Below are 72,089 nucleotides of genomic sequence, written 5' to 3' on the forward strand. Positions count from 1 at the left end.
ATGTTGAGGGAGTCCCCAAACATCCCCCAAGAGCAAAAACGGTTTTATTTTTTTTTCGGCAATTTCGCCGAGTACGCTTACCGTACGCTTACCGTAAGCGTACGGTAAAAAATAGAAATAAAAAAAACACTATCCACACTTACCCCACCCCCTGTGCTTTTGGTGGCCGTAGGCCACCAAATGTACAAGGCTTATTACATCAGTAAAAAAACTATATTTTGGCAACATGAAATTATAAAATCGAAATAAAAAAAACACTATCCACATTGACCCCACCCCCTGTGCTTTTGGTGGCCGAAGGCCACCAAATGTACAGGGCTTATTAAAGTTGATAAAAACCGTGCACGGAACGCACTGCGTTAAGTGGGCGCGCACGCCTCGAATGGCGTAAAGTAACTTAGCATTTAAAAAACCGTACAAATTCACTGAAAAAACCATAGGTTTCACACACGTTATAGTTAGGAATTAGCATTTAAAAAACCTTGCAAATTCACTGAAAAAACCATAGGTTTCACACATGTTATAGTTAGCGGAAATTTTACTGATAAAAAACCAATGAAATTGCCCCGTTATAGTTAGTGCTGGCAACTATAACTCACGCGACCGCAATCTTCTGCTGATGACATATGTGTCTTTATAAAAAAAAATATTTGTAATATTTGTATAGCTAAAAATGTATGGAAGAAGACATGGGCAAATAAGTGTCTAAATACAGTATTAGCATCAGCAGAGGATTGCGGTCGCGTGAGTTATAGTTGCCAGCACTAACTATAACGGGGCAATTTCATTGGTTTTTTATCAGTAAAATTTCCGCTAACTATAACATGTGTGAAACCTATGGTTTTTTCAGTGAATATATATATAGATATATATATATATATATATTTTCACTTTTCATAGTATTTAAAAACCTTAGAAATTCACTGAAAAAACAATAGGTTTTAGGGGTGTTATAGTTAGCTGGACATTTCACTCGAACAAAACCATTGAAATTCCTCCGACCGCAATCCACTGCTGATGATGTCACATATTACATCATTTATGACATGGTCAGTGACATCACTGATGACATCTCAAATGACATCACTATTGACATCATCCAGTGAATGTGGTTTGGTTCGTTATTTAAATATGTATTATATATATAGCAATTTGGCATTGAAGAATGAGTGGATATATAAATATAAATATCTGGATGGAGGATTTAGTAGCAGTGTGATTGACTGTTTACTTGACTAATTTATAGTGTCTCACTAAATATATTGGATAGTGACTAAACTGTGTGAATATCTGTATCACTTTGTCAGTTGTTGTGTAAACTGCTGCACCAGTTGGTTACTACCTACGTGAAAGTCTATATTATTTATTGATTAGTTAACTGAGTATTTGTATGGGAGAGTGAATGTGTGTGTGGTTCGGTGGGGGGTGTGTGACTGCCCAAAGATGCGTGAATAGTTGATTCAGTAGGTATATGAAGTTAAAACTACATGTTATAACAGTTGTTTGGGTGAGTGAATATCTTTATGGGTGTGGAGATGAGCAAATACATGTCTCAATGGTATATGTCCAACAAACTAGAAAAATAAAAGCCAGTGTATGTGTCAGTTGTTGTATATAAATAAGTATACATAAGACTCAGTGATTGTATGAGTGACTGTATGGATAACTGTATAGTTGTATTCGTGATTTTATAACACACTAACTATGAGCTATTATTTATATGAATAGATGAAGTGGTGTTTTTATAAGTGTATAGCTAAGTAAAAGAAAGTATGATACATTGTTTGCATAAGTGAGTAGGATGACTTCATAAGTGATTAGGATGTGTGCTGGTGTGTAATGTCGATATAGATGTATAAGTATATTTGATAGTGTTCTATTGATCATTGACAGCATGTATGAATGAATCTATAGGTAAGTGATTAGATGTGTGTATAGATCTAGGAATCACTGAGTGGGTGTTTAGAAACTTGGTGTGTCAATGGTTTTAAATCTGGCACTGTATTTTACAGTGAGTGATGAAAGGCTATACTAGTGTATGATGAGGTGTATCTGATTCTCACGTGGATGATTTCATCAGTGATGTCATCAGTGATGTCATTTGAGATGTCATCAGTGATGTCACTGACCATGTCATGAATGATGTAATATGTGACATCATCAGCAGTGGATTGGGGGCGCGCAAGATGTAGTTAGTACAACTAACTATATCAGAAAAATTTCAATGGTTTTGTTCGAGTGAAATGTCCAGCTAACTATAACATCCCTAAAACCTATTGTTTTTTCAGTGAATTTCAAAGGTTTTGTAAATGACAATTTTTAATGTATTAATTGTTATACTGATTTTTTTTATACTGATTTACTACATTTTTTAAACTGTTTATTTTTAGATATTTTTATTTTTTTAATTACATTATACATTACAAAACAAAATATACTTCTCAGAATGAATTACTTTAGTTTAAATACTTTGCAAATAGGCAATAGACTTTTAAGTACAGTAGTTGCAGTTGTTGCAATGGGCAACACAATTTCAAACACAAAGCAACATTGAGCTCAATGTGAATTTCTAGTCAAATGCAATTAGTTACTTTCTGGATTGCTTTTCTAACCACAGGACTGGATCCTAGATTCAGTCCTCGGACATCTCCTGTAAACAGTTGAGTAAAAGCGTTTTGGTTACAGTAGTGATTTTTAAGGATTATTATTGTATTTTAAAAGTTGACACTTCGAAAAATGTTCCCATAGAATCTCCAATGTTATCCTATGGCAGAAAATTCACTTAGCAGGTAAGTAGTGTTATCGCTACTTTTTCTTACTCAGTGGTGGATCCTGGATCCAGCACAGGTGAATCTCCTGTAAACAGTTGAAAGAATGTGTTTAAGTCATACAGACGATTTCCTAGGAATATTTTTAGTTTGTGAAAATAGACAGAAACTTTTCTGCTTAAAAGCACACACTGGATTCCAATGGAAGGAAATACAAGTTACTGTTAAGTACGCTTAAAATTACTTTTCAGGGTCAGTGCTGGTCTAAAAGATGCAGCACTGGGTTCTCTCTTGAGAACAGGTGAGTAAATCGGAATTCATAGTTTGGCTGATTTTAAAGGAATATTTGTACGTTTCAAAAATGGCCACTTAGAAACTTTTCTGGTGAAAATAACACAATGGATTCCAATGGAAAGAAATACAAGTTACTAGTAAGTACGCTTAGAATTACTTTTCAGGGTCAGTGCTGGTCTAAAAGATGCAGCACTGGGTTCTCTCCTGATAATAGGTGAGTAAATTGGAATTCGTAGTTTGGCTGATTTTAGAGGAATATTTGTAAGTTTCACAAATGGACACTTAAAAACTTTTCTGCTGAAAACCACACAATGGATTCATATGGAAGGAAATACAAGTTACTGGTAAGTACGCTTAGAATTACTTTTCAGGGTCAGTGCTGGGCTAAAAGATGCAGCACTGGGTTCTCTCCTGATAACAGGTGAGTAAATCGGAATTCGTAGTTCAACTGATTTTAGAGGAATATTTGTAAGTTTCAAAAATAGACACTTAGAAACTTTTCTGCTGAAAACCACACAATGGATTCCTATGGAAGGAAATACAAGTTACTGGTAAGTACGCTTAGAATTACTTTTCAGGGTCAGTGCTGGGCTAAAAGATGCAGCACTGGGTTCTCTCCTGATAACAGGTGAGTAAATCGGAATTCGTAGTTCGACTGATTTTAGAGGAATATTTGTAAGTTTCAAAAATAGACACTTAGAAACTTTTCTGCTGAAAACCACACAACGGATTCCTATGGAAGGAAATACAAGTTACTGGTAAGTACGCTTAGAATTACTTTTCAGGGTCAGTGCTGGGCTAAAAGATGCAGCCCTGGGTTCTATCCTGATAAGAGGTGAGTAAATCGGAATTCGTAGTTCGGCTGATTTCAGAGGAATATTTGTACATTTCAAAAATGGACACTTCGAAACTTTTCTAGTGAAAACCACACAATGGATTCCTATGGAAGGAAATACAAGTTACTGGTAAGTACGCTTAGAATTACTTTTCAGGGTCAGTGCTGAGCTAAAAGATGCAGCCCTGGGTTCTCTCCTGATAACAGGTGAGTAAATCGGAATTCGTAGTTCGGCTGATTTTAGAGGAATATTTGTACAATGGTGAAGGAACGGGGCGGGGCCTGAGGTGACGTGTGCAAACACGCCCTGTGGCGCGTTTTAAGTTGGGGAATTAATTCCTCTTCAATCCTGCGGTCCCCTGGGGGCCAACAAGCCCATCGGTCCCTTGCGCCACCGGTGTGTCACTTTTTGTGACGCACCGCTGGTGCAACCTCCTGCCTTATTTTTACAAGGACACGTAAAGCCACCTTGCACAGCATTTTCCTGTCCTTGTAAATATGACCCCTTCTCACGCATCACTAAAGTTGACGACATCACGATAAAGAATTGTGAGGCTCTTTTCACCAGATGCAATCCTACACCGTCTTCCTCCTGTAACTTCCTGCTCCTTTACAGACCTCCACCTGGCAAAGCAACATTCCCAGACACACTTCTAGACAAAGTTTCAAACCTGATAACAATACACTCCAACCTATACGTTCTGATTGACCTCATATACAAACCCAATATGACCCATCCAAAAACAAGAATCATTGACCTAGACGCACTAATCCTGCTTCAGATTGTCCAAAAACCCACACACATCGCTGAACATGTCCTAGCTGTCCTTTTTGCTAATACTGAACTAGTTACCTTTCAAACTATAACTCCAGTCACTTGGTCAGACCACCACTTGCTTGCTTACCAACATAAAACAACACTAAGCGACTCATCTAAAACTACCTTACATCCATCCACCTATCGACCGTGGAACAAACTCAATTTGGAACACTTAGAAACACAACTAACAACCAGTTCAACTCTGGAAACAATAAATTATGTTCAAAAACTATATGAGTGGCTACAGGAAGCTTTTGACATCCTTATACCACTCAAAACCACACAACAGGAAAAAAGAAAAAAAGCACCTTGGAGAGACATAAAAAAACAAATTAGAAAGCTGCAACATACCTGGCTCAAAACAAACGCCAAACAAAACATACTTCACCTACAGAAAATTAACAGATTATACAAGTGAGCTATCAAAAAAGCCAAGAAAAGGTACTATTCAGACAGAATTCAAAATTCTAAATGTGCAAATAAAGAATTCTATAAAATACTCAATGAATTTTGCAAACCAAATTGCCTAGAATGAACTCATCCTGTTACTCAAGATTTCACAGACAAACTGGAAAATCATTACACTGACAAAACAGACACGTTGGACTCATACATAAAACAGAGACAAAACACCAGCACTAACCCTTTGACAAAAAAACAATCCAAGAACACTCTAACCCAGCCTCCCCAGCCTTCCAACAAATCTCACACAATGAATTTATGGACCTGGTCAAAGCAAGCAGGCCTGCTGGCAGCCCTTCTGACCCGTGTCCACCACAAACTTTCAAGACAATTCTTTTAATAACCTCTGCTGCCACTAAGTGCGCTACTCACCCCTAAGGGTCTCAAGGGGGTCCGCAGATCTGTTTAACCAAAGAGCCAGGTCTTGAGGGTCTTCCTGAAGGTGTTCAGGGAGGGCGCTGCCAGTAGCTTGGCTGCAATGTGAGAGAAGGATCTTCTGCCTGCTCTGGCTCTGTGGATGTGCAGGGTTTCAGCCAGTGTGAGGTTGGAAGATATTTCACTATATTAGTTTTCCACACTAATCCTTTATGGGTTCCGGAGTAGCGTACTACTCACCAATAAAGCGCTTCAAAACCCCGTCAGGGTTACAAGCACTATATAAGTGCAAACCTTTTCCCTTTTCTACCCGTCCCCAACCCTTTTTAATCCAAATAACTGACTAACATATCCACCACTCAAATTACTTTCATATTTCACTATACCAATTCAACACTTATCCTTATGGGTTACAGAGTAGCATGCTACTCACCAAACAAAACGCTTCAAACCCCATCAGGTGTAGAAAGCGCTTTATAAATATAAACCTCTTTCCCTCTTCTATCCTGCCACTACCCTTCTTTATCAAAATAACTGAAGAACATATACACCACTCAAATTACTTCATATTTCACTATACTAATTTTCAACACTAATCCTTTATGGGTTCTGGAGTAGCGTGCTACTTGCCAGAAAAGCACATCAACACCCCTTCAAGGGTAACAAGCGCTATATGAATGCAAACCTTTCTCCCCTTCTATCCCTCCGCTATACTTTTCACTCCAAATAATTGACTAATATCTACCACTCAAATTACTTTCATATTTCACCATACTAATTCACTACTAATCCTTCATGGGTTTCCGGAGTAGCGTGCTACTGCCCAAAAAAAATTAAAAGGGAAAAAAAGGGGCGCTCCAACACCCAATCAGGGGTAACAAGCGTTATATAAATACAAACCTTTTTTCCACTTCTAGCCTTCGCTATCCTTCCGAATCCAAATACCTGATTAACCTATTCACCACTTGAATTACTTTCATATTTCACTATACTAATTCAACACTAATCCTGGAGTAGCGTGCTACTCACTGAAAAAGGGCTTCGACGCCTCGTCAGGGGTAGTAAGCGCTATATGAAAACAATTACAAAACAAAAAGGGGCATGAAATGAAATGACATGGAAGTTGCTGTGGGTGAACAATGCAACACCCATGTATTCTGCAGCATTTCCAGGATGCAACCTGAAAATGCGTCAGAATGCTAGGCTACCCTAGGAGTGGCATAGCGAGGTGCAATAAGGAGTAATGTTTACATTTCTCCTCTTTTCCCCTTTTTCTAGGGGTGCTGCATTCTGCAGCACACATAGGGAGAGGAAATCACCTCTTTTTATTGTTTTTGTTATTGTTTTTGTGCAGGAAGGTACCCCTTCCTGCACAGAAACGATCGCCTCACAACTCAGGCAATCTTGCATCATAGTGCAAGAGTGCCTGCGTGGCGCATGGTAGCCGATTGTGTGCTAGTGCAGGGGAATGCACAGGGATGCGTGATATTGTTGTAAATATGACGTATCCTGTGTTTTGAAAGTACTGCAGCGTGCTCAGTCAAAGGTCTTGCGGTACTGCACTGAAGCACTTTCTTGTACACAAGGCCCAATGTGACTGGCTGTGTGACTGTATGCATCCTTACGCGTATAAGTGTGTGAATGGCTGTATGAGTGTATAAGTGGGGGGGTGAGTAGCTGTATGGGTGAGTGAGATGCTGTATGAGTGGCTTCCTGCACTGCGAGATGTGAGGCAACACTTTATAGCACAATGCCCAGCTTCTCCCCAACCAACAGCTGTGGAAATGATGGAGCGGTGAGCCCTGGAACAGGTAGTCCCACCAGGGCAGATCAAACACAGCAATCGGCATTCTTTTTGATGGCTGTATGAGTGAGTGACTGGGTGTGTACGTGGCTGTATGGGAGAGTGAGTGGCTGTTTGAGTGGGTATTTGGTAGAGTGAGTTGGTGTGTGAGTTTTTTTTATTGGAGAGTGAGTGTCTGTTTGAATGGCTGTATGGGTGAGTACACAGATGAGTGAGTGCTTGTATGGATGTATGAATGGGTATGTAAGTGGTTATGTGGGTGTGTAAGGGCTTGTATGGGTGAGTGAGTGGCTATGTTGTGAGGCTGATTGGGTGAGTTACTGGTTGTGTGTGTGACTTTCTAGGTAAATAAGTTTTTTTTTTGGTTTTTTTCCGGCCGGCTCCAGGAGACACTGTATTAAAAGTTCAAACATCGTGTACACAGCCAATTAGCCGACAACCCGGGGGACCGGCGGCACTGGTATACATACCCCTCTGAGCATAAATGGGTCGGAAGACAGTTCAGCATTGAGGGATAACGGGAGGGAGCATTTAGGAAGCCCACCCGAGTCAAATACCATCCACACATCCCACGCAGGGGGGCACAGCACGGCCACGGAGCCCGTCTAGGGTCATCCCAGCACTAATCACTCTGCGCAAGCCAGCAAGTTTCCCCGCCAGTTATGTCCCCATTCTTCTTTTCTCCCACACGTCCACGCTACAACAAGCCCCCCCAAGTCAGATACACCAACCATCCGCGCAACATACCCCGGCAACCTAACCATCCCCCTCAGCGGAGCTAGTCTGGGCTGCTAGATACGCTTTAAACGGATCCCAGATGTCTTTGGCTCTGCTCTTCAAAGGTTGCGTTTCGGCATATATCACATTCTGGTCCTGGCAGTACAGAACATCCTCCAATCACTCCTTGAACTTAGGTGCACGACCCCTACCCCACCGACACGCAACCCGCCGTTTCGCGACTAGCAACACAATATTGACAAATTTACGGTGTGCTTTAGGCACCGACGCCGTATAGCCCAGCAGCATCACAAGTGGGTCAAGCTTAACCACGGCTCCCACCATGGCCGTAATAGCAGCATGGACCTGTACCCAATAGTCAGCTACCCCCGTGCACAACCAAGCCAGATGAAGAAAATCAGCTCCCTCCGACCGGCACCGCTCACATCGATCAGAGTCCGACAAACGAAATCGGTACTTCCTAACAGGAGTGTAATACCAGCGCTGTAGAAACTTATAATGGATAATACGCAATCTGCAGCTGGAGGAGATCTGGGAGGTGAGCTCACAGCAATACGCCCATTGCGCCTCCGTAATGTCCCTACCCAACTCGACAGTCCAGCCATGAAGCGCTTTGCCGCCGACGTCTCCACCACCCCTGCGAATACTGCAATATAACTGTGAGACCAGGTGCCGACCGTCCGTAGACGCGAGCAAGATCTGCAACGGATTCACCACCTCGGGCTCCTCCGGATAGTGCGGTATCACCAGTCGCATCCCTTGCCGCAGCCGGAGATAATAAAAGACCTCCAGTGGATTCGGCTGATATCCCGCAAAGAATTGTTCCTTCGTCTTGAACTGACCACTCTCAAAGAGATCCCCCCAACAGCTGACCTTTATCTTAGCACATAACACCCGGAACCCGCCTTCCTGCAACAGAGAGAGGCCCGGATGATAAACCAACGGCAGCCGCGGGGCATATAGTAGACCGGCCGATAGCCTGCGCATTAAGCGCTGCCAAGCATCAATCGTGCTCGTCACGGTGGTGAGCGGTGTGTCGAGCGCAGTGACGGGACCATGGATGAGGCTCTGTAGCGGCAGCGGTCGAGCCAGCCAGTCCTCAACCGCTAGTTGCGGCATGTAGGGCGTAGGGGCAAACCAATGATATGCAAAGTGCGCCTGCGCGCTCATATAGTACACCTGAAAGTCGGGAACGTCGAATCCCCCTTTGCTGTATGGCAAGGTAATAGTCGACCAGGCCAGCCTAGGCTGCTTACCAGCCCAGAACAATCGCAGCAACTCCGAGCGCAGTGTTCGGAAGAAGAAGGCACCCGGGTAATATGGAATGTTTTGGAAGAAATAGAGAAAGCGAGGCAACACCACCATTTTTATCAATGAGGCCCTGCCGGCCATCGTCAACGGCAACGAGATCCAGCGCGACACATCGTCCGCCAGCTTATCTATGGCCGTACCATAATTCAGACGTAAAGTCTCTTCCCGGTTCGTCGAAACACGAACCCCCAGGTATCAGAGTCACACCACTCTAACGGGTAATCTAGTGCATAGCGCCCGACCGCCGTCGTCAGAGGGAAAAATTGCGATTTCCTCCAGTTGATGTGGATCCCAGACAATCCCCCAAACACCACAAATTCACGGAGCAGCGAGTTCAGGTTGTTCTGCGGATCCACCACATAGAGCGTTATGTCATCCGCATATAAGGACACATCTATCTGCCGTTGACAACATCGGAAGGCACTCTGCTTGTAGAGTTGGCGGATACGACATGCCAGAGGTTCAATCGCTATGGCGAACAACAGCGGGGATAGCGGGCAACCTTGTCTGGTACCCCTAGTTAACAATATCGGCTTCGACAGTTCCCCATTGACCAATACTCTAGCCGCAGGGCCGGTATATAGCAATTTTATCCAAGCGACAAAGATTTTGGGGAAACCCATTCGGTACAGTATAGTGAACAAGTAATTCCACTCCACGGAGTCGAACGCCTTAGTGGCGTCCAGGAATATTGCCGCGACAGGCAGCTCCGGCGCGATCGTTTGAATCAATGAGAAGAGCGTACGCAGATTACTAGCGGTGGATCTACCCGGGACAAACCCTGCCTGGTCTGGGAGGGCAATTTTAGTCATCAAGAGGGAGAGCCGCGTGGCCAGCACCTTCGCCAAAATCTTGGCATCACAATTGATCAGGGAGAGCGGTCTGTAGGAATCACAGTCCTCCGCAGCCTTATTCGGTTTCAACAGGGAGGTAATCACCACCTCTCTCATCGAACCCGGAAAAACGCCCGCTTCTAGAGAGTCCTCATACACCTCCCTTAATACCGGAGCCATTATGTCAATATAGCTTTTATAAAATTCCGCTGGCAAGCCATCCAGACCAGGTGCCTTACCATTACTTAAAGACATAATCGCTTCCCGTATCTCATCCAGCTCAAACGGGGCACCCAGAAATTCCCTGTGTTCATCGCTCAGCCAGCATAACGCCACGTCGTCTAAGAAATTCCCAAACTGGACATCACCCACGTTGCGGGCAGTGTACAGTCCCTCGTAATGCTCAGTAAACCGGCGTAAGATCCCCTGTGTGTCATGATGTAGAGCTCCGTCCTGCGTGCGTATCTCTAAGATGTGTGAGGTGCCCCGTAACTGCCTGGTGATGCCCGCTAATGCCCGCCCAGGTCTCTCCCCCTCACAATAACGTCGGGCCTGCCAATGTTTCCCCCTGAAGCGGGCCTCTCTCTCCGCCTCTCGCTCATATTGCGACAGCTTCTCCCTGAATTCCTTGTGGAGTGGACCCATCGGCTCTCGGGCCATGGAAGTCTCCAGCTCCTTAAGTTCAGCCTCTAGCCTGGTGAGTGTACCCCGTAGGGCCCGTAATACTCCAAAGCTCTTAGATATGCAAAAGCCACGGACCGTAACCTTAAACGCCTCCCAGATGGTCTCAACACTAGCCACAGTCCCTTTGTTGCGTGGAAAAAAGTCCGCGATCTCCTCCCCCAATTCTGCCTGGAACAATGGATCCAACAGTGCCGTGGGTTGCAAGCGCCACCGCGACGTTGCACCGCCGTATCCCGGGATGGCTACCTGCACCAGCACTGGACAATGGTCCGAGTAGGACCGTGGCAAGTGGGTCACCCTGCCCAGGTCAACCGCCAGTCCCCGGGATAGTAGGCAGTAGTCAAGTCTAGCCCAAGTGTTGGCATACGCCGTGAAATGCGTCCCCTCACGAACCCCAGCATGCACAAACCTCCAACTGTCTATTAGCTCGCCCTCCCTCATTATACCCTCCAGCGCTTCTCCCGCTTTTCTGTTATATTGGGGGCTACCATCCGATCTATCGAGCCCCGGCGTCAGTGTGACATTGAAATCACCACCCCTTATGAGATGCATGGACCCCACATTTAGTATCTCGCCCCACAGTTTGGTGTAAAACTCAGGAGTGTCCACATTAGGCCCATAGCAATTGACAATAGTAACAGTATCAGCACCCAATCTGCCCCACACCAATACAAATCTACCCTCATCATCCATTCGTTCACCCAACCGTACAAACGGCACCGTTTTTTTAATCAGAATCGCCGTACCTCTGGCATATCCAGAGTATGAGGAGAAACAGCGCACACCCGCCCATCTACTCGCAAAGGTATAGGTGGCCCGGGGGCTGAGATGTGTTTCCTGCAGCAGGGCGATCTGCACCTGATGTTGATCCAAATAGGCCACCACCCTCCGACATTTCCTCGCATCATTCAGTCCACAGACATTCCAGGACAAAACCGCTAATCTAGAGATACGACCCCGGTCAGCCATCCCCAGCTAGCCATCCATGACTCAAGACGCGGCCTCCTCCCAGCCTCAAGGATTTCCCAGAGGAGTGGCCACCCCAGCCACATCCCCGGCAACATACATCCACTGCAGCCACAAGAACCCCCGCAGCATCGGCTCCGTACCCTGCAATCTCTCGCCTACTCCCCGGCCGACCCACTCCGTACATTTTGGTTGCATTCCTCTCAATCTGTGAACCCCAATCATACACACATCCACAACTACCCTTGTACCCACCCCCCTCCCACTGAAGCAAACCCCAACCTGCCAGCAGCGTTCCCTCCCCGTCCCTCCCATACACATCCCAACAACTAGGACTAAAACAGCCCTCAACCCCATAAACGTATGCTAGGGTAATTCCCATCGGGTAACATTTCTAGGCGGCATCACTATAACCCCCTCCGTGCAAGCCTGTCCGAACCACAACACGTGTAGCCCAGCCTGGCAACCAGGAGGGGGGTGTCCAGCGCTATAATCAGCAGCAACCTGCGGAATACCGTCCACATCCAATGATGTCCATAGACCAATTGCAACAATACAGTCCTGCTGCGTAGGCCAGGAGGAGTCCCATGCCAGGGGGACCCCGGCAACCATCGACCAGCAGGATACCTCCCTACCCCCCACTTCTACCACTCCTTCCCGGAGTTCAGGGCAATGTCCATCATAAATAAGGTCCAAGCATAGCCCAGAGGCCCCCCTTCGAACTCCCCCAGGAGTGTGTATACATAGACAGTGCTGCTCACCTACGGGTCCACATCATCAAGCCGCTCTTGACCAGGGGCCAGATCATCGTCCGCTCCCGTCTCCAGCCGCCTATTCCGTTTGTGCTGCTTGAGAAAGTCCTCCACCTGCTGTGGATTGGTGAAGAATTTCTGCCTCCCCTGGTATGTGACCTGCAAACGAGCAGGGTAGAGCAGTGCGTAGTCTATTTGCAGGTTGCGCAATTTAGTCTTAACTGCGAGGAATTTCCGACGCTCCTCCTGGACAAGCGGGGTGAAGTCCAGATACAACGTGAAGGAGTTGCCCTCATACGACAGCGACCTTGTACTACGTGCCGCTCGCAGGGCCGCATCGCGATCCCGGTAGTTCAGCAGCCGGGCTATGATCGGCCGAGGCGTCGCCCCCGGCTTCGGTCTGGGACCCAGTGCTCGATGCGCCCGCTCCACGATAAAATGTGTAGAAAAAACCTCTGAGCCGATCGCCGCCGCCAACATCTTCTCGACATACTCCTCCATTTTGCCGACATTGGTAGATTCCGGAATACCCACGATGCGTATGTTATTCCGCCTACTCCTCGCTTCCAAATCCTCATTCTCAGCGGCGATGATCCGTAGGAGATTATCCATTCTAGATAGCTGCGACGAGTGTTGGGTCACCACATCCTCCGAGTTCGATATGCGCTGCTCCGCTTCTTTCAAGCGACCCTCGTGCGCATCTAACTTGTGCACTACCGCATCCATACGTGACGAAAGGCGATCCACCTTGTCCGCGATTGTCGCGAACCCTTGGCGCACCTCACACAGCACTGCCTGTATACTCGTGGCCGCATCCGCAGCACCCCCCGATGCTTCGGCCGCCCCATCCGGAGGGCTCGACTTCTCCCCAGGCGTTATCGCTTTCTTAGGAGCCGCAAACGAGAGCTTGGGTTGTCTAGTGTCCGTCTTGCCCATCGCTATGCCTGGGCAGAGCTCTCCAGCACCACCAGTGCGGGCCCCACACCTTCTCCCCACGATCCCGTACGGCTATTTCCTGCGCCGCTCCAAATTTCCAGGGGGATCCCCGTGCTCGTCACTCAATGCTGGCAGGCACTACCGCATCCAGGCCACGAGTGATGCGTCCTCGCTGCCGCGCCAGTGTCCCTGCTGCCACTTAGGACATACGCGGCAAACCACACCACCCTGCGAGCAGAGGGGCTCAAGCTGCGATCCTCAGGCCCGGGGGGGTTAGCACACCAAGTCCGAGGAGATCGTTCCAGGCGCGGTCCGCCCCGCACCACCACAAGCCGGTACGAGATCCGCCCCAGGCACACAGGCCTCGCAATCACTTCGGGGGTCGGGGGTGGGGGGGGAAGAGGAGCAGCCCCCACGCACTCTCACCCGTCGCTGTGGCCATCCGATCCGCTCCTCTCAGCCAGCCAGATCACCATAAGCCCCAAGGGGCCTCCCGGATCGTCCCGGCCGTCCGCGGCCTTGCACCTCGTCACCAGCCCCGGCCTCGCCTTCCGGCTCGATCCGGAACTCCAGCACGGCAGCCTCCAGCGTCGCTCCCGCCGCAGCTTGAAGGCGGTCTCGCGTCGGACTCCCAGCATCCAGGGCCCTCTACGTCGGACCAGTTACTCTCGACCACCAACTGGACCTGCGACTACAAGGACGGCTCCCAGGTATGCGCCCAAAAGGATAAATTAGCGGATTAATAGCGCCGGACTGCGGGAGCCCTACAAGAAGGCGTCCATTCGCTAGTGCGCCACCTAGCGTCCTCCGACTTTCTAGGTAAATAAGTTGCTGTGTTAGTGCTATATAGGTAAGTTTGTGGTTATGTGACTGACTGTATGGGTGGGTGACTGGTTGTATGAGTGGATATATGGGTGAGTGAATGGTTGTGTAAGTGGCTGCACGAGTGAGTGAGTGGGTGTGTGAGTGGCTCTACAGAGGAGTGAGTGGGTGCGTGAGTACTGCTATAGGTCTGTGAATTGGTATTGTGAATGTTTGTGAGTGTGTGTGAGTGGGCATACAAGAGATTGTATGGAGGTGTGAGTAGGTGAGTGAATGGTTCTGTAGATGATGTCATCAGTGATGTCATTTGTGATGTCATCAGTGATGTCACTGACCATGTCATGAGTGATGTAATATGGGAGGTCATAATAATAATAATAATAATAATAATAATAATAATAATAATAATACAGACACTTGTAGAGTGTGACAGCTACCTCAAACAGAGTTGTCTCGGCGCTAAAGCGATCGGCAGCAAAATCCAAGCCCCGGACCCATTATTCTGCCCTACAGAGCCAGGTCTTCACAATTTTCCTAAAAAAAAAAGGCTCTGCTTCAATGTTGCGGAAGACACTTGGCAAGAAGTTCCACAACTTAGCAGCCCCGACCGTGAAGGATCTGCCCCCCAGGTGGGCTTTTTTGAAGTGGGGCCGTGCAGAGCAGCTTTTGTGAGTTGGATCTTAGAGATCTTGTCTGCTTATAGCCGCAGAGTCTTTGTTTCAAGTAGCTGGGACAGTTACCATGCGTGGTTTGGAATGCAAGTATCAGAACCTTGAACTTGATCCTTTTGGCCACAGATAACCAATGGAACTCTTTTAAATGCGAAGAGACATGATGGCAGAAAGGAACACGCCAAATCAGTCTCGCAGCCGCATTTTGTACCATCTGAAGGCGTCTGATTAGGTACTTTGGCAGTCCCAAGTGAAGGCTGTTAGCTTAGTCCAGCCTGGATGTCACCATGGCATGGACTATGATTTTTCGGCACTCCTCTGGCAACAGATGCAGAAATGTCCGAAAATTTCTTAGTTTGCTGAAGTATGTAGCTGTCACCTGCTGTATTTGTGCTGAAAATGAAAGATCAGACTCCCACTTCACACCAAGATTTTTTATAATATCTGCATGGGACGGGGGAGGACCCATTTCCCTTGGCCACCAGAGATCAGGTGCTAGAGGTGACTCTTCCCAAAGAACATCACCTCCGTCTTTCCTGCGTTGAGTTTCAGTTTGTTATTGTTCATCCACAACGCGATATCTATCAGGCAGCCCTTAAAACTCCTGAAGGAGTCCTCGGTCTGCTCTTTAAAAGAGAAGACCAGCTGGGTGTCGTCGGCGTACGAAATCGCCTTTACCCCCAGTTGGCTATCAGAGAGAACAGCGGAGCCAGGTAGAGATTAAACAGGATGGACTCCACACCAGCGCTGTTTCGGTTTAGACACAAAGGGTTGCAGGCCGACCTTCTGTGATCGATTACTTAAGTAGGAGTCGTAAGCAATGCATTATGGGGACGTATGTTATACTTAGTTCAGGTAACTATAACTTCCGAATTTCGCTGATTTGTACGACTGAAATCTGAGCCTAAGTATAACGTCCCTGTAACCTTTGTTTTTTTCAGTGAGCATCTAAGATTCTTTTAATTCTGTCAGTCAGTCTAATATTCTTTATGCGGTTTATGCAACAATGAACAAATATACAAATCACATTACAATTATCAAAGATTAAAAATTACATGCCAATATGCAATCTAAAAGTACAATCTTAGTAATGTCCTCACAAAAGTTCACATTGTCTAGTATATCTATATCGAATCAATGTTAAAAAAACTTACAAAAATTATTATCATAGAATGACGTACAATCTAATATAAATAATAATTTCCCTACTATATTCCTTAGTCGCTCTGCAGTCGGAAAAGATTTGTATATCATTTGACAAATATATATATTCTGTTTCAGGAAACAGGAGGTGATACAGAGCCAGCCTGCATTTTCCAATGTACAAAACCCTTAATAATGGAAGAATAAATTATGTCCGTGGTTTGGAATAGAACAGACAGAAAAAGACAAAGTGCAGCATATTCTGGGGTGAATTGGAGTCACATGGACAAGTATCAAGAAGGGAGTCGCAATATACTTTACTCGGATTAGAAACCAAAAAGTGAGCAATACTGAACCTGAATCTTATAAGTAAAAGCCTTTTAAAATGACAGAAAGTAAACAAGAGCTATGTCTCCAGACATTCAGTGGTAACCAAAGGCCGGTATTCAGCCACTCTCTTCTTACCCAGCTTCATGTGTTCCCTGTGCTCCCTAAACACAGTTAAGAAATTGTGCTTTAACTGGGATTTTGAAACAGTTGCAATAAATTGCGGATTAAGGAAATAGTCCACTCTCCCCATAAGTTCAAGCCACTTTTTGACATAACTAAGCCATGGTATTTTATGTACATGGTCAAGACTCAACAATCCTGTATTATTGCTCGGTGAAGTACTGGTTCATTTTCTGACCTAAGTGAACGCCATAACATAATCGGAGCAATTTGGATGTGATGTATGAAGGGGACCGAACCTAGTTCCCTGTAGCATATTATAATCGGAAGGCTAGTAAGAAATGATAGGAGTCTTGAGAAAAGCAATTTCTGTTGTCTGCAAGAGTGAAGCATTACAAAACCCCCAGACTCCTGCCCCATACAAAATAACAGAACAACAGCACGCAACGTAGATGTTAATTAGTGCGTCAATTGGTTTAGATCCCAATTTTACTACAAACCTTAATAAAGCCTCAACAGTTTGGTATAAACGCCTTTTGCTAGCCTCTATAAGATAGTTCCCAGTGCCTCTCTGATCAACTGGCACACCCAAATAGGAAAATGTTGGTACATTGAGTAACTTACCATTACCGATAAAACAAGACTTTAAAGAAGAGCAAGTTTTCCCAACCACTATGAAATGTAACTTAGCTGTATTCGTCCTTTGGCCCCGATCACTCTGTAGGCCAACACCGGGTCTAGAGCTCAATATGCAGTCATCCGCATAAAGCAGAACTGGAAGATTTCTAGAACAAACCATCTGCGGATCAGCAGCCCCCTGAAAAAGATAACTCTTGAGATCATTTATATATAAGCAAAACCAAAAAGGGGCTAAATCACAGTCTTGTCTTACTCCACACTTCATTTAAATAGGTGCAGTGAGTTCACCCCTTTCCCCATATCTTACTCTCCCAGTTACATCCTAATGGATCTGCACTAGGAAATGGGCCAAGGAGGCTTCTATGCCCATTCCTGACATTTTTGGCCATAGTTTCCCTCTTTCCACCCAGTCAAAAGTAGATGCTAAATCCATAAATCCTAGATGGAGAGTACCATTCTTTACCAATGTGTACTTGCTTATGACCAGGTGGAGATTGAGACACTACTCAATGGTACCCAAGACTCTCCTGAAGCCGTATTGGATGCACAAAAGATTCCTTCTGTCTGCTACTCAGGCTTTGAGAAGATCAAGTAAAACCCATTAATTTACATGTAAAATCAAACAAAGAAATCGGGTGATAACATTTAGGGTTTGACCTGTCTCCTTTTTAAAAAATGGCTGTCCCTCTTTTGCATTTACTGTGATCTGCCCCCTTCCTTTTCTCTCCGCGCCAGGATACTATACTATTTAGTAGCAGAGCGCGTTACAAAAGCCTCTATAATAATAATAAAAAAATGAGGACTATGGTCCCACTGGACCAGGAATTTAGCGGGCCCGAGTTTGCTGCACAGCTTAAAATGTTAGTTTGCACTGAGAGCCACAGATCGGGATTTGCCAACAAGATATCAGCAGGGGCCCCATCCAAGCCAGATGTTTTATTCTTAATGGTCTCTTTAGGGCTTTTGCAACACCCTGATAGGTGGGGGTGCCAGCTTTGGGCTACTCTTGTCATTGTACTCTGAAGGACAGGTAGGCTCCCTATCACTCCTATATACCCCAGAGAAATGGTCAACCCATTTGTCGGCGAGATTGTAATATTAATACACGTATTGGGACTATTTTGAAAAAAGAGGCATTAACAGTCTTCCAAAAAAGACTGACATCCTTACTAAAGGATACTTCATATAATTTGTCACACACCTGTTGTCTAATGGCCACCCTACGGGCCATAAGTGCCTGTTTATATTGATACCTGCACAATCTCACCAGCCCTTTATCCCTCTGTTTCAGTTTCAAGGCTATGATAAGATTGCTATGAGTTTACGAACAATCACTATGAAATCATCTTTGGGGTCTTTGAGCTTTTGGCTTTCTATCAACCTGTAATAATTCATTTAGGGCCAGATGTATGACCAGTGTAAACTGTGACTCGCAATTTGCGCTTAATTGCGAGTCGCAAATTGCGAGTCGCAATTTACAATGTACAGCAGTGTCAGAGACACTGATTGCAATTCCCAATGGGGTCACAAAAAGCGAAGCTCATGAATATTAATGAGGCACTCACAATTTGCGCCCACCCCATTGGGAATGGCTGACCCTCCCAGGGATGGTGGCCTGCTGGGCTCGGCAGACCTCCATCTCTGGGAATGATTTTAAATAAAGCTGTTTTTTTTTTTTTTCATGCAGCCCGTTTTCCACAAAGGAAAACGGGATGCATTTAAAAAAAAAAATGAAACGTTTTCGTTCAATTTTTTAAGGGCAGGTAGTGGTCCCTGGGACCACTGCCTGCCCCTAAAAAATATTTTCACCTGCATTCGCAATTGCGGACGCAAAACATTCATACATAGGACTGCAAATCGAAATTAGGAAGGGACACCCTTGGAACGCCCCTTCCTAATTGCGAGTCGCAAATACTATTTTGCGAGTCAGAATTTTTACGACTCGTAAAATAGTGTTTGTACATGGCCCACTGTGATTTTGCATGCTCAAACGGGTCGCAAACCCGTATGCGCATGCAATATCACGTTGTACATCTGGCCCTTATTGTTTGATTTATATCATCAAAAGCTTCCAACATACTTTTCAGGTTTATTTCGCTTTCTAAACAGACTGAAAATTATGCCATATTTTCTTTCATTAACTTCTCCAGTAAGAAATCAGGATATCCTAAAGCCCATTTACGCATGAGACCCTTATTTTTATTATAAGTTATCGACTGAATTTTTGACTTGGTGGAATGTTTTTTAAACTGTATATCAGAAAAAATAGACAAAGGAAAATGATCAGTAAAATATTTTTTCCGAATTGAAAAACCCACTGCCTTTGGTTTATAGTACTCCCAAAGAGCAATACAATCAATGAGACTGCCTTGACCTCTGCCTATATATGTAGCCTGATCCTGCTCCCACTGCACGATGAGTTTTATTGTCAGAAAGTGAGAAGATTTAGACAATATAGAATTATAAGTGTCCCCACGGGGATTATGATCAAAATGGCATTGATCTTCAGTCTCCTCTCCCAGCTGACTACAGGCTGAGGTTTTGGGTAGGGGACACAATCTACAAGTGAAGTTCCCGCCCCATAAAATAATAAAATCAGTATTAAGATCCATTTCCTGTTTACTAAGAGAGTTTTCAAACCTCTCTGCCATATCAATGTTTGTAGGGACAAAATTAATATGATAGAAATTGACAATGACCATTGTACAATTAGGCTCATACTGACAGGCACATGCATCAAAGCTTTTAGCGATCGCAAACGGATCGATTCGCAAAAATCTGCCGTTTGCGATCGCAAAAATAGCTTTTGCGATGCATGAAACAACTTGCCACTCGCAATTTAAGAAATCGCAAATTTTTGTGATTTCTTAAATTGCGATTGCATGTAAAGAATTGCAAATTGCGATTCCTTAACTGCAATCCAAGATGCCTTTAAAAATAGCGATTTCGCTATTTGGGCCCGCTATTTACCGTAGAATCATACCACATGGTAAATAGCGAAAACTTTGAAAAATGCACTTAAGTGCATTTTTCAAAGTCGTAGGTTACACACACACATGTCCTTTGGACTGCGCAAAATTTGTGCACAGATCGATTTCAGGGGTGCAACGGGGTGTCGTTTTGACACCCTTGCACCCTTGAAATTGCATTCTCAATTTGCGATTCTCTAATTGAGAATCGCAAATTGAGAATGTCTTCCCATTGATTCCTATGGGCCTCTTGGCCCATAGGAATGAATGGGGAGGTATTCCTTTATTGCGACTCGCAATTTGTGAGTCGCAATTAAGGAATCTTTAGAAATCGCTATTTTTCAAGCGATTTCTACATGCATAGGCTTTTGCGATTCCTTAATTGCGATTCCTTAAAAATCGCAATTAAGGAATCGCAACAGCCAAAATTGATGCATGTGCCAGTTAATGTTAATAAATTGAAAATGTGGCGAGTTGGGCAAGGTACTGCAGACCTTATTCCCCAGAGTGGTTGCTATTAAGGTAAGCAAATCACCTCTGTGATGACCCCCCAAGGAATGGCCAGTTGGGGTGTGGATTGATACAAACCCATCTATATAAACTGGGCCCATGTTTCTTGTTAGCAAACAATATTATAGCCCTTTATAAGTTCAAGCCAGTCATCATTCCTCACCTTATTGAAAAGACCTTCTACATTCTAAAATAAAAATCTAAATACATTATGATCAATTTTAGGAGCTCTATCAAATTTGTTCACAGCACAATGATTTCCATCATCAGCATCAAGGTCAGAGGCTGTATTTAGAGAAATTACATTTACCTCCATTTCCTCACCAAGTTACATTATAGTATCAGTATCCACATTAACATTTGCAAAGAATATTATCGCAATTTCACGGGTATCCGTCACCATATCTTCACACAATATCTCTGGGGCAATAAGTGACCTCTTAAATTGCAGTCAATCAATTTGTTCAAGGGGAGAAATGATTATAAGTCGGAAACAGCATATGACTGAGGAAGACAGCGATCAATGAGGAGAAACATAGAGAAATGTTGAGCACTTGGTTTATAAAAATAGCCCGAAGGTACTTCCATAATGTTGTCGCATGGCCCCCCTCCATGTTTTAATTTTGCATTTGGTACAGGGGAGGTGATGGTCCCCAGTGCTGGGGGTCTGTGCAGACCCCCTCCATATTGTTTATTTCAGTCCCGGGGAGGTGGTGGTTCCTGGGGCATTAGGATGCCCTTGGAGGGGGCCCATGTGCGCCCCCCTCCAATATTTTCAATAAGATCTGCCTGCCCTTGGGACCCAGCCCACCCAGTGGCTTTAGTGTAAACAACCCCGAAAGACCACGCTTTTTTTTCAATTTTGCAGCGAATTCGCAGACCAACCTGCAATTTCATTGCAAAATTGAAAAATATCTATTTTTAACCGCTTGCGGGGTCCCTGTGGGACCCCACCACCACACCAAGGGGGTCAGGGTAATCCTACACTGCTCCTTTACTTTTAATGTTTTTTGTGGGACTCAGCTGAAGTCAAGTCCGAAGATGGATGTCAACACTTCCTGGTTGGAGTGTTGGCAACCAATCCGATTTCAGCACAGGGACTGTCAGATCCGCGGAGGATCTGTGATCCTAGATATACAAGTTTGGTTTATTGTTAATATCGCTGAAACTACAGAACGCATTTACAGCAAATCGCAAAAAGTGTGCTTTGTGGATCGAGGGCTAGCTTTCTCCCTAATTTGGTGTAAATCCGTTCAGCAGTTTATGCAATATCACTGTTCAGTTTTCCTCTAGAAATTAACATGGGAATATGCATTCCCCTTTATCTTGACAGATAACCCCTATACTGTTCAGACAGCAGCTGAAGTGAGCATCGAATTTCGTTCAAAGCTTTTATGAAGATTAGCCAACAGCAACAGCACCGACGCTATTGGCAACTCAAAAAACTATTTTCTTATGGAAACATGGTGCTAACAATAAATATATATATATCTCGTATTTAAAGTTTTGCATTATCACTTTCTCTGTGCACTAGCGCACTTTCTTGCAAATACAGATGCCAGGTAGTCTCTCACCTCCCTTGCTTATTAGGTTTTGACCAACTTTTGTTTAAATTCCTAAGGGTCAAATGTCCCAACTATCAAGCAATGTATTATCAGGAGGATATTGCATCTGTTATAAGAGAGATATCAAGACTTATTTGGACTGTCTATAGAGGTACTTGCACCGTTTATGAAAACTTCCTTTCAATGTAGAATACAACGGATGCACTTGAAGCACTTTATAAATATTAAGCACTTTATAGATGATCCAGAAACGGCAAGCACTTTATCATCTTCTGTATATGAACTGAATACTTTAATGACATTAATTACTAAATGAGTAGGACTGTAAATCTCCTAGCCGGCACCCATTCCTACTTTAGGATAATGCCATAAGGACCTTTTAGAAACACTTGCACTTTAAATGGGCTATTTAGAAATTAAAAAATTCCCCGCATGAACAGCATATTTTTAAAGCCTTCTAATTTACATAATTACCAGCAATCAGTGGGCACCTAACGTGTAAGAGGCAAAACATGTACTTGAATAAAATCATTAGACAAAGATGGGATATAATTAACTTAGCTCTGATTTCACCTTTGTTAGTACAAGGATTAGCATCATAACTCCCTCAGGAACCTTTACAGGCCAAACCAATTCTTGACTCCTCTTCATTTTATGTTATTTGCTGTTTTGTTTATTGGCATTTAAAAGATTACAGCAATATAGCACAAAATTACATCGATACAATACAATATTAACACTGAAACAGTATCCTAGTTTACATATATTATGCCACGGTATAGGGCTCACTAAGCAAACAGGAGCAAATGATTTCCCACAAGAAATGGGATTATGGTTACACTTTCAGAATGTCTAGATGCCATAAAATCATAATACTAAACCATCAGATAACTTTTATTTCGGTTAAAAACCATTGAAGGTATACCATATATATGTGTACATATTGTATACTTTTAATGGTTTTTAACTGAAATAAGTTATTTGATAATGCTAAACATTTTAACTATAACCATGTCCATGCATGCCTAAGTCTCATCATAAAGTGAAGAGGGTCACAGCCCCCGTAGAGGGGATGACGCGGAGAAGCCATGCGGGGAGGGTGGGCATGGTGGGGGGGAATGTAGGCACTTTAGTTCCAGGGCAGCTCGCCCGTGGCACCCCTCATCCCATCTTTCCTAAGGTTCCAGGGTCAGTGCACTCTCGTTCCTATCAGGCTCCGGCTCATCTGTGCAGCCAGGACTTGACCCCACACTCTGCCCCTCACTCTGATCTTCCATCGAGTCAACTGCAGCCTCAGGGGATTCCCATTCATGGACCACTTCCCTTAAGAGCTATGCAATAGGTCTGCATCGGACACCCCTTGCTTCCTCCCTCTCCAGTGCCCTTTCCTCAGCCCATGCCCAGCACAGGACATCAGTCACCAAAGTTTCCACGTACAGTCCCCTGGGCAATTTCCAAGTTATGGCCACTCATCACTTGGCCAGGGCCAAGTCCACGAATCTGCTCCCAACCTTCTTAGAGCCTGGCATTCGGGAGAGGCCCAGTAAACAAACTGCAGACATGTTAGCGGGTGTCCTAGACAGGGTCTTATTGAGTCACAAAATTACCTCCCCCCAGAGCCTTGCAAGCCCAGGGCGTCGCCATGTCTTGTGTCCAATGTCAATGTCCAGTGTTGCACAGCAAGAACAAGCTTTAGGCACCCCGCCCTTTATAGTCTGAATCCTAAGAGGCGCAAGATACGAATTGTGAGCGTTATGGTATTGTATGTATTTAAGGCGCATGTTTGGAGAGACTTTCTGTGGAAGCACCCTTCCCCATTCAGTGTCTATCATGTCCCGCCCCATGTCTGCTGCCCAGCAAGCCCGAAGGGTGGACAAAGGTTTCTTTATCAGCCCATTTAGAGCCTTATAAAACCACAGGACTAGGCAAGTGCTGTTCCCAGCATCAGGGGTAGCTGAAGGACTGCATGCGTGGGAAGTTCAGCTCCTGCAGTTCCCCACAGGTCCCGTAAGGCATGTATTAGCGATTCGCAGTTAAGAAAATGTCCCACTGGCAGGCCTGTCTGTTCCACCAGGTCTCTAATGGGCAATAAGACATTCATCTGAAATCAGTCTCCTAGGGTCACCAGTCTCACCTCCATTCAGGAGTTCATTTGACCTCCTGTAAAGAAAGTCAATGGGTCACCGTGAGGGAGGTCCACCAACATGAGTTTAGGGGCATAAGGGGTCACGGTACCAGTATGCCACAGCCCGCATCACCAGCAGGCCAGGACAGTGAAAAAAAGCATAACCTGGCTGGGGAATCCGCAGCGCTGGGCGCAGCAGGTTCGCAAGCAAGTGTCCCTGTTTGGGTTCAATGCCAAAAAGTTTGAGGTCCGATAAGCCTGATAAGCCTGTCCCATCAAGCCATTTTGTGACCCACTGAAACTAGATTGTGTGAAAGTACAATTCTCACTGGGAGGTTTATGAAAAAATAAAGAAGCCTCAGAAGCATGACCATTTTAGAGAGCACACTGCGCACCATAGTTAGTAACTTGAGGGTGCACCAAAAGGAAACACAGGATTTCATGGACTGGATGACCCCCCACAGGCTCCACTCTCTGAGATCCTCCAGGTCGGGGAATACCTAGATGCCTAGATATTTAAAGGTTCTCGGAGCCCAAATATGTCAGGTGGGCAAGAAGTAGGCTGGTACGAACAGGTGATCACCAGAAACACATATGTTTTACTCTGGTTTACCTGGAGACCCGAGCACCTTCCAAATTCCTCAATGAACCATAGGGCCGAGGAATATCATTTGCCCCATCTTGAAGGTAAATTAGCAGATCATCTGCATATAGTGAAATAACATGGACCGACCCATCTAGAGCAATGCCCCAAGCTATCGTCCCTGTTCAGAAGCTTTGTGCCAGCGACTTGACGGCCAGGGTGACAAAGAGGGGCAAAGAGGACAGCCCTGTCTGGTACCTCTGAATATTTCTTAGGCTTCCAAAATCATTCGCCCTGTTTTAACCCTAGCCATTGGGTGGGTATAGAGTAGTCTGACTCATCTTACCCAGTTGTTTAACTCCAGGGGCAGTCTATCTGCACCAGGCCTCTTACATATCCCCATGACTTTGATGGCATTTCTGACTTCTACGTCCAGCACTGGAGCCCCAAGTAGTTCTTCTTCCGTCTGTGGGAGAGATTGAAGTGGCAGCCTCTCCAAGAAGGATTCTAAACCTGTCAGAAGGCCTATCACCGGTGGACAAAAGAGAAATACATAATAAGACATAAACCCTTCATTAATATGCTTTGGCAAGAAGATGACTCTGGCGACCCTAGGTGAGTGATAGGGGTAACCCTACTCTCTGAGCGAACCACTCAGGCAAGAAGCCGTCCTGATTTCCCTTCCTCTTCATGTACCAGATTTACGTAGTTTTAATAATCAGGGCATGGCAGCCATTCCAGAGCCACATTATACAGTATGCATGTCTCTAGCAACATCTGAAGTGCTTCCGGGCTACCACCCAGCTCATTATCCTGCATGTGGAGATCAACTTTTGATTTCTGGGGTCTCTCTCCAGGTCTCGTCAACTACCCACATAACAAATATTGTAAACATTTGACTGCTGTCTGTGAAGTATGGTTTTCATCATCATATTAGCAGACCCCAAACCACTCCGTAGAGCTTTAAAGTTGTCAGAGCTACTAGGTTAGAAGAACAAATTCTGTGGCAAAGTTATCTAAATTATGTGGCCTCTTGCCTGTCATTTTTATCCATTTGACAAAACAAAATGCATGTTGGGCTCACATTGCCGAAGGACATATGCAGAAGGGATTAGTTGTATGTAGGTGGTTGGGTGCAGGCCCTGTGGCCAACCCTACTGTGCATGGCCAAAGGCCATGCCCAGCTGAAGTTGGGCACTGGTGGACAGTTTGGCATAGGGCCTCGACAAAGGCTAGGCCTTGTGGCTAAACTCCACTACACAAGGCCAAAGACCATGCATCCGTGACTTCTGGAATAGTATTACCTATTAGCACGAGTAATTGGATGAATCTGAGGTGCCTATTGCATATTGGAATAGGCTCAGAATACTAGAGTAAGCCAATTGGATTTGTGCAGAATACTAATGTTTTATTGCAAAGGTGTAACATTTGTGATATTTGGGGTGAACAACCCAGTCAATTGTTTACTATGAACCATGGGCACACAAAGGTGAAAATGTCTCGTACCTGGGGAACATAGCACTTGGAATACATGCTTTATGTGCGTGGTGACAGAAGCCATTGACGATATTTGCACAGTTCAGAAAGAACATGATTAAGATTATATTAGTGGGGCGGGTGAGTAAAGATGATTCAATCATTGGTTCCCAGAAAAGTGGTATGGTATCATGGCAGATAGGGAGTGGGTATTGTCCTATACGTAAGCTCAGGATGATTCATCTTGGCCCCCATCTAACAGTGATAGAGCACAATGCTGTTTTAATTTTTGGGGGATGCATTATAATAATGATTGAACCGTATCCCCACGTATTCTTTTGCTATATTAATCTTAGGATATTAGAATGTAGATTATAGAATCATGTAAGCAGAATATTGCATATACTTCTATGTAACCAGAGAATTAATGAAGTAGAAAGGCATGCTAGATGAACTATATGTGTCTGAAGAATATATCTGTTTGATTAATGTTTCGTATTAGTGGCCAATATACGTACATATGTTAAATGTGTATACCGTTCTTATGTTAGCCGAACTAGGTAGACCTAACTTTCTTTCTCCCTGTGTTCTCTCGATTTTAAATCATTAATTGGAAGTCAAACGCCTGTGGAATGTTTCTTTTTTCTTTTCTGTCATGTATCTGCTGCTGGTGTAAGAATCCGACCTTGTTAGCTAGAATAACTCCTGTGTTTTCGGAGTTAGGCAACAGTAGGGGGGAGAGGATGCCTTTGTATAAGCGGAGCTGATAAGATGGGAGGATGTTTCTTGCGTCTGGAAAGGCTTGGGAACCAAGGTCATCGAGCCGGAGCTTGGACGTGACATTTCTTTATGGAAAATTACTGTAATAGTCTTTCTATTGTACATATTAATTAGCTATTCAGAACTGACTATGTCACTGTCATGGAAATAGAATGTGATGGTTTGAACTCCGAGGGGCACTTGTCAATTGTCCTTGGAAGCTGTGGAGATGGACAGTCAATTAATAAGTTGTTCTCACACTTACATGCCTCTGTGTGATTGATACAGATTTGGCGACGAGTTGGACTGTCCCTCTCTCCACCCACGTGTGCTGCCTTTGCTGTGTTAAAGCTTCTAATTCTCACATTTTCAAGATTGTTCCGTTTATGGGTCACTGCTGTTGGTTTTCCAGCTGGCATCCGTTTTGCTGAGATTGATGCTGTGGATGGGTTTGCTGTTATTCCGCCATCTGAAGAAACCTGTGAAGCAATTGGAAGGGTTGTTTCCCCTTTGTGACTGCCGGTCGTTTTTATAACAGATCTTTTTTGCTTCTTTGCAGTGTTCTGGCTGTGTCTTTGTGCAGAACAACTGCAACTGTGAGTTGGGGCAGAGTTCAGGCGGTGTTTTGGGTGCCAAGCTTCTACAACCGTAAATTGGTTGTACGCTGTATGTGCTGTGTGGCATCTCGCATAGCGTGTTTCCCAACGGTCTTTTTGCGGAGCTGGAGACCTGCTTACCAGCGTGTTGTGTGCTGAATGATGATGCAAAAGAATATTTCTGGGGTATCGGTGATTCTCTAGAATGCGTCGTCATTCCTGGACACTCCCCCTCAAGACTCAGCAGCGCCAGGAACGGTCAAGACTGCGTGCGCAACGTCTTGGTGTCTTGTCATTAGTGTGCATTCTTATGAGCATCACTGCAGCGTACGAAAGCGTCAAGGATACGTATTGTTAATACGCTCGTACACGGATCACTGATCACTGTGGAGCGTATGACACGGAGGTGAGAAGTCCTGTGTACTTTGTGCTCTCTGTGAAGTATTTTTATTCTTCAAGTGTATACCACTTGCAGCGTGCAACATTGAGGTCAGAAGTTTTTCTTTATATTCTGCACCTGAGGAGTGGCAGCATTTCACCTACATCTAGCAACGTTATTCTGAAATTTCATCATTTGTTTTTCAACTTTGCTTTACACGTTTGAATGTCTACTGTCATCAGTGAAATTAATTCTTACACGGACAACAATCTCCGCAGTGAGTGTCACGCATGGGAAGCATAGCTCTGGAATACTAGTTTCTCACAATGCTTTAGAACGCTGTGCAGTTTCATTGTGAAGCATATCTCAAGTAATAACGTTTTCTGTTGACTACTATATTTTATATTTTTAGAAAAAAAGGAAGAAGAAAATACAGTTTAGCAGTGTCATTTATATTTTATTCCATTGCAAGACTTACCCATCTGGATGAAATCACAATATAGTATTTTTAAAGCCTGTAGCAGTGTATATTACTATTTTTTTCCACAGGAATAGGGTAACTACTTAATATTGTTTCTGGTATTCGGTTATTCAGATTGAGTCAAGATTCAAAATGTGCAACCCCGCCTCCTTTTTTACAGCTTCCAGGTGATCCGCCAATCAGGTGGAAGATATGGTACAGGGCTTTTGAGAAGTATTTAGGGGCCATGGGGGTACCAGGTTTAGTGCAGAAAGAAAGAAAAGCACAATCTAGGGGTTTGAGGGACAAGCTGTCTTAGAACACTTACCTCCTCTTGACGTTATTGAAGGTGAGGAGGAGTTGAATGTATTTGATCAGGCAGTACAAATGTTGGAAAAGCAATTTGACATAGAAAGTAGTCTGGTGGTAGCCAGACACAAGTTCTTTACAAGAGTACAAGAAATGGATGATAGTATTGTATCTTATGTGGCGGCTTTGGGCATTCTTGCTTCTGAGTGTGAATTTGAACACTTTTTGTCTCAACTAATTTGTGATCAGATTGTGGTGCATTGTAAAGACAAGAAGGTTCAAGAAACATTGTTAACTTTGAAAAACCCTTCTCTACAGGAAACAATTACCATTGTTAAGAGTATAGAATTGTCCCTAAAAGCCTCAAACGAGCTTAAACCTGAGAAAAGTATGGTGAATGTCGTCAAAGAGTGTAAAGATCAAGGAGACAAACTTCAAGCAGAAAAAGACAAATCTCACATTGAATAGAAGGGGAGTAGGAATACTCTTATTAGGTCTGAAAGAAAAGTAGGGTTTGCTAGAAATATTTGTACCAAATGTGGATTTCCCTCTCATTTTCCTAATTCACGTGTCTGTCCTGCCAAAAATGCTTCTTGTCGAAAGTATGGTAGACAAGGTCACTTTGCTAAAGTGTGCTCTTCCAAAAGTAAGATCAATGTGGTTTATTCTGAAGAGAATAAGGATGATCCTGTGAGTGAGATTGGGAGTTCCTTAACTGACTTTGTGGTGGTTGTCAAGGATGATTCTGAAAATTGTGTGGATCCAGTAGTCGAAGTGTTGGTTGATGGAAAACCCTAACAATTATTGGTGGATTCTGGTGCGCGTATGACTATGCTTACAGAAGAATTGTTTGAGTGTTTGGGGAGAAAAATCCCTCAATCCTGTGGACAGAAGGCCTGTCTCTTATGAGGGTAGGAGAATTGAGTTGAAGGTTTTTTTTTTTTAAACCAGTCTTTTTTTCAAGGACAGACACATCAATGGAAAGGTTTATGTGGCAAAGAAAGGGCTTAACATACTTGGGGGTACCATCAAGGGTTGTTTGGCATGACCTTAAGACCTCGTACCACTAAACAAGTCTTGGTTGTCGATGACATTCCTCGTGGTGAAAGCTTGAGTGTGTGGCACAATAAATTTGCCAGTGGGTTTGCTGATAACTTGGGATGTGTCAACGGTTTTAAACATTTTATCAAAGTTAAGGAGCAAGCTATACCTGTCAAACACAAGCTACGCAATGTACCTTTTAGCATTAGGGATGATTTATCAAGTGAGCTTAAAAGGATCTCCGAATCAGGTGTCATTGAACCCATTGAGTCCTCTCTTTGGTTGTCTCCCTTGGTTGTCGCTCAAAAAAGAATGGGAGTCTTAGGGTGTGCATTGACTTACGCAGCTTTAACAAAGAAATCTGGGTAGACTCCAATCCCCTTCCTGGCATTGATGATATTTTATACAAATTTGAGGGTGTAAAGTTGTTTTCAAAAATCGATCTTGCCTCTTCCTACCACCAGTAGATATTGGATCCGGACTGTAAGCATCTTACTGCTTTTGTCTCTCCTGTGGGGACTTTTCAGTTCAGAAGGATGCCTTTTGGGCTAGCCTCGATATTTCAACGTGTCATGGAGAAAGTTTTGGAGGATATCTCTGACACCGTTGGTTGTAGGAAAATGCAGGGAATCCCATGACAAAAATCTTGCTATTGTTCTGGAGAGATTACGGGAAAGAAGTATTGTTGCCAATAAACTCAGATTTGTTTTGGGGTGGAAACAATTTATTATCTGGGTCATCGAATTTCTGGTGACGGGATTGTACCCAGAGAAGGTCTTATCGAGGCAACTGTGAATGCTCCGTGCCCCAATTCAAAAGAACAGGTTTCCTCATTTTGGGGTGTGTGTGAGTTTTACACAAAGTTTATTTCTAATTGCGCAGCAAAAACTGCACATATGCCAAACTTATTAAAATGAAAAGTCACTTTCATATGGGACAAATATTGTCAAGATAAGTTTACTAACATTGAGAAAGAACTAGGATCCTGTAAAATACTTACACCCTTTGATCCTCATTAGCAGTGTACTGTGTCTGTGGATGCCAGTTTGGATGGTTTGGGCGGTATGATCTCTCAGATCAAGCAGGGTAAAGAACACACTGTTGGATTTGCCTCATGTGCATTGCGTCCCTGTGAAAAAAATTACTCTGTAATTGAGTGAGAGTTGCTGGCATGCTGTTGGGCTGTCGAAAGATTTAAAAGTTTTCATTGGGGAAAGACTTTCAAATTATTAACTGATCATTAACCACTTATCCCTATACTCAATGGCAACATTGTTGAAGATCATACTCCGAGAATTGCTAGGTTAAGTTCCAAATTGCTACAATATGATTTTGAAGTTGTGCATATCCCTAGCGGGAAAAATACAAGGGCAGACATTCTTTCAAGATGGGAAAACATGATTTGTGTGATGACGATGCTGATGAAATATGTCTTATTGCTGCAGTGGATGTGTGCAGTCAGGGATGTTTTACTGAACGTGAGTGGTTTTGTGCCATGGAATCTGATGCTGTACTCAAAAAAGTTAAAAGTTTCACAGTGCCAGGATGGCTCAAAGTAAAGCACTTAGATAGTGAGCTCCACCCTTTCACCAAAGTTGTTGATGAGCTTTCTTTGAAGGGTGGTGAGATGGTCATGCAGGGGGATACATTTATTCCACCAGAGTCTTTGAGGTCTTGCTTCCTCGACTTTGGCCACGCGGGCCATCTAGGACAGTCTAGCACCAAAAGAAGGATTCAATCTGTTTACTGGTGGCCTTCCATGGATCGCAGAGTCAATGATGCTGTGGAGGTATGTGTGACTTATACTAGTTACAAAGTCATCAAAGTCGCTGTTCCCCCCTTACAAGAGGTTGATGTACCCAATGCTCCCTGGTTGAAGTTAGCCTTAGATTGTGTTCGTCCTTTCAATGTTTTGCCTGGTAAACACAAATTTGCTTTGGTCGTCGCCGATTATTTCAGCAAGTGGTGGGAGGTTCAATTCATGCCTGATCCAAATTCGCAAGAAGTTATAACATTTCTGCAGTGTCTTTTTGACAGATAGGGTTTCCCAAAGGAGATTGTATCTAATAATGGGGTGTAGTTTACCTCCAAAGAGATGTCTGTGTTTTTGAGTAAATCTGGGATTTCACATCATCGTGTTTCTCTATATTACCCATAAGCCAATGGTTTTATTTAGCGCACTAACCGGATTTTAGTGGATTGTATTCAGTGGGCTGTTTCTTCTAAATTTTGATTTCAAGGAAGCTGTGCAACGTATGTTGTGGGCTCATCGGACCACTCTCAGTCCCATCACAGGCTCTAGCCCTTTCCATATGTGTCCTGCGTGGATGAAAAAGTGAGGTACACGATCTTTGTCTGCAAATGCTCAAACTACGATTAAGAATCAAGTCCGTCCTGTTATACATGATGAGGGTGAATGTAAGTCCAGCATTCAAATAAGAGATTGGGTAAGAATTAAATCTACTATTAATGTGGCAAAAGGTCTGTCAAAATATGGTCCTCCTTTAAAGGTGGATGCTACTTCACACTTTGCTGTGAGGGTCAATGGGAGGAGTTGGTGGAATTTGTCTAGAATATACAAAGTTCCATAGAGAGTCGTGTTGTAGCTGAGTTTAGAGTCTGGGAGCGATCCAGGTCAGGTTCTACAAGGTCCGCTGCAAATCTCTCAGTCTCCCAAGCTGTCTTTGGAGTATGTTACTCCTTGCAAGAGTGGAAGGATAATTCTCCCTCCCAAACGTCTATAGGAGGATATTCTCAAGAACGTGTGATAATTATCGCAAAATTAGCTTCACGCAACTTTACATATCGCAGTCTATCGCGGGAAAACAATGCCATGTTAACGTAGTATTCTCAGCCCGGCAGCACCATGCGATAGTCCCACGATAACGCGTCAAATAACCGTGTTAAAATTAACATGAGCCTGAAAAAACGCAAAACACAAACGCGAAAAAATCTGCGATGTGGCCAATTACGATACAAAAATCAGCGTTAAGCTGCACCAGGCCTGCAATTCACACACGGCAGATGGGAAAAATCACTATAAAAGAAGAAAAAAACAAACAAAAGCAAAACAACTGCGAAGCACAATGGACGGAGCTGGAGCGAATACAGAGGACAACCATCACCCCACAAGCCCCACAGAGGCCCAGGCCAGGACCTCGGGGTCAGGGAAAGGCAAGGACAAGAAGAAGAGGAAGATGTGGTTCAGTCCGCAGGAAAACAGGATCCTGATTACGGAGGTGATAGAACACCGTCAACTACTGTTCGTCTCCTCCACTGTGTCATTGGCAACAAAAAATGGCATATGGCAGTCCATCGTGGACAAGGTGAATGCAGTGGGAGTGCTGAAGAGGACAATGGAAGAGGTCAAGAGGCGCTGGAATGATGTCAAGTGCAAAACCAAGCAGAAACTAGCAAACAACCAGAAGGCAGCAATGCATACTGGAGGTGGGAGTCCAGCGCCACAGGAGGACCTGGATGAGATGGAGGAAATGTTGTCCACAGTCATCAGTGGGGAGACGGTGGCAGGAGTTGGGGGACCGGGCACTGCTCAACATGACCTGATACAACAGCAACAGGGTGAGTAACGACCAGGGACTGGGGGGACGGGGGAGACAAGCATAATGGCACACATGCACAATTAAGTAGAGCACACTGCTCACCCACAATGACTCAGGACCCACAGTCCACTCCATGCTCTCCAACGATCCATGGCTGGCATCGCTGGAGTCCTGACTCTGAGACAAGAACAACTGTCTAGTCAGAGTGGCTCCAGCGATGTCACCTGGGAGTTGGGACACATGCGGAGGATCATGGAGAACATGGAGCGGACGCAGGCGGAAAGAGCAGCTGCCATGGCTGCACACCAGCGAGAGGTAGCTGGATTCCTCAATGCCCTGAAGACACTCCTCATGGCATTGCTGCCACAAGGCCTGGCGCAGATGAATGCTGCTGCTACCACTCGATCCGCATCTCCGCCCCCTGAAGTGTCTGTGCCACACAGTGCTGGGGACAAAACACCACCACCCACATGTGAGGCACATGAAATAGCAGAGGACGAATATGCGGATGAATCTGCCTTGGTGGTAAGAAGGAAGCGGTATCATTCATCGCCGCCATATGGCTGGTTCCTGCTTGGTTCTGCACTCTGCATCATCACCTTCCACTGTCCCCCGATACACTCTGCGATACTCACCTTGGACCTCGACATGCTATATTCTGTTTCGTTACCAATGACACAGCAATCAGACTGCGCACTGGACTCTTCCTCTTCCGATGAACTTGTCATTCCCTAAAGGACTCTGGCTGGCCCTCCACGCGCCAACAATGTAAAGTGGGGTTTGCATGGCCTTGTACTGCGCCAGCTACAACACTCCACTGAATGTGCATTAAACATTCATTTTCACACAGATGTGTCATGTCTATGATCATTCAAGTGTGGAAGTATGGATGGATGTAGGGTCAGTGAGTCCCCCTTATGTCCATATTGCTCATGTTGTGGGACTTAAGTCACAGGGTGCGACATTGCCGATTGCGGTCCGGTGGCGCATACATTACAACAGAGACACACGCATTAGTTACTTCCTTGTCTAGGAGAGGACGGAACCACGCCCAGTGCCCCGAGGTCATTGTTCACACCCCTACGATGGACTAGCATACGCCAGACCAGCCCACTCTGCTCACAGGGGTGGACGACACCGCTACATGTTCCCTGTAGTGATCTGCTGATCACAGGTCTAGTTGTCAGCATGCCACAGCCACTCCCTCACGGCTGGTTAACACCCATGCCACACCCATCCAGCACAAGTGTCACAGCACCCTGCCAATAAAAAGGGCCGGGTGCACGTGCTGGACGCCATTTCCACTCTCTATCTGGGTGTATGCGTTTGGTTATTATTGATGCATGAGGGCCTAGGGCAATACCATATCACATTCCCCACTGCCGGAGGTTACATTATGGCGTTCGCACCACGGGACTCAATCATAAAGGGCCCATGATTTGCTTTGCACGGACTTGGTGGCACAGAATACACTGCGGCCGGCACGGGCCTATCGCCACGGGACGTTGACTTTCGGTGCACTGAGGTAGGGGCACCTTGAGTGCTGAGCAAGTGTGCAGCCTGCGATGATGTGCCTTCCTGGCGGTCCGGACTGGTAAGGATTTGTGTGTGCCCTGCTGGACCGCAGTGTAGGCCTGAGCCGGTGGCCTGCGCGTGCCGACCGCCAGGTGGCGTCACCTCGCGGTTCACAGAGTTAGTGGTACCTATAGGGCTGAGCGGGTGTGCAGCCTGCGATGATGCTGTGTGCACTGATATGTTCTCTGCCATTGCGAAATCAAGACCCAGAATAGCGTGTGTGACTGCATGATGTGGAGGCTGCCAAGGTCGCGGGCCCGGGGCTTGGAGCTTTCAACGGCATGTGGTGGGCCCTCTTGGAGACACGCCGGTGGCATAAGGTGAGCAGTGAGGCCTGTGTGCGCAGGGGCAGGCAATCACCACTGGGCGGTGAGAGGGGCGGGCAAGTGATGATGGCGTGTGTAATTATGTGAACTCTGCCATTCATATATCTGGACTCTGTTTCAGGTAAGGGACCTGGTGGACTGCAGTGTATAACGGCACGTGGTTGGAGACACACTGGTGGCAGCAGGTGAGCAGTGAGGCCTGGGTCAGCACTCTCTCTCCCTCTCCCTCTCTTCCTTTAACTCACTCTCTCTCTCTCTTTCTTTCCCTCTTTCTTTCGTTTTCTCTTTCTTTCTCTCTCTTTCTCTCTCTCCCGCTCTTCCTTTCACTCACTCTCTCTCTCTCTCTCTGTCCTTTGTAGAGCGCATGACACACATTTTGTCTTGCAGGCTGTGACTTACAGATTGTCCAGAGAAGACCCGCCATGACTCTTCCAAATATTTGTTTTGTGGTTAATTTGAATAAAATGAGTTGTTTGGGAATTAAAAGTTGAATGAATGGTTCTCATTTTTCTTACCACACATGAATGTTGAGTTTTGTCATTGTGCGACATCATGCAAATTGTTTTGTTCATGATTCCTTAAGGTTGATGTGAAATATCTTTGTCCTGGGGGAGGGGAGTGTACCCGGGTTAGGGCCCGGGGGGGGGGGGGCCTGTGGGTGGTGGCGGTGGGTGTTGTGGCCCTCTTGGGTGTCCGAGCTGCATGATCAGTAGCTCCATGGCACCTGTTGTTCTTCAGGTGTGGCTCTGGGCTGGGCTCCCTTTCATGGTGCAGGTTGTCGTCCGACTTTACAACAGGTCAGAGCAGGTGTTAAATCCCTGCTGCTAACGCGCATTATCTCCTGTTTTGAGATCTTATCGCCAATCTGGCTGTTCGTTGAGAGTGTTGAGGAGTGGTGTTGTCGCTGCTTTTTGCACGGGAACGCCTACTCTGCATCTCATTAGCGTTAGTTGCCGTGTCATCTGTGGCGCTGTGTTTTGCTGCTGCTATCGCAGGAAAAATGGTAATATCGGCGGGTAGCACCGGTTTGTGAATGGAGCGATAACTTTATCGCCACTTTGGCTGCGATAAAGTGCCGATAACTCGGCGATAAGTCCTTTACAATATGCCCCATAGTCTTTTATTTCACTTTGCTTTTCCCCTTCATTCTACTTTGCTTCTCCTTTTCTGCTATACTCATCTGTTTTGTTTTCTCCTCCTTTTCCTATCGTTCTTGTTTTATGGAAAGAAGGGAGATGCTGTAGTAGTCTTTCTATTGTACATATTAATTAGCTATTTAGAACTGACTATGTCACTGTCATGGAAATAGAATGTGATGGTTTGAACTCCGAGGGGCACTTGTCATTTGTAATTTGAAGCTGTGGAGATGGACAGTCAATAAATAAGTTGTTCTCACACTTACCAGCCTCTGTGTGATTACTACAATTACCTACAAGGAGGTGTTCAAGTAAAAGAGGCGATCGTGTGGTGTAACTGGGAGGGTGTTTTCTGACTTTACTATTAAGAATTAAGGAAAGAGTCAGTAGATTGCTGCTTACCTAGTGAGAGGAGAGCATCTTAGAACGAGCTCTGTAGCTTTGTGCTGCTTGAACCAAACAACCTGAGTGTACTTCTTAGGAAGTCTTCACGCGCTGACACCTGCTGGGGACTTGCCCGGGAAGATGTAAAGTGGGGATGTCACGTTAGAAACAGTGTAGGGACAGATTGGGGTTTTTCATCTGATTACGAATAGCCAATGGAGAAAGCTCTCGATTTGATATCCATAATAGGTTGTGTCTTAATTTTTGAATTAGTTATCCTATGTATTTTACATTGTCTAAACGTTGTCCGTAGATTTGGTTTTCTATTAGTGCCTATGTATTTTTATACTCTTGTTATGAGAGGTCCATATGTTCTACTTTTCTTGGCTTTATAATAAAGCCTGAAGTATAAAATAGGAGTTGGTATTCGTTAAGGTAGTATCTGGCGATAATGTATAATTGGGTGTGATTTTCCCCTCCACACTTGCAAGCTGGCAAAAAGACCATTGACCAGAGGTTCCAGAGTAAATCTAAAACATGGAACCCGGCCTCATCAAGAGCAAGACAAGTGCCAAGGAGGAGTCATGATGAGGTGACCACACCAGTGGTCGGAATAACAGGACAGAGGATGCTTGAGGCTTATCCTACAAAGAGACCACAACACTATTGCTAGGTGTAAATTTTTTGTAAAACATTAAAGGGGTGTCTGGTCTGATTGTGTGATGTTCAAGCAGTGCTTACGTCAGGTCAAATACAAACATTAATGAACCCAGATAGGTCTGGTGCAACTTAAAATTGATCATCAAAAATATTTGGGGCATAAATTAGACCAATGTGGCAGTGGCGTAACAATACTCGAGGGGGCCCTTCTTATAAGTACATGGAGGGGCCCCCTTCCAGCTCACTCAGGAGCTCTCAGGCCAGAATACTTTGCTGAGGGGACCCCCTGGAGCTCGCCCACCCCCCCCACTGCGGGGGTCTTTGTTACGCCCCTGCAACGTGGCCTAACAATTCCTCCTCCACACCATCCCCAACAAGGCTAACAGATTTAAAGATGTCCACCGTTTTTGCAGGCATTTGATTATGCAACAGCTTTAGCATACATGGCTTCAGGCACTTTGTGGGAAATGGATGTTTGACATTAAACCAATTATGCTGACCTGTCTGACTTCTTGTCACACACATTTTTGCCATAGAGGCAGATCCTTAAACCGAGGGTTCCTTTTCAGGTATGGCATACCTAATGTCACCCATGCAGTGAGCATTTTCTCCCAGAGCAGGTTTTTTAAAAAGCCTTTTCTGTCCAGGGACACCATGTTTTAAACAGCGGTGCAAGACAGAAGGAACTTAATATCCTACAGCGCGGGATCTGATATATATTGAGGTTCATGACTGCAGCCAGCAGCCGCCACCTCATCAGAAAGGCAGTATTCCAACGCCTCTAAATAAGGTGGGAGAACGGAAAGGTGGGCACACATAATATCTGCCTGTTAGCTAGTTTGCTAGTCTGATTTTTTTTTACAGTCAGCTGAAAGTAAATAGCCCTTTCCTTAAACTGAGAAGAATGAGAGGTTTCCCTCCAAATGAACTGGGCCATTTTCTGTGTAAAAAAACACACACTGACGTCAGCGCCCTCTGATGTGGGGAAAATGATATACAATTATTAACTGTGATATCTGCACACCTCAAATATTCCTGAATAAATGCCAATTAGTGGTATGCCTGGAACATTACCCGTGGTTCCAGCTGTTTTATCAACTGATTTCTCATTGTGTGAAAGCTCCAAATAGACCTTGGAGCAGCCAGCGTTCCTCTATTGTCCTCTGTAGCTGGCAGATACAGATGAGGTTGGGTATCTGCCCACGCTTCCCCAATACCAGGACCCAACTCCATCTAACTGAAGTCAAAGAGACCAGCCAACAAGTGTCAACATTGAATGTATACTCTGTGCATTTGCCTGGAGAATTAGAAGGTACAAAATAGGAAATTTTCAGGGAAAATGTGAATACTGGCATTTCCAGCTTGTGTCCGATTCTGGAGTGATCACCTTTGGCAAAGCGATGAATTAGCATTGTCTGTATCTGATAACTGGCGCTGTTCTTCTTCTAACTGTGCAAAAGAGTACCACAAATAATTTTGAAAAAGTAAATATATTTCAAGCAAAACGTTTGCTCTTCTATAATTTATGCTCATTATTTTTGAGATGTTTGTGATGGTAGTGAGGAACCCTCACCTCCTTTGTGTTCTAATTCCACCAAGGATACTAACCCGTCTGGAAAGGCTTAAACTTTATAAATATCAGTTTGACTAAAGTCCCCTTCATTCCTTGTTCATTTCGCAAAGGAACACATTATCCAAATGGCCCTTTGCTTTATAGGCTTGCTGTTTTTTGTTGTTTATGCTATGTTTCAACAACTTCTTTCTTGGTTTCGGTATAAAACATACACTTTTTAAACGACATTTTACATCTTTTAATGTCGATGTAGATGTCAAATACGACCCACGCAAAGGGTGAAGACATTTGAACACAAAGCTGCTTCCCAATGTTGAAAGGTGTAGAAAGAGGTATACAAATACGAGAATTATTGAAGCTGGATCAAAGATGGCCTCTCTGTCAAATAACCATCTAGCGGTGTATTCACCTGGGCCAGGGAGAAGGGAAGGATATCAACGTGCTCTATATGGGGCATATCAGCAACAACCGGCGATAATTATCGCTAAGCGCACTTAGCGCTAGGATAATTATCGCCGGCGAGCGTGCATTTTTATCGCGGAGATAGCGTGCCATTAGCAACGCTTATCTCAAAAGCGATAAAAATCCTAGTGCTAACTGCCAAACGTGAGATTATCGCTGGAAACCCAGCGATAATCCCACAAAGTTTGGCGATAGCTTGCTGATAGGGCCTCACATACTTAGCCATGATATCCACCCTCCATAGGATATCGTGGCTAAGTCAGTTTCAAAGCAGGCGTAAGGAAAGTAGTGATAACAGAGGTTATCGCTACTTTTCCTGTCGCTATGCTGCTTTGCGTGAGGCTTGATAAAAGGAGAAATGTCGCTAAGCGACATTTCTCCCGTTATCCTGGGGAGGAACGTCTACTTTGCATCTCATTAGAGATGCAAAGATGGGCGTTAAGGCAAATGGCGATAAGGCAAGGTTTCACACGGTAGCGTGACCTTGCTGATAAGGCGGCGATAATTTTCTATTGGCTGCTTGCTGATATGCCCTTATGTTTCTCTCTAGGAAGGGGAAAATGTAGTTACATTTTATTCAGATTACTAACTTCCGCTTACCTTTATGCCAATCTGGTAAATGCTTATGCACTTATTTCACCTACTTTTTATTTTGACATATCAAATGAGTAATTGTTTTTTTTTCCATTCGTTTACTATTTGTTTTATTTAATATTAAATGTAATCTAATTAGTGTTAAGAAGCATTCATCATACATATTTTTATATTTTGCACCCAGTCCCTTCTGTTTACATATACTGTATGTTTTGGTGCTTTATTGCACAAAATGCAGTGATATAAAACCCGTATTTCACAGGCACAGGTAATCATGATCTATGACCAATATTTCACAGTTGGCCGTCATAACAGCAGGCCTCAAACCACTCTGCATACCTTTAGCATTGTAAGGACCACTAGGATTATGCGGCATGGAGGACCAAACTATGCACCAAGGCTACCTAACTTATCCAGAAAAATATGCAAAAATGTTTGGAAAAATTCAAATTACGCACCATGTATTTTGCCAGTATTATTTTCATCCAGTTTGGCTAGGATCTGCATTTTTGGTAAAACCTGCAAAAGTAGCAAATGATGTGGAAAATTCAGTAAATCCATAATTATGTGAAAAACACAACATTCCAGTTTAATTATCCATTAGGCAGCATATGGAAGAACTGATTTGCTGTGATGATATTCTACAGTCTACACGGAGCCCACTTAGGCCAGACTATATTTTTTAATATGAATAATATGTTGGCTAATTTAAATGTTATTACGGCATTTATGTTCTGCAATACTTGTTTCCAATTTGCCACTATGCCCTTGCGCTGAATACAAACTGACGAGGTTTACTTTTGTGCATTTGTATTGTTTTTCTACAAATGTGCTAGATTGTCGCATAGCACACGAGTAGGGTTACAGGTCTCAACACGCCACAGGCCCTCACGTGCTATGCCCTGCAACAAACGTTCTGCAGGGGGATGACTTACTGCTGGTTTCTAGCCATGGGCAGCCAAGCCCTGCTACAAATGTCCTATGGTGATGCACTGTGAGTTTTTTCCACACCATTTTAAAAATAGGACAATTATTTCCTCATGTTTTCCTACTTTTTAATTTTTAGTCAAACATCACAATTGTAATGTAATTATGATTTTCAGCCCGAAATATTGCCTTCCTTTTTCGCTGCAGAAATAATGGTGGCCACAACATCACATGCAATGTTTATTAAAAAAGTATGATTTGATGGCAGAGAACCGATTACTTTTATGGATTTTTTTGTGTGCAGTATTTCCACTTTTATCGGTTTCCTCCAGCATGTCCTTGGAGTCGGGGACCTCTTAAGGTCCCACGCCTTGGCTGCAGTTTTCATTTGTACAGCACAAATATCTTGATTTTATTAAAAATCGTGCTTTTTAAGATTTTGGGGGAAACAAATTCATCCGTCAATCACATTTGAGGAAAAAAAATCAAATATGAATGACAGGATTTGCGATTTTCTGAATCTTGAGTTTAAATGTCAGAGGTATACAAAAGTGGTAACCCTTTCAAGCCCATGCACCAACTTTTTTAGGAGCTTTTATTTCAAAAAGTAAATAAAGTTCTACTATTATGCAAATATTGGCATGACCCATCACTACCAACCCCTACGGCTGTGCACAGCAGGGTTTAGCCTCACGGGCCCAGTGACAAACCCACTGTGAGCAGCCAACACGTTATTGCCGTCACACCGGCACAGCTGGCGTTGGCCGTCAACCAACCGCGAGAAGGCTGTGCAAGGGGCATCTGGGATATCTTTGCCTGAAGGCAGTGCCAGCAAGGGGATACAAAAGACCCTGCAGCATCATATAGGAGATGTCAACATTCACCTCGAACGTCCCTCTTCTCATGTTCACCAGTGATGATGCAGAAGTAGGCTGGTCTGTCATTGAAGGTCAAACATGTTTTTTAGGAAGATACTGTTATAATCTAGTAAGTGATTAATGCGTCCTCTCTATTGTTGCCCTTTGCCTTGCTGCTCAGTCTATGTGATGTCATCAGAATGTTGTGAGTGTTTGAGTGGAAGAAGGAATCAGATGGTGTGGAAGGGCTGAGCAGCAAGGAGGCTGCTCCTGGGGGGCCTAATATGAATCTTACTTGTTTCCTGTAACCAACCAACAAGGAAGTAACCTGATGAATAAATCTACTATCTTGTTCTACATCAATTGGCCTATGTACATTTCTTCCTTGTAACAGATACCATTAATATTTCTTTGAGGTAATGTGGTATTCTTCCTAAGAGTAGTTTAGAGATTTGAGCCTCTCCACAATTGATGTTCTTTTACTACATTAGAGTAGTCCAAAATAGCCTAAATTATGAGCAAATGTATTTTGTATAGATATTCTGAAAAATCAGCATAGATGGGCAGATCTACACATTGAACACCACCAGAGTAGATGAATGGGACATGTACTGTGTGGAGAGCCTTTTGAGAATGGAAATTGCTCTGGGGGAGGCGTTCTGAATATTGAGGGTATTACTGGTGAAAGTAAACTTGTCTTATGTGGTAGTGGGAAGGAGAGGGCCTTTAGAAGAGAATCTTTAGGAATATTGAAATGAATGATGGTCAAGTTGAAGATAAGAACTGCTGCGAGGCTTTTCCAAAGTGCAGCAAAATGGGATATCGTAGGGTTGTACTCAATTGTTTGTAAATTGTTATTAAAACGTCCCAAAACTGCATGTAATTTTGAAATGTGGTTTGCCAGCATGTCACGTGACTTTTCTAGGTGAGGATTTACTTTGTGACGAATAAAATGCTAAATACAGATAGAGGGGTGGCTCAAGCAGAAAATGTCTTTTGGCCAAACATTATCTGCAAGAACCAGTCCCCCATACATAAACATTATACAAAACTGAAATATGTGAAAGTCTGAGAATGTCTGCATGCGCACAGATTGAATGAATATCCCCAGCAAAATTAATATTTAATCCATGCATATTCACCAAATGAAAATCTGTATCCAAAAGAAAAGAGCAAGCGACGAAAATCAGGAAAGTGAAGTAGAAATGAAGGGGCATATCATCAAGGGCAATAGCGCCGCTTTAGATGCACTTTTTGCCGCTAAAGCGGCGATATTTTTATTGCCCTATCAGCAAGCTGTCGCTAACAGCTGTTAGCGACAGTTTACTGGCAATAGTGCCCCTTGTCAGCACGCCTCCCATCGCATCGCTAATGAGATGCAAAGGAGGCGTGCCTGACAAAACTCCCTTGGGAAAATATCTCTAACCCAGCTTCGTCATATTGACAAGGAGGGTTAGCGATATTTAAAATCACGTTAAGTATGCCTTAACGCAGGAATTTAACGTCTGTTAAATTTCTGACTAAGGCATACATAACCTGGGGGGTGGATTGTGTGGCTAAGACCACAGGGCCTATCATCTAGGATATCGCCGTTTTCCACCATGGAAAACGGCGATATCCCCACTATCTCTGGAATTTTTATCACCTCGGAGATGCGCTTTGTTGATAACGCGCTAACCGGGCAATAAATTCCAGAGATAGCCGGCGATACATATGCAAGCGCTAAGCGCGCTTTGCGATATTTATCGCCGGACCTTGATAATAGGCCCCCGAGTTGTTGAACTGAGCAATAGGTCAGGAGCAGGGCTGGAGGCCACAGTCAAGAAATAGAAACCATAAGTGGAATTTACCTTGTTGGGTCTACATCACTTGCATGTTGATGAGCAATGTCGTCCTTCTCTTTATTACTCTTTCTCAGAGCAATTTTGTGGCATATTTCGTATGTGATGGCAACACGTCAGACAGTAATGTCAGTAGTCTACAGGAATGCATTTATGAAGAGAAAATCTATTTTAGTCTATAGTAAAATTATGAATTTATTGTCAGTTTTTTATTGTGGACGGGTGATTTGGGACATCACTTTCGTAGTGGGTAGAGTCTTTGATTGGTCCATGGCTTGGCCCCCTGTATGGTACACCGACTGGACTGACAGTGGTCGTGCACTGAGTAAGCACACACTAAGCATGAAATAAACATGGACTCACATCTTTATCAGTAAGGCTGTTAACATAAATAAAAATTCACAATTTCGATAAAAAGTTACATTTAAAGCGACAATATAAAACTAAAGCTTAACACCATAGCAGTACAGCCATAACTCTCTGCCAATGCACCGATCACAAATTCACCCATGACATCACCATTTGACAACAGAAGTGACATTGTGTGTACTTCATGGAGGCCGTGGGTTAAGATTTTGGGCAAGACGTGATTTGAGTAGAGCTGACAAAGCCACAACAGAATACCAGTATATAATAATTATCTCAGCATCATCCTCCAGGTCCATCATAGAATGACCCTCTTTAGACAAGGAAGGGACAGGAAACCCTGGAAGACTGGGCCATACATTTAGGAACCACTAGGCAGGAACTTACTAGGTTAGGATTTCACTTCCGGGTCAATAGTGGCAGAGCATATTTAACCACAATTCATATTGGTGCTTTGCCTGGCAACGATTTATCGATGCATTGGATTTCTGTCCCTGCTTAAATTGCGCAACCGACCTTGCATCCCTCCGTCTACCTTGCTTTGTTTGCTTCTAGGGCCCCCTTTTCAGGTTAGACCCTGCCCTGCTCTTTTGTGCCTCGTCCTTGTTGTTTACATGTCGTCAACCATCTGTCTGCTGATGTCTAAAGAATTCCCAGCTCTCTGGAATCCTGCTCGGGTCTGGTTTCATCACATCACATCTTCTCCAATGGATCAGGGTTAGCTCCCTGAATTGTGAGAGGCGTTACACTGTACAGCTTTCTTGCAAATTCTATCTCTCTCCAAAATTCACTTCACCTCCTGCCTAAAACTCAGTCATGTACCAGTCCACTAACAGACACCAGATAAAACTGAGACTTACCAGCAATCTCACCCAACGGCATGTTCTTTGTCCGTTTCTTTCATTTGTGAGGTGCTCGAGGGCAAAAGAAAACCTCTGGTGAGAATCAGGAGGGCAAGGATTCTCAGTGAATCCACATGTTTGGCTAAAGCTTGACAGATAAAGAGCATTATATGCCTGAGGAACAGAGCAAGAGCCAATGTTATGCCTTGTTCCCACAATGCACAAAGAACAATTGATGGACAGAATGCAGAACAATGTCATACACTCACCCAAGTACAGAGATCTGGGCCTAAATCCATCGTTTTTTTGCTCACCATGCCATTCCAGTTAGGACCCAGCCATATGCAAATCAGTCTTGACCCTGTGCCCAATGAGAACAGTCCTGCCCGAACTGCCAGGCCAGGTCCTCCTGGGACTGGAAATAAGCATCCTAGGATCAGTTTCGGGCTTTCAGCCCTCATCAGCCAGGATAGCTTGACTCCAGTGGCATGGAGAGCAGGGGACCCACGTCTGGGCATACCTGTCCCACTCGGGGTGACAAATGCAAAAAGAACAATTGATGGACAGAATGCAGAACAATGTCATACATTCACCCCAGTACAGTGATCTGGGCCTAAATCCATAGTTTTTTGCTCACCATGCCATTCCAGTTTCGACCCAGCCATATGCAAATCAGTCTTGACCCTGCCCAATGGGAACAGTCCAGACAGACTATACACAAGCTAGCAGGGGCAGGCTGGATGGTTAGGTAAGAAAATACCTACTTTCTAAAAGTGGTATTTTCAAACAGAGAATGTTCAAACCAACTTCACTAAAAGATGTATTTATCATTCTGAGTTCAGGCATTCTAAATTCGAATTTCTACCATGTTCCCTGAGTCAGTTAGGATTATAATATGTAATAACCAAACTGCCCATTCTGGCCTATGGAGAACAGGTAGCCTTGCAATAGTGAAAAACGAAAATGGCTGTAATTCACTATTAGAACATGCCACACACACCAGGGCATGTCCTACCTTATCCTTACAATGCACCCTGCCCTTGGGCCTACCTAACATTTCGGGTGTCTGATATGAAGAAAAGGGAAGATTTAGGGACTGGCAAATGTGTGCACTTGCCCAGTCAGCATGACAGAACCAGACTGCACACAGGCTCTGCAATGGCAGACCTTAGACACACTTTTACAGGCTGCTTCTGTGGGTGGCACAACCAGTGCTGCAAGCCCACCAGCAGCATTTAGATTTACAAGCCCTGGGCACTCCTGGTGCACTGTACTAGGGTCTGACAGGTAAACCAAACCAACCAATCATGGAATCACAAATTCATACATCAATTTACAATAGGGAGCACTTGCACTGTGGCATTGAACAGCAGTGGCACAGTGCCCTTAGCATCTAACACCAGCAAAAACACATGAGGCAACAGCAAAAATGGAAGGGAGACCCACGCCAAGGTGCCAGGTCTAACAACTGGAAAGGTGAAATATTAAATTATGCAAAAGTTGGTCGCACACTGCTCATCACACCAGCAAGTTGCCCCAAAGGACTGTGGTAAATGTAGTGGCGACGGCGGGTACGCCTATGCCACGATGTGTAAAAAGAACAGTATGTGTTGCGTTAGCCATCCCTGGACACGTGTTTCGAGGTAGTTGCCTCTCGTCAGCAGGGAGCAGGTCAGTGTAAGGGGTTCCGCGTGGACTGCCAAAATGTAATTAAAACAGGTCAAGTACCTCTCATGGCGCGCAGGTGCAGATCCAAGGCTCGTCAGCCCGTTGGCTCAAGGGAGCCGTAATAAATTATCCAAAAGTTGGTCGCACACTGCTCGTCACACCAGCAAGTTGCCCCAAAGGACTGTGGTAAATGTAGTGGCGACGGCGGGTACGCCTATGCCACGATGTGTAAAAAGAACAGTATGTGTTGCGTTAGCCATCCCTGGACACGTGTTTCGAGGTAGTTGCCTCTCGTCAGCAGGGAGCAGGTCAGTGTAAGGGGTGCCGCGTGGACTGCCAAAATGTAATTAAAACAGGTCAAGTACCTTTCATGGCGCGCAGGTGCAGATCCAAGGCTCGTCAGCACGTTGGCTCAAGGGAGCCTTAATAAATTATGCAAAAGTTGGTCGCACACTGCTCGTCACACCAGCAAGTTGCCCCAAAGGACTGTGGTAAATGTAGTGGCGACGGCGGGTACGCCTATGCCACGATGTGTAAAAAGAACAGTATGTGTTGCGTTAGCCATCCCTGGACACGTGTTTCGAGGTAGTTGCCTCTCGTCAGCAGGGAGCAGGTCAGTGTAAGGGGTGCCGCGTGGACTGCCAAAATGTAATTAAAACAGGTCAAGTACCTCTCATGGCGCGCAGGTGCAGATCCAAGGCTCGTCAGCCCGTTGGCTCAATGGAGCCGTAATAAATTATGCAAAAGTTGGTCGCACACTGCTCGTCACACCAGCAAGTTGCCCCAAAGGACTGTGGTAAATGTAGTGGCGACGGCGGGTACGCCTATGCCCCGATGTGTAAAAAGAACAGTATGTGTTGCGTTAGCCATCCCTGGACACGTGTTTCGAGGTAGTTGCCTCTCGTCAGCAGGGAGCAGGTCAGTGTAAGGGGTGCCGCGTGGACTGCCAAAATATAATTAAAACAGGTCAAGTACCTCTCATGGCGCGCAGGTGCAGATCCAAGGCTCGTCAGCCCGTTGGCTCAAGGGAGCCGTAATAAATTATGCAAAAGTTGGTCGCACACTGCTCGTCACACCAGCAAGTTGCCCCAAAGGACTGTGGTAAATGTAGTGGCGACGGCGGGTACGCCTATGCCACGATGTGTAAAAAGAACAGTATGTGTTACGTTAGCCATCCCTGGACACGTGTTTCGAGGTAGTTGCCTCTCGTCAGCAGGGAGCAGGTCAGTGTAAGGGGTGCCGCGTGGACTGCCAAAATGTAATTAAAACAGGTCAAGTACCTCTCATGGCGCGCAGGTGCAGATCCAAGGCTCGTCAGCCCGTTGGCTCAAGGGAGCCGTAATAAATTATGCAAAAGTTGGTCGCACACTGCTCGTCACACCAGCAAGTTGCCCCAAAGGACTGTGGTAAATGTAGTGGCGACGGCGGGTACGCCTATGCCACGATGTGTAAAAAGAACAGTATGTGTTGCGTTAGCCATCCCTGGACACGTGTTTCGAGGTAGTTGCCTCTCGTCAGCAGGGAGCAGGTCAGTGTAAGGGGTGCCGCGTGGACTGCCAAAATGTAATTAAAACAGGTCAAGTAGATCTCATGGCGCGCAGGTGCAGATCCAAGGCTCGTCAGCCCGTTGGCTCAAGGGAGCCGTAATAAATTATGCAAAAGTTGGTCGCACACTGCTCGTCACACCAGCAAGTTGCCCCAAAGGACTGTGGTAAATGTAGTGGCGACGGCAGGTACGCCTATGCCACGATGTGTAAAAAGAACAGTATGTGTTGCGTTAGCCATCCCTGGACACGTGTTTCGAGGTAGTTGCTTCTCGTCAGCAGGGAGCAGGTCAGTGTAAGAGGTGCCGCGTGGACTGCCAAAATGTAATTAAAACAGGTCAAGTACCTCTCATGGCGCGCAGGTGCAGATCCAAGGCTCGTCAGCCCGTTGGCTCAAGGGAGCCGTAATAAACTATGCAAAAGTTGGTCGCACACTGCTCGTCACACCAGCAAGTTGCCCCAAAGGACTGTGGTAAATGTAGTGGCGACGGCGGGTACGCCTATGCCACGATGTGTAAAAAGAACAGTATGTGTTGCGTTAGCCATCCCTGGACACGTGTTTCGAGGTAGTTGCCTCTCGTCAGCAGGGAGCAGGTCAGTGTAAGGGGTGCCGCGTGGACTGCCAAAATGTAATTAAAACAGGTCAAGTACCTCTCATGGCGCCCAGGTGCAGATCCAAGGCTCGTCAGCCCGTTGGCTCAAGGGAGCCGTAATAAATTATGCAAAAGTTGGTCGCACACTGCTCGTCACACCAGCAAGTTGCCCCAAAGGACTGTGGTAAATGTAGTGGCGACGGCGGGTATGCCTATGCCACGATGTGTAAAAAGAACAGTATGTGTTGCGTTAGCCATCCCTGGACACGTGTTTCGAGGTAGTTGCCTCTCGTCAGCAGGGAGCAGGTCAGTGTAAGGGGTGCCGCGTGGACTGCCAAAATGTAATTAAAACAGGTCAAGTACCTCTCATGGCGCGCAGGTGCAGATCCAAGGCTCGTCAGCCCGTTGGCTCAAGGGAGCCGTAATAAATTATGCAAAAGTTGGTCGCACACTGCTCGTCACACCAGCAAGTTGCCCCAAAGGACTGTGGTAAATGTAGTGGCGACGGCGGGTACGCCTATACCACGATGTGTAAAAAGAACAGTATGTGTTGCGTTAGCCATCCCTGGACACGTGTTTCAAAGTAGTTGCCTCTCGTCAGCAGGGAGCAGGTCAGTGTAAGGGGTGCCACGTGGACTGCCAAAATGTAATTAAAACAGGTCAAGTACCTCTCATGGCGCGCAGGTGCAGATCCAAGGCTCGTCAGCCCGTTGGCTCAAGGGAGCCGTAATAAATTATGCAAAAGTTGGTCGCACACTGCTCGTCACACCAGCAAGTTGCCCCAAAGGACTGTGGTAAATGTAGTGGCGACGGCGGGTACGCCTATACCACGATGTGTAAAAAGAACAGTATGTGTTGCGTTAGCCATCCCTGGACACGTGTTTCGAGGTAGTTGCCTCTCGTCAGCAGGGAGCAGGTCAGTGTAAGGGGTGCCGCGTGGACTGCCAAAATGTAATTAAAACAGGTCAAGTACCTTTCATGGCGCGCAGGTGCAGATCCAAGGCTCGTCAGCCCGTTGGCTCAAGGGAGCCATAATAAATTATGCAAAAGTTGGTCGCACACTGCTCGTCACACCAGCAAGTTGCCCCAAAGGACTGTGGTAAATGTAGTGGCGACGGCGGGTACGCCTATGCCACGATGTGTAAAAAGAACAGTATGTGTTGCGTTAGCCATCCCTGGACACGTGTTTCGAGGTAGTTGCCTCTCGTCAGCAGGGAGCAGGTCAGTGTAAGGGGTGCCGCGTGGACTGCCAAAATGTAATTAAAACAGGTCAAGTACCTCTCATGGCGCGCAGGTGCAGATCCAAGGCTCGTCAGCCCGTTGGCTGAAGGGAGCCGTAATAAATTATGCAAAAGTTGGTCGCACACTGCTCGTCACACCAGAAAGTTGCCCCAAAGGACTGTGGTAAATGTAGTGGCGACGGCGGGTACGCCTATGCCACGATGTGTAAAAAGAACAGTATGTGTTGCGTTAGCCATCCCTGGACACGTGTTTCGAGGTAGTTGCCTCTCGTCAGCAGGGAGCAGGTCAGTGTAAGGGGTGCCACGTGGACTGCCAAAATGTAATTAAAACAGGTCAAGTACCTCTCATGGCGCGCAGGTGCAGATCCAAGGCTCGTCAGCCCGTTGGCTCAAGGGAGCCGTAATAAATTATGCAAAAGTTGGTCGCACACTGCTCGTCACACCAGCAAGTTGCCCCAAAGGACTGTGGTAAATGTAGTGGCGACGGCGGGTACGCCTATGCCACGATGTGTAAAAAGAACAGTATGTGTTGCGTTAGCCATCCCTGGACACGTGTTTCGAGGTAGTTGCCTCTCGTCAGCAGGGAGCAGGTCAGTGTATGGGGTGCCGCATGGACTGCCAAAATGTAATTAAAACAGGTCAAGTACCTCTCATGGCGCGCAGGTGCAGATCCAAGGCTCATCAGCCCGTTGGCTCAAGGGAGCCGTAATAAATTATGCAAAAGTTGGTCGCACACTGCTCGTCACACCAGCAAGTTGCCCCAAAGGACTGTGGTAAATGTAGTGGCGACGGCGGGTACGCCTATGCCACGATGTGTAAAAAGAACAGTATGTGTTGCGTTAGCCATCCCTGGACACGTGTTTCGAGGTAGTTGCCTCTCGTCAGCAGGGAGCAGGTCAGTGTAAGGGGTGCTGCGTGGACTGCCAAAATGTAATTAAAACAGGTCAAGTACCTCTCATGGCGCGCAGGTGCATATCCAAGGCTCGTCAGCCCGTTGGCTCAAGGGAGCCGTAATAAATTATGCAAAAGTTGGTCGCACACTGCTCGTCACACCAGCAAGTTGCCCCAAAGGACTGTGGTAAATGTAGTGGCGACGGCGGGTACGCCTATACCACGATGTGTAAAAAGAACAGTATGTGTTGCGTTAGCCATCCCTGGACACGTGTTTCAAAGTAGTTGCCTCTCGTCAGCAGGGAGCAGGTCAGTGTAAGGGGTGCCGCGTGGACTGCCAAAATGTAATTAAAACAGGTCAAGTACCTCTCATGGCGCGCAGGTGCAGATCCAAGGCTCGTCAGCCCGTTGGCTCAAGGGAGCCGTAATAAATTATGCAAAAGTTGGTCGCACACTGCTCGTCACACCAGCAAGTTGCCCCAAAGGACTGTGGTAAATGTAGTGGCGACGGCGGGTACGCCTATACCACGATGTGTAAAAAGAACAGTATGTGTTGCGTTAGCCATCCCTGGACACGTGTTTCGAGGTAGTTTCCTCTCGTCAGCAGGGAGCAGGTCAGTGTAAGGGGTGCCGCGTGGACTGCCAAAATGTAATTAAAACAGGTCAAGTACCTCTCATGGCGCGCAGGTGCAGATCCAAGGCTCGTCAGCCCGTTGGCTCAAGGGAGCCATAATAAATTATGCAAAAGTTGGTCGCACACTGCTCGTCACACCAGCAAGTTGCCCCAAAGGACTGTGGTAAATGTAGTGGCGACGGCGGGTACGCTTATGCCACGATGTGTAAAAAGAACAGTATGTGTTGCGTTAGCCATCTCTGGACACGTGTTTCGAGGTAGTTGCCTCTCGTCAGCAGGGAGCAGGTCAGTGTAAGGGGTGCCGCATGGACTGCCAAAATGTAATTAAAACAGGTCAAGTACCTCTCATGGCGCGCAGGTGCAGATCCAAGGCTCGTCAGCCCGTTGGCTCAAGGGAGCCGTAATAAATTATGCAAAAGTTGGTCGCACACTGCTCGTCACACCAGCAAGTTGCCCCCAAAGGACTGTGGTAAATGTTGTGGCGATGGCGGGTACGCCTATGGCACGATGTGTAAAAAGAACAGTATGTGTTGCGTTAGCCATCCCTGGACACGTGTTTCGAGGTAGTTGCCTCTCGTCAGCAGGGAGCAGGTCAGTGTAAGGGGTGCCGCATGGACTGCCAAAATGTAATTAAAACAGGTCAAGTACCTCTCATGGCGCGCAGGTGCAGATCCAAGGCTCATCAGCCCATTGGCTCAAGGGAGCCGTAATAAATTATGCAAAAGTTGGTCGCACACTGCTCGTCACACCAGCAAGTTGCCCCAAAGGACTGTGGTAAATGTAGTGGCGACGGCGGGTACGCCTATGCCACGATTTGTAAAAAGAACAGTATGTGTTGCGTTAGCCATCCCTGGACACGTGTTTCGAGGTAGTTGCCTCTCGTCAGCAGGGAGCAGGTCAGTGTAAGGGGTGCCGCGTGGACTGCCAAAATGTAATTCAAACAGGTCAAGTACCTCTCATGGCGCGCAGGTGCAGATCCAAGGCTCGTCAGCCCGTTAGCTCAAGGGAGCCGTAATAAATTATGCAAAAGTTGGTCGCACACTGCTCGTCACACCAGCAAGTTGCCCCAAAGGACTGTGGTAAATGTAGTGGCGATGGTGACGGCGAAATATTACAAGTACGCATATGTTGGATTTTTATCATGTGGTCTCATTGTATATCATTTTTTTCAAATACATGTAATTGTTTTTTTATGAAACTCGTGTGGAGTCCATTTGTGGTGTTATCACTGGATTACTGAGAGCGTGGTTGCAAAAACTTTACACATTTGCTCTGGAGATAAGCCTGGCTGCTCGTGCCAAGCTACCAAGGGGGTGAGCAGGGGCTATCTGAGAAGGTGTCCTTCCTTTCCCTGACTTAGGAGCAAGGGTCCCTATTTGGACTAAGGTACCTACCTCAGCCAACTAGAGGCCCCCAGTTCTAACAGCAACTCAAATGAGAGAGGTTCAGAGACCGCACCGAGGTCACAAATCAGATTGATTCCGTTGGGCACCCAATTATGGCATATCTGAGCTGAGAATTAGAAAGCAAACGTTTTATTATTCCACAAAGACATATGAGATGATTTGCAAAAATCTACCATCAATTGTTTGTCGAGCCGCTTTAGGGCACACAGGGTGTGGCACACGATGCAATAAGAATCAGCCAAAGGTATTTTGGACATTATAAGCAATGCTTTCCATAAGTAGAGAAGGCAAAGGGATTGTTCACCTCTTAACCAAGGGGGATACCTTGGGGTGCGACCAAGCCACAGGGAACCCAGACCAGCCAAAGAAGCCGTTTGGAATTCATACCAATTTGGAAACTTAAAGCCACCTTCATTAAAGACCAATCTCAATTTCTTTAGGGACATTCTAGGTTTTTTAGGTATCCATGAAAAATTGGATATTAGTTTGTCAAGGGAAGAGAAGAATGTATGGGTTAGTCTGAGGGGAAGCATATTAGATATTAAAAAATCACCAAGAGGCACCTATCATTTTCAGGGACTCCAGTTTGCCTAATGATGAAATATATTTAGTAGACCAGGCAGTCAATACATCTTTGATCTTAATGATATTCTTTTGTACATTATAAGCCAGGGTATCTGATAGATCTTGGGTGAACCAGATGCTGAGATACTGTAGTTAGCTTGACTGCAAGGAAATACCCAGAACGCTCAGCACAAGAAGAGAGACAATGGATATTAAGAGGAAGTACTTCAGTCCTACCTCTGTTTAGGGAATAACTGGAGAAGGAGGCGAAAACTGAAATAATATCCAGAATAGCCAGTATGGCTGAATCAGGATCTTCTGAGAAAATCTAAATTTCATTCGCATCCGCCGCCGTTTTAAGGCAGAAATTATTCAAGTTGAACCCTTTGATGGTAGGCGAATCATTCAGCATATTAATTAGCAGTTCTATGGTTAAAAGAAAGAAGAGGGGGGACAAAGGAAGCCCTGTCATATGCCCTGTTTCAAATTGGAGTGAGAAGATGTGGTACTTTTTGTTTTGATTCTAAGACCATAACCATTCATGAGACGCAGTGTCCTAGATTGTGATGTTTCAAAATAGCTTCCAAGTAAGGCCTGGAGACTTCATCAAACTCCTTTTCGGCATCCAGAGCTATTGCGGCAGTAGCTAGAGCATTTGGAATAGACACATTTTTTATAATGTGACAGAACATGGGTACATCGTCAGCCACTAATCTGCCTTTGATGGAATTGAACTGAGATGGATGAATCAATTAAGTAATAAGAGGTTCAAAACTTTTAGCAAGAACTTTGGCATGTATCTTTGCTTTCATATTAATGAGATCGGTCTGAAGTTCTTAGGAGACGTGAGATGTTTGCCATCTTTCAGGATTACCTCAATCGTGGCCTCAGCTTCTGAGCCGGAGACCGCACCAGAGGAAGCAAAATGATTGAGCAGTGATTTCAACAGGGTAATCAGTATATGTGAGAATTTCTTTAAAAAGGTGCTGGGAAAGCCATAAGGGTCAGGGGCTGTGCCTTTCACACTGGGTTTGATAGCCTCAGCAATTTCCTCTTTACTGATCAGTTTCTCAAGCTGAAGTTTAATGGCATGTGGGAGTGACAAGAGGTGGAGGTAGTGCAGGAATTCCCCACAAGATTCCAAAGAGAAGGGGTTTGATGAAGTGTAGAGCTAAGCGTAAAAGTCCCTAAAAACTTTTAAGTTGTCAGAAGTTTTGTTTTGAGAGAGCCAGAGGATTCTTTGATCAAAGTTTTCAGTTTGGCATAGCTTTTTAATTTTACGTAGTAGGCTACGGATTTGCCCACTTTGTTCCAATATAAAAGCCTTTTCTCTTACTGGGCTTGGAACCAATGATGGACTGGTTTGCTGACTATAGCTACAGTTAAAATTTCTGAGAGAGGCCACTATCATTGGATCATTTGTACGTCTAAATAACATTTCTTTGTCTTTGATATCTTTTGTAAAGGAGTCAAAGGAGGCCTTTATTTTCTTGTTTTTATTAGCCATATGACTAATAATTTCCCCTTTAATTGTGCACTTCATTGCATCCCAAAGAGATACCTGAGAGGAAACAGACTCCAAATTAAATGATATAAACTCTTGCATGGAATTGTCCATAACCTGAACATCCTCAGGCTGTTCTAGAACTTTAGGATTAATTCTCCAGGGTTCATTCTTTGGTGTTATAGGATATAAACAAGTTACACATTTGTTTATGAGCTCAAGGATGTCAATAAACAGATGCTCATTCTCTATCCAGTGTAGGATCCATTGGCATATTAAAACCGCCCTCAAAATAATACGGAGGACAAAGGCAAGAAGACATAGCTTGGAAGAGAAAGACGACCAATATTGGGAGTGTAGGGGGTGGGCGCATGTATATTTACAGCACACACTTCTGTTGCTCCACTTTGGAAGTAGAATATCAGTTATCAGTTATCACCCTCAGCAGAAATAACAGAAAGGCCAGAGGAACAGTAAATTAGTGGAAGTATGCCTTTTTTTTCGCTGATGCAGCACAGCACATTACGTCAAAAACCCAACAATGCCGAATAGACATTGCCTCTTTATAACCTATCTTAGTTTCCTATAGGATAATCAGATCTAGCCCCAATGGCTTACAGTAATCAATATGTTTCTTATGTTTTCCTGGATGGTTGCAACCCCTTGGCATTAAGAGATACTACTTTTAATGAGGATACAACATAATGGTTAAGCACCCAAGATACAATGAAGTGTGAAACAGTATTAAGACACAAGTGAATGTCAATAAATTCTATTCCATAAGAACACACGAGCTTTCAGCAGAGTTATTTTCCATCAGATCCTTTTATTCAGTGATTTATTTTCCAACATGTTAAAACAGACCATAGCCAACGCGTTTCATCCTTGCGGACTTCTTCAGGGCTACAATTAATATATATACATATTTACAAAATTAATATACATTATTTACATAATTATACAATACACACATTTTATACAATACAAACAATATTTACACCAAGTTTTGTTAAATACATAAACCATGTTGTTTCCAGTTTCCTAATTCCATCCATGGACCAATATTTTAGACTTTTATAATGTTACATATTACACTTCTTTTTCTTCACGTATTTATATAGGATCCTGATTACTCTGCTGATTCAAATATTAAAATACAGAAAATGTACAATCTATTTCTAAAACATTTCATTGTTCTACATTCTTTGTACTCATCAATTTTTATTTTATATTGTGTACATTCTTTCTTTTGGCCTAATTGAGCACGAGAAGAGACCTTAGCCAATGACAGTATTATATAGGTTAGATTTCGCTTACCACTAAAAACGAGATTTATTTTTCTGTGGTCTGTGCACTGCCCATTTAGAGTACTGGGTTCTTTCTCTTCAAGATCTTTATAAATTTTTATCTATTAAAAGAGTTTTTTGTTTTAAAACACAATACAAATACACTAAGATATATTCAAAGTATATCACCAATTTCTTATGTAGGTTTAATATAATTATAATTTGCTGACCATACCTGAAAAGAGGGATATGGCAGTTGTAATGTTTTCTTATCCACAAAATACTGCCTGTATTTGGATTATTCAATGTAAACCATCCCTCATTCGATTTTCATCTATTTAGCAGAACAAAGCACATTCAATTTATCACTGGTCATAAACATGTATATGCAGTTCTGACATACATATTTCTTTCATAGATATCAAAATAATTTTTTTGAAAGCAAACAATTTCTTTTATAAAAAGCCTTATCATATTATGGAAATTAGACTCATTATCCGCTTGGAGAGTATAGGTTGCCCAAAATGCATAGTGAAAGAACATTCCTAATATAAAAAGTTTAAGTTCCTTTGAATGCAAAAAGTCACACCCTTAGCTTCCTATCCACTAATTGGCTCCAACTAATATTTTAAACTCACCACCCCATATCTAGGTCCTAGCAACTGGCTCTCTACAGTGACTGCACATCCCCAGCCCCAGCCACTCCAAAACCAGACAGTCAATACACAAACAGGCAAAGGCACACAGAATGGTCAAACAAGAAAATGCCTACTTTCTAAAAGTGGCATTTTCAAACACACAATTTGAAAACCATCTTCACTAAAAGATGTGTTATTAAATTCTGAGTTCAGATAGCCTTTATTTCTCAATCTTGTATCAATGGGAAGTTACACTTGTAAGATGTTACAAAGTATTTCCCATTCTTTCCTATGAGACAGATAGCCTTTCAGTAGGGCCTGGCATGTTTGTGCACCTGCCAGGTCGACATGGCGGTAGGCCTGGGGGGTAAATTCCATTCCGCTCGTGGAATTTGCGGAATTTGGGTAATTTCGCATTCCGTGGAGAACGCGGAATTGCCCAAAATTCCGCGATCCGTGGCTTTGTGGAATATTTTGCTTGTTCGCGCTTTCAAATGCGTGTTCGCGAGATATTTCCCCCCGAGCACGCAACCAGCGTTCGCGAATAGGAAAAAAGCATTGCGAATGGGTGGAACAAGCAATTTCGCGTGTTCGCGGATCTCTGCGTGCTCGCGGAGGTTTCTTACCTTTTCGCAGAGCTTTGCATTGTGCGACTACGCAAATTCCACCCATCCCTACATGGCAGTTAACAAACTGCACACAGACACTACAGTGGCCGGTCTAAGATACCTTTTCAGGGCTACTTATGTGGGTAGCACAATCAATGCTACAGGCCCACTAGTATCATTTGATTTACAGGACCTGGCACACTTAGTGCACTTCACTAGGGGCCTGCCAGTAACTAAAATATGCCAATCAGGGAGAACCAATTGTAAGCACAATTTACACAGTGAGCGCCTGCACTTTGACACTTATTAGCAGTGGCAAAGTGCCCAAAGCATCTAAGCCAGCAAAAATGAAATCCAGCACAGCATCAAAAATACAGGAGGTAGAGGCAAACAGTCAGGGAGAACAACGCCAATGATGCCAGGTCTAACACGGAATGGCTACTGTTGCCCAGCATTTCATTGCCCAGTGTATGTTTTTGCTGATGATAAGCAATAACTCTTTTCCACAAAATACCACATTACTCTAAACCATTTGTTACATTTATATTGCATGTGTTTCCCACTTGAAAAACGCCATCAGTCATTTTCAATTTACTCACCCCACTCTACCTTTTGCTCAAGCGGGAGGGACCACAGGGTTATGATCGCTTTGACAGCATAAAGGAAATTAAGTTTTCTAAGGCTGAAAGCGTCTATTGTCATTCTTCTTGCCTAGGGTCTGAAATGCTCTTGTTAGGCCGTCGGCCGCAGCAGCTGCAGGCGGAAGAAGGCCATCGTGCCCTATTCTCTTGAGATAGGCGCGCGCCCCTCAGCTCTTGTTTTCGTGTGCAGGTGACCCCCAAGGTCGGTTTCCGTCCACGTCCTTCCAGAATGGGAGCTCCGATTGCAGCTATCGCTCTTTCACTGCAGTGTTTTCCTCAACCCTCACGAGGGGAGGGCTTTGGTCAAACACGAGCTCTTAAATGTAGAAGCATAATGGCCTGTAGCATAGGACTGCAAATGTCAGATTAGAGCAGTACGTGTAGAAAGGCACTCAAAACACCATGAAATGCCAGAAGAACTCTAGAAATGACCTAGAGATGACATTGAGCCCTGGACAGCAGCTGAATGACATCATCATCGACAAACATAATAGGGGCATATTATCAAGCACGGAGTTAAAATCATCGCCGCTTTAGCGGCAGAAAACTGTCGCTAAAGCGGCGATAATGGCCTTTATAATATGCCGCAGAGAATTCCAATCGAAGCCCATGTTGACACCAGAACATGGGCTTCTATGGAATTTCTCCATGGTATATTATCAAGCCAATGATCGCCGCTTTAGCGGCAGTTTTCTGCAGCTAAAGCGGCGATAATTTTAACGCCGTTTCTTGATAATATGCCCCGACGTTTTTAAAGTATAAAATGGCCCTAACGAGAGCGTTGTGGATTTTTTTGAGGTGATGTATAGCAGCTTTGTGGATGCCCAAGTGTCATAATGCAGTCTAGCCTGAAAAATTCATTGGCGACTATGGGGCATATTATCAACAAACGGCATTAAAATTATCGCCGCTTTATCGGCAGAAAACTGCCGCTAAAGCGGCGATAATGGGCTTGATAATATGCCCTTGGGGATTCCAATAGAAGCCTATGTTCTGGTGTCAACATGGGCTTCTATTGGAATTCTCAAGGGCATATTATCAAGCCCATTATCGCCGCTTTAGCGGCAGTTTTCTGCCGATAAAGCGGCGATAATTTTATCGCCGTGCTTGATAATATGCCCCTATAATTTTAAGGAGTGGCATAGACCAAAATTATGCCTCCCCCTGCAGAATGTGAAGCGGGTTCCTGGGTCTCCCTTATGACACAGATTTTCATTGACCTTGGGCTGAAAGAGGCTCCCATGAAAGGATTGGGGACCCCTGAAGGCTTGGGCCCCCTCCACAGAGCCAGTAACTGTGTTATGTTCCTGACCTGGCTTGTAGGAGCATCAAGTTTCATTCCATGAGGCATCGGTGCTGCGGTCTCTCCTGCAGCCCCGGCCCTGCCCAAGACGACATCAGCACTCATGAAGTCATCTTGCCTTATGTGGTGATGGGAAGAAGTTGGGGCCTGGTCCCCCCAGATTAGTCAGTAGATTGAGCGCCTGCTCAGAGATCTGCAATTAACCCAAAGGTCACATGTTTACATTCTACCAGGGCCGTCTCAGCCATTTAACTTTCCATGATCGACAACACCAGTGCCCTGTGACATCCCTCATTTTGAATCTGGTGCTAACTCCATAAAGAATAAGGGGCATATTATCAAGCACGGCGTTAAATTTATCACCGCTTTAGCGGCAGAAAACTGCAGCTAAAGCGGCGATAATGGGCTTGATAATATGCCACAGAGATTTCCAATAGAAGCCCATGTTGACACCAGAACATGGTCTTCTATTGGAATTCTATAACGCATATTAGCAAGCCCATTATCGCCGCTTTAGTGGCAGTTTTCTGCCGCTAAAGCGGCGATAATTTTAATGCCGTTTCTTGATAATATGCCCCTAATTATTTTGACAGAATACAATGATATCCCTGCATTTAAGCATTACCTCAAGCTTGGAGCTAAAAGTGCATTAAACATGTGGTAATAGCACATGCATATTAGTGGATGTTTTTAACACAGGCTATATCACTACCCACAGTGAAGACCGACACTGAGTAATATCAAGGGCAAGGCAATATTTGCTCCTTCCCGTCACTCTCTTCACCTATTGGATTTTCCTCTCTGCTCATGTGCCACGTGGCAGAAATGCAATGGTCGGGATGCTTGCCACAATCATTTGGCAACATTGTTGCCAATTCTTTGTGGTCACTGTTCCGGGATGAGCCAGTGCTGGAAGCAGGCTGTATGCAGTCTAACCGGTTGGGACTGTTCTCGATTACTGTCATGCTTTTTCACAAAGGCTGAGATGGATGATTCGCCCCCTCCAGGTTTGTGGTTCCACTGCACCATTGTAATTGCTAGGGTCTTGTGCTATGCTATGACCCCGGCATGGATGCCATGGGTACAGGTGTAAGCCAAGAAAATGGTCCAGTTGACCATTGTTGGGGAAGTATATAGAGCAACTGTCAGAAGCACGATCACATGCCCGCATTTACTTTCCTTGAAGACACTCACTTACGTTAGCGGAGGTACCCCGACTTGGCTGGGCGCCATCTTCGAGGGGAACTTTCTACCTGTTTTAAATGATTTGATGAGTTTTGTTTTGCACGTTTGTTTTAACTTCATTATTGGTTCACCAGTAACTGCTTCTCACAGGGGAGCCTGTGAGGGCTGTAGGGGTTGTTGAACCCCGGTTTGTACTTCACTCCTTTTTTCCCACTGCTTTTCCTCACAGTGCTGGAGTCCTGACATGCCCCCTTCTTCATGCAGGGATATTTAAAGCAAGAAAAAGCACGTCCGCGAAGAAGACATGCGCAGCGGGTGCACCACTGGTGCGCGGAACGCGCGCCAATAGCAAGCCCGTCTGCTCCCGTCCGCGGCTGGATTGTACCAAGTGCCAGGACCCCTGCACCTTCCACATCCAATCCGATTACCAGAAAACCTATACCGGAAAGGAACTTCATGCTCTCAACAGTGTAATTTCCCCCACTAGCTGCGCTTGCTTCAATTATACCGTCTTCACCATGATTCACCGAGGCACTTAGACTAGAAAAACAAAAGTGTAGGAGACAGGAAAGATGCTGGTGCACACAATACAATTATGAAAAAAAAACCTACGAATTTGCACAGACCAAATACAAATGTTTACTGATTAAAGAAAAAAGTAATTACTTTACTCAACAAATAGTCAGCGAAATACTCCACTAAGGAGCTTTTCAATGTAGTGACCAAACTTACAACACTCCCAGAGGCAAAACCAGTCGGCCATAGCCACTCTTTTTGTGACACCCTGGCTCACAACTTCAGGGACAAAGTTAACCAAATGTATGCAAAGTTTGAGAATTTAAACATTTTAAATGCAAGAGTTTATACCAATCAGTTCCTCCCTTTCTCTCCTGCTCGGGTAGCAAAAAGTATCACCAGTGCCAAGTCTGGTTATCCCCTATGCCCCTGCACCCCTCCAACTCTAAAATGAGCACCTGATGTGATAGGAAAAAATCTGTCTACCATTTTTAACTCCATGTTGATCACAGGAGTATTCCCTTCTCAATGGAAAATAGCGTTGATCCTCCCTCTCTTAAAGAAACTTGAGAATAAGCCCCTTAAACTGAACCCTGCCACCCCAAACAACTACCGGCCTATTTTGCTCACTCCCTGCACAGATAGTAGAGAATGAAATGAATATGCAGCTCGCCCAGTTTATTTCTGATAGCCATCTGCTGGACCCTATGCAATTCTGTTTTAGACCCGGACACAGTACAGACATGTCCCTGATCAAGGTCACTGAAGAGATAAGGGCAGCACTGGACAGAGGAAGAGCCGTGACTCTTATCCTCCTCGATTTGTAGGTGGCCTTTGATACTGTTGATCATGGGCTGCTGGTCAATCGACTGGGCAAACTAGGAGTCAAGGACAAGGCCTTACTGATGTCTTTTCTGTCTGGTAAACTAAAAATAGTTGAACTTGAACACTATTAATCCTCCCCTTTCTCCCTCCCATGCGGGGTTCCACAGAGATCCCCGCTCAGCCCAATCTTATTTAATGTTTACATCTCTAATTAAAATCTTTGGCCTTGCCCTTACCTCGATTCTGACGACACTCTGATAGTAGTGTCATCTTTCAACAATGTCTGTTCCCATTTCCATGACTGAATGCACACAATCAATTCATGGATGAACAAACGTTGCCTGGAGTTCAACTCGGGAAAAACTAAGGTGGTACCGTTCTGCAACCTCTCTCCAGCATGGGCATCTTCCTGGTGGCTGGAAAAACGAGGACCTCTGCCCATCCTCGTGCCCATGGCAAAGATCCTAGGAGCTCAAATTGGTAATAAACTGAACTTTGGAAGCCAGGTTATTGCCAATGTTTCCTCCTCCTTCTACTCATTTAGGATTATCAAGAAAACCCTCCCTTTTATCGAAGCCAACACCCAAAAAAGCGTGATCACGGCCTTGGTCTTCTGTGAATTAGACTACTGTAATGGTCTATATATGAACATGCAGGAAAAGCACCTTAACAAGCATCAGACTGTGCAGCACGCAGCCTCTAGGCTTCTCCTAGGAATACCCAAATTCCAATCAGTTTCCCAGGAAATGTACAAGTTAGATCGGCTTCCAGTGGGAAGCTACATTCAGTTCAAAGCCCTTTGCACCACTCACAAGGCTCTGCATAACAATGACAGAGTTCCCAAGGCACATCTTTCAGAGGTAAAAACCTAGCATACTCCTGCGTTCCCTTGGAGCTAAGAAACTGGTGGTACCTAGATGGATTGGGGTGGAAGAAGCTTTATCACGGGAACAACCAAATCTGGAACAGCCTTTCCCTTCATATTAGCGCCTTGCCCACGCTGTTATCTTTCAAAAAGAAGCTCAAGACATGGTTGTTTAAGAATTAGGGTGCTGTAATTCGTGTTCTAGAGCAGTCACCGCCAAGACACCTATTGGTGTACGAGCGTTCTATAAATTCTTTTAGCATAACATAACATGATTTAATGAGCCTGTAGTCCTCCAGTCTCCAATGTCACTGCACCTGCTGCACCATTGGTAGCTACAGCCCTGATTTGACGACAAAAAGAAATGAAAGGAAAGATCTGTCATAAAATGATTTGACACAAGCAACTTTTAGCAACATTTAAGATCGGTTTACTCTGAGACAATCTGGAATCTAAAGTGATAACCTATTAAGATCCAAGGATTTAGGCACTGATTATGATATTGGTAGGCAAACAAATGAGCTGACATGATAAGCATGACAAGCTCTACCTGCTCTCACATGGAGTTTGTCTGTCCCACTAAGGCAATACACTACTTTTTGTCCAAACAGGGCCTAATTATAGTAAATTAGAATCAATAACATGCACTCTTAAAGCCTATAGGCCTGGATCATTTTAACTGTGTGTGTTCAATGTTGTATTTTATTGTCATATTTGTACATAGCTTTAGGAAAGGATTGGATACACAAACTATTAACACACAGAAAGATACCCAGACACAGAGAATATACATAGACAAAAAGATGCACACACTAACACCATTCACTTGCAGACAGATGAATGCAGGGGTCAACTGATGACTGTAGGTGTTTACAGAGATCAATAGATGGACAGCTGTAGGTGCGTTTAGCGTAAGGTGAATGGGAAGATGGGTGGTTGGGTAGATGGGTGGGGAACAATTTGATGGATGTATGTGAGTGTGAACATATAACAGATAACTGTCCTCTGATAGATGATAGTAGCAACATATGTCAAAGGCAGAATGGAATTGGTCAAACAAATTCTGATCACCAATCTATTGTTTAATATATTTCTAAGTGAGAATATTGTTATTTTGTTTTGCAAGCTCTATAAATCGGGTTACAATACTTCAAACAAGATTAGACAAAAAGTGATTTTGAAATTGCTATTCATTCATTTTGTATATTAATCTTGCAAGTGTGCATTTTACCATGAATACCTTGTGAGGACAGTATGAAGAAATATTGGGTATAAATAATCAGACGTTTAGTGATGTCATGAGTGATGTCACTGACCATGCCATGAGTGATGTTATATGTGGGGTCATAAGCAGTGCATTGCGGGGGCGTAAGTTATTGTTAGCTCAGGTATCTATAACTGCTGAATTTCAATAGTTTTGTACAAGTGTAATCTGAGCCTAACTATAACGTACCTGTAACATTTGGCTTTTAAAGTGAATTTCTACATTTTTTTAATTCTATTTCCTAACTATAACATCCTTGTAACTTTTGATTTTTTGTTTTGTAAATATCAACGATTTTTATACATTTTATTTCCTAACTGTAACCTTTGGGAGTGTGTGTGTGAGTGGCTGTATAAATCTTTGAGTGGTTGTGTGAGTGGCTGTATGGGTCTGTAAGTAAGTGTGTGACTGTTGTTGGTGAGAGTGGCTGTATGGGTCTGTAAGTGGGTGTGTGAGTGACTATATTAGTCTGTGAGTGGGTGTGTGAGTGGCTGTATGGTTTGGTGACTGGGTGTGTAAATACTGTATCGATCTGTGAGTGGGTGTGAGTGTGTGAGTGGCTGAATGGGTCTGTGAGTTACACACTAAGGAGGACAGGGTGTCAAATGGGTGATGCCTCCAGGCGATTCCGCACTTTTGCATACTCATACTCAACTAAAGGGAAAACCATGGACTTTGCTCTCAACTGGAGAGACCAAGAAAGAACCCATTAATCACAGTTACTGCAGATTGAGCTCTGATAAATGATAATAGCAACATATTTCAAAGGCAGAAATGGAATTGGTCAAAGAAATTCTGTCCACAGACAAAGCCAGGAAACATGTCAATAGAGCAGTCTTTGTATTCCTATGAGACCATAAAATGGGCTCTAGCCACAACAACAACTTACGCTTTGACATGGATGGTATCTATAAAAGTAATGGAGTTAATTTCACAGAGAAAGGCAACAGGGTGTTCCTCAACGACTTGAAACATTGAATCCTGTTTTAAGTGTAGTTATCATCAACACACAATAAACACAAAGGATTTTCTCAGAGCCACCCTATTGCCCAAACACTTGTTCATTTTTTTTTAAGTGTTAAGTTCTTTTTTTGACTTCATGAATACGTCGTAAATATGCAACAGAAAAGCAGGCATTCAATAGACACCAGCACATTTTAAACTAACAATTATATGTCATTTAGTGCATCTGACTGGGGTGTCAGTGTCTGATTGGGTCTATGAGTGGATGCATGAGTCTCTGAGTGGGTGAGTGACTGGGTGCTTGAATGTCTGAGTGGGTCTGTGAGTGGGTGCATAAGTGGCTGAGCTGTTCTGTGATTGGGTGCATCAGTGTCTTAAGGGGTCTATGAGTGGGTGCATGAGTGTCTGAGTGGGTTTGTGAATGGGTACATAAGTGTCCGAGTGGGTCTGTGAGTGGGTGTGTGTGTCTGAGTGGCTCTGTGAGTGGGTGTTATGTTATGTTGTTGTTATGTTACGCCATTTATAAAGCGCACAGCTGCCCCGGCGAAGGGGCGTCCCGGCGCTGACAGCAGTTTCCAAGTGAAGTCCGGTTAGGCATGGGAAAGATAAAAGTTTTGATAGCCTTTCGGAAGGATATCAGAGAATCTAAGCTGCGGATCTTCAAGGGGAGGGAGTTCCATAGCTTAGCAGCAAGAAGACGGAAAGACCTACCCCCAGCTCTGGTTCGCTTAACTCGGGGGACAGAAGCCAAGATCAATTCTGATGATCGCAGTATGCGGGCAGGTACGTAAGGAGTAATCAGACCCGACTGGAACTCAGGTGTAAAAAACTTTAGAATTTTAAATGTGAGGCATAGGGTTTTGAATTCGACCCTTTTTGAGATAGGGAGCCAATGGAGGCGGCGAACAGCATCTGTTCCAGAGCACGTTCTTGAGAGTCCAAGTAAGACTTGTGCAGCTGTATTCTGGACGCGCTGCAGACGGTTCAATTTCGCTTTATTGACGCCTATCAGCAAAGAATTCGCATAATCGAGTCTAGATAGAATGGTAGCCTGGACTATAAGTTGATGTATAGTCGAGTTAAAGAACCCTAGAATAGGGCTTAGACCACGTAAAAGACCAAAACAGGTGCCTGCGATTTTTTTGATGTGATCTTGGAAACCCAGGGTAGAATCGAGCCAAAGCCCAAGGTTCTTTACCACCTGCTTAGGGGTAGGGGCAGGGCCCAAAGAAGGAGGCCACCACTGAGTGTTCCAAAGCCCCTTATCCTTCCCCACCAGTAGCACCTCGGATTTACTGGCATTGAGCTGAAGACAGTTCTCCGTCAGCCAGCCTGCAACTGCCTCGAGGCCCTTCCGAAACTGGGTGGCACCGTTGGCATGATCATCCGAAAGAGCCACCACCATCTGGGTGTCATCCGCGTACAAGACCAAGGTGAGGCCATGGTCACGTGCGACTACTGCCAGGGGCTGAACATAAAGGTTAAATAGAGCCGGACTTAAGGCCGAGCTCTGCGGGACCCCCTGCTCAATGGGCTGGATGGAAGAAGCGAAAGGGGGGGCATAAACCTGAAATGATCTGTCTGACAGGAAAGAGCGGAACCATTCCAGAGCAAGATCTTTTTTTCCAGCTTCCTCTAGTCGGCGCAGTAGGATCTGATGGGAAACCGTGTCAAACGCGGCGCTCAAATCAAGCAATATGAGTGAAGCTGTTTGACCTTCATCTAGGATGGAACGCAGATGCTCACTTGCCGCTAAGAGTGCTGTTTCGGTACTGTTATTATTTAAAAAGTCAGAGAGAACTTTATTGACATGGGCCTATGCCACTTTAGCAACCCAGGGCAAGAGAGAGATCGGTCAAAAGTTTTCATGCTTAGTGGGGTCCAGTAGCGGTTTCTTTAGCAATGGAAGCACCTTGGCTTGCTTCCAGGACATGGGGACCAATGCCTTGCTGAAGGAGGAGTTAATGGTCAGTAGTAGAGGTGTGAGAAGTACGGATAAGCAGTCCTCGAATTGAGCTGGTCTGATGGGGTCAAGAGGAGAGCCTGATTTAACTTTGGTACTCAAAGCAAGAAACCCCTCCTGAGAAATGGAAGGAATAGCCTCTAGTATAGCGTTAGATATAGGTATTAAGGGGCTCTCTAAAACCCTAGGGCAGTTAGGGAAGGTTTTATAGATGGTTTCTACTTTTTGAACAAATTGGGTGGCCAGTGTTTTTCAGAAGTGATGGAAGAGGAAGGCAGATCCTTCCTCTTTTTAAGATCACTGAGAATCTTAAAAATGCATTTCGTAGGATTGTTGCTAGATGCTATCTTGTTGGTGATAAAGGCGGCTTGCGTTGACTGTATGGCTTTGCGGTAACATTTGATAGCATCCAGGTACTGTTTTTTATCTGTGGGGCAGTAATTCTTCCTACAGGCTCGTTCGCGCTGTTTACAGACAGTCCGCATGGCAGCAAGGGAATCCGTGTACCAAGGGTTGGAGACGGAATCACGACCCTTAGACCATTTAGCGGGAATAAGAGAGTCTAATGCCGCATATATCCACTCACAAATAGTATTATAAGCTTGATCTGGGTTGGTATCAAGGATAGGGGGACGGGAAGCCAGAAGGGCCAACAGATCATCCAGCTTAAGTTTGTGCCAACAGCGTTTGAGAGTAGCCCTGGAGGAAGCTCTAGGCGTGTCCCCCACCTGGGGGAGGGAGATGGCTATGAGGTAGTGGTCGGACCAGCAAACCAGGCTGGGAGGTTGAACCTGGAGGGAGGGGATGTTGGAAAAAACTGGATCCAGTAAGTGTCCAGCCATGTGAGTGGGTCCCAGTACTAGTTGTCTTAGTTGACAGGCTTCAAGATCTGCAATCAAGGAACTGACTTCCGAGTCTGAGGAATGATCAAAATGAATATTTAAGTCGCCAATTAAGCTAAAATTAGCTATTCTCATAGCCAATGCGTGGACAGCTTCCATAATCGCTGCTTTGTATTCTGCTGAGGGACCAGGAGGGCGATAGACCAAGAGGCCCAAGAAGGAAAAATTAGCGTTGAGTGAGAAGGTAAAGCGGGCGCACTCGCACCCTACCACGTCCTCCCTAACGAAAGTACAGTGCAGGGGGGATTTAAAGATCACCGCCAAACCCCCACCTCTGGTTTCTCTATTAATGGTTCGAATGGTAAATCCCAAGGGAAGTGCGAGGCCAGGTTCGATTACTGTGTCCTCATTGAGCCAAGTTTCGGTGACAAAGAACACATCCGGGACTCGTGCTCAATGAGATCATAGATCTCGTTATAGTGCTTAACGAGAGAGCGCACATTCAGATATAGAATATTAAAGGGGGTCTTGATCGCGTTGGAGGGTGAAGGGGCGGTACAGAGTAAGAATTATACCTACACCTATAGCAACAGAAGGGCCTCTCCGTCGCTAATCTAGGTTGTGGATTGCAGGGGTATATACATTGGCCAATAGATATCAGCGATTCTCTGGTGTAGCTGAGCGTCACGGAAGTGGAACTGGCAGCATGCCTGGCGTCTGGCGATGTCCAGGCGCGGACGGGCATAGACGGGCTTGCCTTAGGCACGCCTTTGGCGCGCCAGCGGCGCGCCCGCTGCGCGCATCTGCTGCGCGCCCGTGTTTGCATCAGCTTAAGTGCTGCCAGGAAAAAAAAGACTGGTGCGAGGCACAGAGTTCCCTCAAGATGGCGTCCCCCCGGCTTCCGTTAATGAGGCTGGGGTGCCGATCCGGTTTCACCGCCTGGCCCAAGCACCGTGTTTCAGTGGGAATGTGAGTAGGGTCTTGTGTCTGAGTTTTGTCTATGAGTGGGTGCATTTATGTCTGGCTGGGTCTGTGAGTGGGTATGTGAGTGGATGCATCAATGTCTGAGTGGATCTGTGAGTGGGTGCATGAGTGTCTGAGTGGGTCTGTGACTGGGTACATGAGTGTCTGAGTGGGTCTTGAGTGGGTGCATAAGTGTCTCACAGCATTAATAACAAAACTTTTGACATGTCAATTTACAGGATTAGCTTGAACACACTGCATGGTACAGTGGCAAGTTAAAGTTAATGTAGTGTGGCGAGTAAGGTAAGAAGACTGCGTACAGAGGTGCATGAGTTACGTTAATTTTAAGGTGGTGCGTAAGTTGAAATGTAAGTTAGAAGTATAACTGATATCAGTGTGAACGTGGAATGTTAGTAACAAATGTGTAATATTGGTACAGTTGCCTTTTCTGGAGTTGAGTTTTTTAAAGTGAAGTGTGGGACAATGTAGTGGTGGATAGTGTTGTAAAGTCTACTGTGATACGCTATATTTTAGGATACTAGACTGGAGTAAAGCGGAATGAGGTTGACGAGGGGCGTAAAGTGGAATTGCATATAGTGCAGCGATGTACACTGAAGTTGGTTACAGTAGAGTGCTGTACATTGCAGTAGCATAAAGTTTAGTACTGTATAGTGGAGTGGTATACAATGGAATAGCATAAAGTGGAGTGTGGTAAAGTGGAGTTACATTCTGTAAATATTATAGAGCGTATTTGTGTACACTGTAGTAGTGTACAGTGGAGTTGTATTGAGTGCAATGTTGTATACTGTAGGGGCATATATTGGAATATTGTGTACTAAAGTAGCGTAGTCAGGTGGTGTACAGAGAAGTATGGTAGAATGTAGTGGCGTAAAGTGGAATAGTGTACATTGGAGCAGGGTACAATGGAGCGCCATATAGCGGAGTGAAGCACAGTTGATTGGTGTACAGTGGTCTTGTAAAAGTCGACTGTGGTATAGTGTAGTGTTGTAAAATAAAATTGTGCAAAGTGTAGTGGCGTATATTGCAGTGCTGTACTGTGCAGTAGAGCAGAGTGGAATAGCACAACAGTGGCATATAGTGGAGTAGCATACGGTAGAGTGTCGTGGAATGAAATAGGTTTAATTATGGAAGCATAGAGACTAGTAACGTAGACTGAAGAGTTGTTGACTGGAGTGGCGTAGAATGTATTTTTTACTGCAACAGCAATCGTATATTGTGGTACACTGCAGAGGCATGTACTGCTTTTTCATAGGATTGTTTGGCATAGAGTGGAGTAGCGTACACTGGAATAGCATACACTCCAATAGCATACACTCCAATAGTGTACAAAAAAGTGGGGCATGCTGGAGTAGCCTATAATAAAGCAGCGTATAGTGGAGTTGCTTACAGTGGAATAGCATACAGTTAGGAGCAGTATAGTGCAGGGGCATTGAGGAAATTTGCGTACACAAAATTGTAACCGAATACATTAGCAAACAGTGTAATAGTGTAGAGTATAGTGGTGTACACTGGAGTGGTGTAAAGTGCAGTTGGCTGAAGTGGCATAAAGTGAAGTGGCATAAAGTCAACTTTTATAGACTGGAGTGGTGTAAAGTGGAGTGTGTAATTTAAATAAAAAGTACCCAATAATTATATGAAAACATCTCAATGTTATATCTCTAGAAAATCAGTTACAATATGTAAATGTTAATTTTGTTGCTGTATATAGAAATATTGTAAGTATTTGTAAGCGTATAAGTTGTATAAAACATTCTTATATATTGTGCTGTAGCATACTCTGTACAGTTCATGGTATACCACGATACATGGGTCTTGGAACTGGTGATGTAATAGGCTGGGTTGATTAAAGGTAAAAGTCAGCCGTGTAGTTTCATATTTTGCATTGTGCCAACACTGGGAGTAGTATTTTGTTTACATTGAGCAGGATTAAATATTATGTTTCATAGATGTTTATTTTGTTTAGTGGAGGTAAATAATATAATTATTTTGACATTTTTAATGTATTTACATTTAGTGAAATGTGTTATCGCTTTTGCATTGTTTCAAAACTGAGTGTTATATTGTTTAAAACTGTTCAGATTAGATATTATGGTGCACAGATGTTTCTTTTGGGTAGTGCACATAAGTAATGTCATTTTTAAAACTGTTTTTCATGTATTTAAAGTTAATGATCACAGTGTTTTGCCAAACTGTAGGGTAATTAGCGTTAGTAGCACGGTACAAATTTATGAAAAGAGATTAGCTGATTAGGTAATCATTGGCTTTACCAAAGTTAAAGGTAGTCATGTTCTTTTTAGGAACACTTCCCTTGTGTTGTGCATTATGCCTGATGATGTGAGTAAGTAAAAGGTTTGGTATTTTCGCCCTAACTGTTACAACTTTAGTAAAAAGATAAAAGGTAGAACAAAATAGTTTTAACTCTGTAGATTTTTTTTTTTAACTGCAATGTAGCACTGGAGTACTGCGCTACCCCCCCCCCCCCCCCCCCAAAATATCAAAGGTTCAAATTTTTTGTTTACAATTTTCTCTACATTTTGTTACCACTGTAGGGCAACCTGCATATTTTTAAAGTAGCACAGTAATTTTTAGTTATTGCCGTGTTACTCCGTACACCTGTATGTGCATGTTTAAATATCAGAATATTGAAAAAAACACTTGAGCACACTATATCTATAAAATATAGTGTCTTACAGTGTATTTCCATTTTATTTTTTGGGGTTCTGCAGTATCACAGTATTCCCAACAAAACTCCGTATTTTTTATTCAACATATATATAAACTTATGAATATTTTTCCCTACCTATTACCACTTTATCAAAGTGGTAATAAGCATGGGAAAAAGAGTAAATCTAATACTTACCTACATTGAATAGTGTATAAAGCGGAACCCAAGGAAACACGAGGTGAAATCAAGATGGCTGCGTGTTACTTCCATGAAGGCAGTCATTAGCCAATCAGCTAATGACTTGTCATTGCTATATAT

This window comes from Triturus cristatus, chromosome 9 (assembly GCF_964204655.1).
Source record: "Triturus cristatus chromosome 9, aTriCri1.1, whole genome shotgun sequence".
NCBI classification, from domain to species: domain Eukaryota; kingdom Metazoa; phylum Chordata; class Amphibia; order Caudata; family Salamandridae; genus Triturus; species Triturus cristatus.